The sequence below is a fragment of the Bos javanicus genome, chromosome 20 (genome assembly GCF_032452875.1).
Source record: "Bos javanicus breed banteng chromosome 20, ARS-OSU_banteng_1.0, whole genome shotgun sequence".
NCBI lineage: Eukaryota > Metazoa > Chordata > Mammalia > Artiodactyla > Bovidae > Bos > Bos javanicus.
Genome location: NC_083887.1, coordinates 55460014 through 55532102, shown reverse-complemented (window position 1 = coordinate 55532102; position 72089 = coordinate 55460014). Strand labels below are relative to the sequence as shown.

General features: G+C 41.2%; 1 long non-coding RNA gene across 6 annotated transcripts; it reads left to right on the top strand.

The window, feature by feature from the left end:
• Nucleotides 1-32041: 32041 nt before the first annotated feature.
• LOC133233729 (uncharacterized) lies at nt 32042-60147 on the top strand. Of its 6 annotated transcripts, none has more exons than XR_009731817.1 (4): nt 32044-33515; nt 37432-37552; nt 52021-52150; nt 52813-60142. It is a non-coding gene; the product is annotated as an uncharacterized LOC133233729 (long non-coding RNA). The 6 variants fall into 6 exon arrangements; XR_009731816.1 differs by having other exon boundaries at nt 32044-34765; XR_009731814.1 differs by having other exon boundaries at nt 32045-37552; nt 52813-56527; nt 58950-60135.
• The last annotated feature ends 11942 nt before the right edge of the window (nt 60148-72089 follow it).

Sequence of the window (72089 nt, the reverse complement as noted above, 5' to 3'; positions counted from 1 at the left end):
TCTTCTTGTCTTAACTTATCGAACAATGACATAGACCTATGACATAGTCTGGGTTTCATAGTTTCCAAAGCCTGGTTAGATCACTGTACACAATTTCATTCTCTTCTCAGCATTTTTTTTTTTTTTTTTTTGGTGGCAGTGAGGACAGAGTTGGAAGAAAGGAGAGAGTTAGAAGTACTGGTTGATTTTTTTTAGAAACTGACTGGCAATTTCCTGCCCACTGTAGAAGAGAAGTGAAGACTGTGTAGGGCATCTGTGTGTTTGCAAAAGCCTGCAGTGTTTCCAACCTGTCTTAGCTCCAGGGATCTTGGAGCAGCTTCTATTCAGCAGCTTCTTTAACAATATGCTGGTCTCACGGGTGGTCCCCAATTTTTTTTTTTTTTTTTGAGCCAAACAAACAGACTGTGAGCAACGTTTTATGGGGGAATGAGATATTCCTCTTGCAGGGTGACCATCAGAGGTGAATTGACTGCTGGTGAGTGAGGTCATCTCAGATTGAGGGTGGCACTGTCCTCGGGCACCAGTGATGTTCAATGAATGGTGGATGTAGAGTTTGCAGAAGGTGGGCCACTCAGCTCCCTTAAAACTTCTGGGGGTCAAGCAAAGTCCCTTGCATCCTTTCCTCCTGCTTACCTGACCTCTCCGTGTCTTGCCCTTTCATCAGGAATCCCCAAATCTTTCTTTCCTTTGTGTCCCCTCACTTCTGTAGCCAAGAAGAATTGTTTTTGAGGCTTTGGAGAGAAAACCTTCCTCTTCAGACATGTTTCTGCCTGGGATTCCTTCTGTCATTTTACACTGCGTGCATGCTCAGTTTTTCAGTCATATCTGACTCTCTGAGACCTCCTGGACTGTACCCCACCAGGCTTTTCTGTCCATGGGATTTTTCAGGCAAGAATACTGGAGTGGGTCGCCATTTCCTCCTCCAGGGGATCTTCCCCATCCAGGAATCACACCACCCTCTCCTGCATCTCCTGCATCGGCAGGCAGGTTCTCTACCCCTGAACCACCTGGGAAGCCTTAGGTCTTCCATGCTTTCAGTCAATTTTTAGTAATTTTTTTTCATAATGAGTTGAAAGGCAACTAACACATCTAAGAAACTTGCAAAAATGACTGAAATAAATTGAAGCCTAAAGAAGCTAATAAGAAGTATAAACAATAACCTCTAAGTAAAAATTTCCCCTTCCATTGACCACTCTTGATCAGATGATTGATTTGGGTGTGGGAAGAAAATATTGGTATTTACACTTAAAGAAAAAAAAATCTCTTCCTTTACATTTTTCTACTTTCTTAAGAAAAAAGTAAAATATTAGTAGCACAACGAACATACAATATAAAAATAAGTACAGCAGCACAGTAAAAATGTTTAGGACTCCTGAGCTAGAAATCTTGTAGGTTTATATATATATAAAATATATATACATATACTCATGCATGCTCAGTTGCTATACCATCAGATTCTTTTGTGACTCCATGGACTGTAACCCACCAGACTCTTCTGTGCATGGGATTTCCCAGACAAGAATACTGGAGTGTGTTGCCATTTCCTTCTTCGGGGATCTTCCCGATCCAGGGATCAAACTCGTATCTCCTGCATTGGCAGGCTGGTTCTTTACCACTAAGCCACCATGGAAGCCCTATGTGTGCATATATAACTGGTTGAGCCCAGTAATCTAAATTTTAAGAAGACTCCCAAATGGTTCCTGAAAAGATGTTTGGAAAAGAACTCAAATTGCTAATTTCCAACTGCTCATAGTATCTACTTGTGAAACACAAAAAACAGCATGATTTATCTGCAGTTTTTGACCATGACAACTTGCCCCAGATTATAATCCTTCACAAAACTTTTCTGAATTGAAGCAACAGCCCACCGTATGTTGTTGGCCTCTGCCCTAGTTTCCAGAAGAAGAAGAGACCATTTGAGATCTTTCACTGTTGTCTTTCAAATGCTTGCCTCTCCATGTTTTCATTGCTTCCTGTACTCTGAGTGAGCAGTCATATCTTTCCATTTGTCCCTTGTAATTATAAACAATGTGACAATGACCTCAAATCATGCTTCCATTTGGCCTGCTTTTCCTGCCTCAAAGAATGGTGCTCTATTTGTAACAGACACCTTTGACATCAGAACCTTCATAGTTACATGTAGGTGTGTTCCCAGTAACACTAGAGGGGAGTGTGCCCATGAATGAACTAAAGACATGACTTAAAAACAAAATATTTATTTATTTATTTTAATTTTTGGCTGTGCTGGGTCTTTGTCTCTGCGCACGTTTCTGAAACAGCCATCCCTCAAATTTTAACTTAGACCTATATAAGCACAGGGATTTATAAACACTATATAAATTTAAACTTATCTATACATGTTTGATTATTTATGGCTGAGTGAGCAATAAAAGACATTCAGACAGAAAAAGATATCACCTTATGGTAAAGTGTATGAGAAAACGAAATGAAAATATGACTTCAGTGAATTCCCTGGTGTTCCAATGCTTAAGACTTGGTGCTTTCACTGCCAGGGGGAAGATGGGAGCCCAGTTCTAGCCCCGTTTGGGGAACTAAGACCCTGCAAGCTGATTGGTGTGGCCAAAAAATAAGTAAATAAAATGACTTTCTTTAAAAACTATGATTTCAAAGAGAAAGGAGATAATGTATCATTTGTGACTTTTACACAAAAGCTTATTCACGTATTTTGAAAATGAATGATGGTAAGATCAAATGGCTCTGATCTTTAAATCAACAGTTTTGTTTTAAAAATCACAATTTAAATATGATTCCAGAAATTCTGTCCTTTGCAACCATTTAAGCTCACAACAACAACAAAAAATCTAGATGTCAACCTAAACCGTGGTATGTAATCAAAAGTTTGGAGTTCTAACCACATGCTAACAACTTTTATAGTTGCTGCTGGAGGCGTTATATAATAGATTTACTTTTCCTTCTAATTGTTTCTAGGGTTTAGTGTAGTGGGATGTTTAAAATTGTTTTCATGAATTCTTCTTTTCCACAGAATGGAGGATTTGAATTCTTTGATGCTGATGGAAAAGAGCTAGTAAAGATGAAGAGGCGGAAGAAACTGATGAGAGAAGGGAGCACTGACGGACCATGGCCCTGGAGAAGGGGCGTGGAGGAGACGAAGTGCACAAGTGTCCACCAGGGAGAAATGTGCCTTTTTTGTGTGCTTCTAGTAGGAAGGCAATGGCACCCCACTCCAGTACTCTTGCCTGGAAAATCCCATGGGTGGAGGAGCCTGGTAGGCTGCAGTCCATGGGGTCGCTAAGAGTCGGACACGACTGAGCGACTTCACTTTCACTTTCATGCATTGGAGAAGGAAATGGCAACCCACTCCAGTGTTCTTGCCTGGAGAATCACGGGGACCAGGGAGCCTGATGGGCTGCCGTCTATGGGGTCGCACAGAGTCGGACACGACTGAATCGACTTAGCAGCAGCAGCAGCAGTAGGAAGGAAGTGAGAGAAACATGGTGATGGAAGTAAAGTAAACACGAGTATGGTGGTGATGGAGGATTGCAGTATTGTTTAGCTAGTGAAGGCAAATTGTCTCAATTTTCTTGCTGAAAGTAGAACCAATGTTTTGAGGTTGAGGATAGCAGGAGGTGAGTAGTTGCCATTTGACACATGAAGGTTTGGATGGACCTCCTTCCCTTCCCCTCCCCACCCCCTCCAAAATCTTTCAAAATGGTACTGTGGTGATTTTCATGTGAATCAAATATTGGACATACTCTTTCACAGTTAATTTTTAATGAAATTTTGCTTGTAGGAAGGAATGCTGCTGATTTGCTATTCTTTCCCCGAGCTGTTGATCTGTAAGCATTCTCACAGCATTTAATTCTCTCAGGATCTGGAGGGCTTTACTGTTTTCACTTCCTTCTTTCTGTCACCATGGGAAAGAGAAAATCTATGAGTCTCCTGTGTCTGGTATATATTCTTTTTTTGTTTTTAAATTGACATATATACACTACAGGGCTTCTCTGGTAACTCAGATGGTAAAGAATCTGCCCACATGTGGGAGACCCAGGTTCAATCCCTGGATTGGGAAGATCCCCTTGAGAAGGGAGTGACAACCCACTCAAGTATTCTTGCCTGGAGAATCCCATGGACAGAGGAGCCTGGAGGGCTACAGTCCATGGGGTCACAAAGAGTCAGACAGGATTGAGAGACTAACACTTTCGCTTTCATATACACTGCTACGTATAAAACAGATAACTAAATGAGGACCTACTGTGTAACCTGGGGAGCTCTACTCAATGCCTCTGGTGACCTAAATAGAAAGGAATCCAGAAAAGAGGGGATATATGTGTGTGTGTAGCTGTCTGGTGTGACTCTTTGCTGTGAGTCAACCCGCAGCCTTGTCTGGGGCTTGGAGAATCTCAGGGCCTTTGGAGCTCTGCAGCAGTCCATTTAAATTGGAGAACGGGGGGATCTTGGGGCTTACTGAATGGGGAACTCGTGTGCACACGCTGAATGTGGCACAGTGTGGCTGAAGGCTCACTGAGGCTCACACCTGTGTCTCGGAGAGAGCTGGCCGGGGCGGTGGGGGTGGGGGGGGGGGGGGTGTCGGCTGATGGTCTGCCCCCAGACATTTGATCCTGCCGGTTAGTTTCTCAAACGTGGCTTTTACATCATTGTTGCCCCTATTCTTTAACTCATGTTACCCCTTTTTCTGAACCATTCTCTGTGCCAAGCATTCATAACAGAATTTTAGCACCAAAAATGAAATAGTTTGCACCATAGCTTCCTCAACACTCTGGGGCTCAGAAACAAAACCTTGTCCTTGATCTCAGATTTTTATCTTAGCCTTTTTTTTCTAAGAAAATGTATCAATAAGAAAATAATGAAAATGTATTACTTTAAAAATCTTATTTTAATATTTTTAGTATTTTATTCAGTTCAGTTCAGTTCAGTCGCTCAGTCATGTCTGACTCTTTGCAATCCCATGAATTGCAGCACGCCAGGCCTCCTTGTCCATCACAAACTCCTGGAGTTCACTCAGACTCACGTCCATCGAGTCAGTGATGCCATCCAGCCATCTCATCCTCTGTCGTCCCCTTCTCCTGCCCCCAATCTCTCTCAGCATCAGAGTCTTTTCCAGTGAGTCAACTCTTTGCATGAGGTGGCCAAAGTACTGCAGTTTCAGCTTCAGCATCATTCCTTCCAAAGAAATCCCAGGGCTGATCTCCTTCAGAATGGACTGGTTGGATCTCCTTGCAGTCCAAGGGACTCTCAAGAGTCTTCTCCAACACCACAGTTCAAAAGCACCAATTCTTCAGCGCTCAGCTTTCTTCACAGTCCAACTCTCACATCTATACATGACCACAGGAAAAACCATAGCCTTGACTAGACGGACCTTTGTTGGCAAAGTCTCTGCTTTTCAATATGCTAAATTGGTCATAACTTTTTTTCCAAGGAGTAAGCGTCTTTTAATTTCATGGCTGCAATCACCATCTGCAGTGATTTTGGAGCCCCCAAATATAAAGTCTGACACTGTTTCCACTGTTTCCCCATCTATTTCCCATGAAGTGATGGGACCAGATGCCATGATCTTCATTTTCTGAATGTTGAGCTTTAAGCCAACTTTTTCACTCTCCTCTTTCACTTTCATCAAGAGGCTTTTTAGTTCCTCTTCACTTTCTGCCATAAGGGTGGTGTCATCTGCATATCTGAGGTTATTGATATTTCTCCCGGCAATCTTGAGTATTTTGTTAATATTTCTATTTTCTGGTTGTGAGCACAAGTATCTGATATACATTTTACATGAATGGTTATGTGATGTTACATACATATTATTTACCTCCTGCCTCCTAAGGTCGACTCTGTGCAGTGGTTGGTATGATGACAGGCATGTCATGGGCTTAATAGAATGCAGTCCACATTTTTACTGATCATAATAATCCATTCTTAGGGAAGCCTGATGAAATGAACGACATTTCAGGTGAGTCGTAGGTTGAATTTGACTTAATTTAGAAAAGGGCTATTCAATCAGTTTGCAGCTGCAAAACTGGGGTGACCCCCAACTCCCAACTCCCTACAAGAAGGCAGCTGATGTGTGGGCCCCAACACTGGGGATGGTTTTGTGAAGAGATGCTCTGTTGCAGAGTTTCTTAGTCCAGCTCACTAGCACTTTTCCTTTCTCATTTTTGTATTATTTGAGCTTGGACTTAGGAATAGATTTCACCATCTGTTTTTTTGTTTTTTAACTTAAGACCACAAGGGTGCAAATTAAAAGCCACAAGATTCCTCAGTGCAGGAAATGTAACTTGATTTATTTTTCTATAATGGAATTCAATACCTATTACAAACCTTCCTTCTACCAGGCAGCAAAACCTTTAAGTTAATTTAGCAACCCTCCTCTCTATTTCCCACACTTTGTATGGGGTGCAGCCTCATCTCCAAGGAACTTTGTGATGCATTTCAGCCCCATGGGGATTGCAGAGTGTCTGGCTGTCTCCATCATCAGTCCGTGTTACCTCTTTTGGGGACACTCATTCCTGCCTGTGTTTTGGCTATGGGTTTATACAGATTGCCTTTCTTCTGGATGCTCCGACTCTTAATACAAATCCCTGGCAAGCATCAGGTCAGTCAGTTCAGTCACTCAGTCATGTCCGACTCTTTGCGACCCCATGGACTGCAGCATGTCAGGCCTCCCTGTCCATCACCAACTCCCGGAGTTTACTCAAACTGATGTCCATTGAGTCAGTGATGCCATCTAACCATCTCATCCTCTGTCATCTCCTTCTCTTTCCGCCATCAATCTTTCCCAGCATCAGGGTCTTTTCAAATGAGTCAGCTCTTCACATCAGGTGGCCAAAGTGTTGGAGTTTCAGCTTCAACATCACTCCTTCCAATGAATATTCAGGACTGATTTCCTTTAGGATAGACTGGTTGGATCTCCTTGCAGTCCAAAGGACTCTCAAGAGTCTTCTCCAACAGCACAGTTCAAAAGCATCATTCTTCAGTGCTCAGCTGTCTTTATAGCCCAACTCTCACATACATACATGACTACTGGAAAAACCATAGCCTTGACTAGATGGACCTTTTTTGGGGAGCATGGCCTACAGAAAAATCCTGCCCTGCCTCCAGCAGGCTGCTGGGCCTGCCTCCTATCTACATAACCATGCTATTTTGCTCCACCCTCACTCTTGGAAATAGTGGAGGACAGGGAAGCCTGGTGTGCTGCAGTCCATGGGTTGGATGTGACTGAGTGACTGAACAACAATAGTCATTCAAATCTGAGGTCCCGTGCCTTCCTGCTTCCTATCTGGACCCTTCCAGGAATGGGGTCAAGGTCCCAAGCCTACGTGTCCTCTGGGGACAGGAAGGACAGTGGGGTCTCAGGCATCCACGAATTCTCCGTATCTCCTCCAAATCTTTCTTTCTCCTTCTTCTTGTTGTCTAAGAAATCTGCATCTCATTTAGGATACAGAAAAAACAGCATATGGTTGAGTATTGCTTCTCAATTTTTTACACTTGGACCAAACCTTTAACAAGGGTAATAGTGGATGAGATGGTTGGATGGCATCATCAACTCAATGAACATGAGTTTGAGTGAACTCTGGGAGGTGGTGAAGGCCAGGAAAGCCTGCAGTGCTGCAGTCCATGGGTTGAAAAGAGTTAGACACGACTTAGTGATTGAACCACAACAAGGCTTTTGAGGGGCTTCCCTGGTATGGTGCTATTGGTAAAGAATTCAACTGCCAATGCAGGAGACATAAGAGACATGGGTTGGATTTCTGGGCTGGGAAGATGCCCTGGAGTAGGAAATGGCAACCCACTCCGGTATTCTTTCCTGGAGAATCCTATGGACAGAGGTGCCTGGAGAGCTACAGTTCATGGGGTTGCAAAGAATCACAAAACTGAAACAACTTAGCATGCACCTCAGTGACTTAGGAGCTGTGAGCTCGATCCCTGGGTTGGGAAAATACCTTGGAGAAGAAAATGGCAACCCACTTCAGTATTCTTGCCTGGGAAATCTCATGGACAGAGGATCCTGGCAAGTCCATGATGTTGCAAAAGAGTTGAACTTAACTTAGCAGCTAAACAACAACATATTAAAAAAAAAGGCAAGTCCTTCTGTCCTTCTGTATCCCACTAATTGCTTTTATTGTTCACAGAATTTTCATCAGTTGTTCCTTTTAAAAATAGTTTGTTCATTGACTTCCCCTGGTGGCTCAGATGGCAAAGAATCTCTGCCAATGAATGCAAGAAACGCAGGTTTGCATTCATTGGCAGACACAGAAGGTCTGGGTCGGGAAGATCCCCTGGAGAAGGGAATGGCAACCCACTGCAGTGTTACTGCCTGGAGAATTCCCTGGACAGAGGAGCCTGGAGAGTTGTCGTCTATGGGGTCACAAAGAGTCGGACACAACTGAGCGACTAACACACACATGAAGGGAAAGATTATTTTTAGCACTTAGGACAGTGTCTTGCACAAAGATGGTGTTCAATAAAAATTTGTTGAACAAAATATGGATGAATAAATGAATGAATTGGACACTTGTATCCTTTTGAGTTATTCCTTTCTTGAAGCTGTATCATAGCCTGAGTTAGGGGAAGGCCACAGATCCCAGAAAAAATAAACTTGATTAATATCTCAAAAGTGTTCTCATTACATATATACACAAAATGATAACAATACCATTTAGCTTATTATGTGTGTTGAGTTGATGTTTTCCTAAAGGTAGATGAATCTGTTCCTGGTTCCTTTCTGGTGGGGAGATTTTATTTCCTGATGTGCTTGCCAGAAGAAACTTGGCAGAGCTTTGGAATGTAGCTTGTCCATTCATCTTGGGGTAGCTCAGTAGAGATTTTTGCTCCCAGTTATATCATGTGTTCTAACTCAAGTCACTGCAAAGCCCTTGTTTACATTCCTCCTAGAAACTCTTGATATAGCTGGTTGCAAAACCACTGCAGAATGCAATAAAATATAAAAGTGAAGACACTAGTGGGAAATGAACTTGAAGTTCATGGTACTGTTTGTTTATTTCCTAGCAGATATATTAGTAAGTAAAATACATGTACAGATAGATTTAGTTTTGCAGAAATAATATTTTTTTCTGAACTACTTTGCACTTAATAGAACTGCAGCTCCTGTATTTTCTCTAAATCTTAACTGAGTGTTAAACACCATAATATTTTGAAAAGATTTACTAATTCACTCATCTATCTGCACCCAAGGCAGAAGACATGAAAGGCATACATTGAGGAAAACCAGCGAGTATCCTTAAGGTCATAAGTCTTAGTGAAAATTCTCCTGGGTTCAGAGAAAGATTTGGAGTTCTCTTTGAGAGTAAGTACAGCTTTCTCATAGATTGTAAGCATGTGCAAGATTAATATTTTGAATCATATGTTTATTTTTGATACTAAATGATTACTTTTCACTTTGGGAACTAAATACATGGCCATAACAGACAGATCTATCACAAATTAGATATTAGGGGTTGAAAATGTAGTTCCTCTTGGCAGATTCTGGGGCATTTGAAGATCTGCTTCTAAGAAAAATGACGTGCTTTCCACATAATTCAAGCTCTAATCAAGTCTCTCCTTTCTGCTAACTCCCAGTTCAGATGTTTCTCATTTTGTGCAGCATTGCTCCCTTGAAGATGTTACTAAACCAGATAATCGTTTAAATGTACTGAAAGCACTGGCTATAATAAATCACGAAAGGCGATCTCTTCTCTAACCCGAATTGCTACCTCTAATGCAGCTGACTCTTACATTTGATTTCCCTGAGGCTTGACTTAAAGCTTGGCTTGGGGCCAGAATGCAATTAGAAGATTTGTGTGGTGACTCCAATGCACTCTGTGTAATTGCCCCCAGGCTCAAGAATGGTCCTAACAAAAGGACAAGACACATTTTTAGACGACTTTGTAGGGGAAAAAAAAAGACATATTATGGAAATTTCATTAAAATATCCACTTTACATTAGCTTTTATTGCTCATTTTCATATAAGAAAAGTAATCATATAGTTGTAGTTAATTGGATAAGAAAATTTCTACTCCTTTTGTATTTTTCTCTTACAGAGAGAACTCATAAATAAGGGATCATTTTGTCAGGTGACCACACAAATCATGACATTTCGGCTATCTCTCTCTCTATATATATATCTCTGAAGATTGCAATCCTGACCTCTTTTCATTGCCAAATGGAGCAATTTATCAGTGAAATGTTCTAAGAACTGGTAGAAGGCACATATTGCAGGGTCTCTGTGTTCTGATTGTCATTTTTCTGATATGTGGCTCCAAAAAGAATGCAGACTTGCTTCAAAGTTCAGCTCACTGAAGATGCTAGTTGCCAGTCCTACTGTGAGTACTTGGGGACCATGGTTTCCTGTTCACCTGGACTTTAGAAAAAAAGATTTCCCAGTGAGAGTTACACTTTGAAATCAGCTGGTGTGGGGTTAGAATCATACAATATGAAGAATTCTTAAAAGAGACAACACAGTTCTTAGGACCCTCTAACCCAGTGAAAAACATTCTTTCCTTGGCTGTGTGACACCATCTTTCTGCAGGGAGGTTCAGAGCACATGTAAGCTTGCATACAAGTGCAGTCACAAGGCAGACAGGGTATAACCCATCTAAGCACTATCTAGGGAAAGTGAACTTCAGTCAAGAAACCTCAAGTCCTAAAGTTGCACTGTCCATATTCTAGAGGTCATAACCCCAAAGCAGTCAACTTTCTTTTCTTTTGGCTGCATCACATGGCAGGTATGTAGGATCTTAGTTCCCTCACCAGGGATACAGCCCCTGGATTAGAAGCATGGAATCTTAACTACTGGATTGCCAGGAAAGTCCCAATATTAAATTTCTTACTAATGCTACTCCTATCACTTCCTGGCAAACAGATGGGGGAAAAAAATGAAAACAGTGGCAGATTTTGTTGTTTTGGGCTCCAAAATCACTGAGGACAGTGACTGCAGCCATGAAATTAAAAGATCCTTGTTCCTTGGAAGAAAAACTATGACAAACCTAGACAGTGTATTAAAAAGCTTAGATATCACTTTGCTGACAGAAGTCTATATAGTCAAAGCTATGATTTTACTAGTAGTCATGTACAGTTGTGAGAGTTAGATCATAAGCAAAAGTGAGTGTCAAAGAATTGATGCTTTCGAGCTGTGGAGCTGGAGAAGACTCTTGAGAGTCCCTTGGACTGCAAGGAGATCAACCAGTCAGTCCTAAAGGAAATCAACCCTGAATATTAATTGGAAGGACTGATGCTGAAGCTGAAGCTCCAATACTTTGGCCACCTGATGAGAAGAAATGACTCATTGGAAAAGACCTTGATGCTGGGAAAGATTGAGGGCAGGAGGAGAAGTGGGTGACGACAGTATGAGATAGTGGGATGGCATCACCAACTCAATGGACATGAGTTTCAACAAATTCTGGGAGATAGTGAAGGACAGGGAAGCCTGGTGTGCTGCAGTCCATGGGGTCACAGAGTTGGACATAGCAACTGAACAACAACATATGGCTCTAGATTCCATACATATTCCTTAATATATGATATATTTCTCTTTCTGACTAACTTTACTCTATTGACAGTCTCTAAGTTCATCCATGTCCTACAAATGACCCGATTTCATTCCAAAGAGCTTTAGTTCTGCTGAACACTATAAATCAATGGGGCAACTATCTCAGGAGGAAGGATGTGGCTCATGTGTGTTGTTGCATCAATTTGCTATTCACTGTTATTGATATTATTCAGCTTTATTGGAATCCAGCCATGACTGAGGACCTCTATGAGGCAGCTGTGGTTGGCTGAGTTTTCTGGGGGCCTGGAGTGGCACTCCCTCCTGGCTCAGGGCCTTGTGTTCCTCTCTCCCCTCCAGCATGTCCGAACCTAGTGACAAGCTTGCAACCAACAGACTATGGCAAAGGTCGGGGGATACTTCCTCTAGGATTAGCAGACAAAAGACTGGGACTTCCATGTTGCTAGCAGGCTCTCTTCATTGACTTCTTGGTGAACACGGTGATGAAGCTGCCACGATGGACTGGCCAATGTGACCAGGACCTGAGGGTGGCCTACAGCCAACAGCAGTGAGCATCTGGGATCCTAAATTCAACTGCCCACAGAGAACCAAGTGCTGGAAAGCAGTCCCATGAACATAGAAGCAGGTTTTTTTTTTTTCTTTTTTTAAATCTCATTTGAACCATAGCCCAGAGCTTACCTTGATTTCAGTCCATGAGAAACCCTGAGGTAAGTGGACACAGTAGAGCCATGCCTGGATCCTGGCCCACGGAAGCTGTGAGATGATAAATGTGTGTTGTTTTCAGTTGGTACATTTGGGGAGCAATTTGTTATGCAGTGGTAGATAACTAATGTGAGAGCAGAAGGGGTAAGACAAGTTCATAAACGTAAATTACTTTTAAATGCATTGCTGGCCACAGTAATTTTTGTATTATATGTGACCTTACCTTCGCCATTTCAACATGAAGGTTGTTTTGAATGAAAATTCATTCAGATGTAAACATGCAAAAGCCCTCTGTTTCTCTTAGTGGACAATGAGGCATCATTTGTGACTTAATATGAAATTTGAATTGCATCAGACTTTCCAGATTAAAGCCATTGTGAAGTTTGGAGTGAAGAGGAAATAGCACATGCCAGCATCAAGTTAATAATTATATGAATTATAAAAGCAGCTATTTATTGAGTACTTGACATACAAAGTAATTATGAACCTCATTACATGGAATTCTCTCACAGTTCTAAGATGGAGTTAGATTATCCTGATTTTTCAGTTGAGGAAAAGGATGTTTTGACAAATTTCCCAACAGGAGTAGCAATGATGAGATTGGAACCTGTTGTGTCTTGCTGGAAAGCTTGTGTCCACGATTTTCAAGCTTGAAAAGTTGTTTAAAGTGATACCCATTTCGCTCTTCTGCTTTATTCAACCAATGGTAGCAGGTCATCAGAAATGCTACGTTTGTTGAGTAGAAAACAAAACCAAAACAACCCCGAACTGACTCTAAAAGTCACTCATTTTCCAAGGGCATGTTTGCTATCTATTTTCTTCTGTGATTTTTTAAAAAAGGCTTATTCTGTCATGTTAGTTTTATTATTGATTGACCTTTTTATCCCACACATTTTTGTTGTATTTACGAAAAAGTTCCTCAAGGACAAGAACACTTTTTACACTTCTGTGTCTCCATCCATGTCTGGTTCAATTCTGTTCAAATCATATGTGCTGTGGTTAGTCGCTCAGTCATGTCTGACTCTTTGAGACCCTGTGGACTGTAGCCAATCAGGTTCCTCTGTCCATGGAGATTCTCCTGGCAAGAATACTGGAGTGGGTTACCATGCCCTCCTCCAGGGGATCTTCCCAACCCAGGGATTGAACCCAGGTCTCCCACATTGCAGGTGGATTCTTTATCATCTGAACCACTTCAGGGAAGCCCATACAAATGATAAGCATGCAACAAAAATTTTTTTTGACGAATGTGATTACCTCTGAACTGAATATAGAGATGAGCTGAGAAATAATTTCTTTGTCAGAAGCCCTGTCAGCTCTGCATAAGGGGCCAGAGTTGTTGAGTAAGAGCTGTGGCTTGGCTTGGGCTGAGAATCAGACATTACAATGATATCAGTCCTAGCTATTTGCACAGGGCCAGTCTTGCTCCTGGATCACTCCCGAAAGGGTCTGCAGGTTAACTAAGGTAATTAATTTCAGGACTGAGTGCCTTCTGGGGTTTTCAGTGCTAAAACCAGTAAAGTCCTAGGTAAACTGGGATGAATCGGTCATCTCAGCAGGAATGCTGTGGGGGCCAGAATGTCTGTGTGCGCATTCGCTCAGGTATGTCTGGCTCTTTGAGATCCCGTGGACTGTAGCCCACCAGGCTCCTCCGACCAGGGAATTTTCCAGATAAGAATACTGAAATGGGTTGCCATTTTGTGCCCCTCAAATCTGGATTTTGAATTCTTAACCCACAAGTGTGACTGCATTTTAAGTAAGAAAGTAATTAAGGTTAAATGAAGTCATAAGGGGCTTCCCAGACGGGGCTAGTGATAAAAAATCCACCTGCCAATGCAGGAGATGCAAGAAACATGAGTTTGATAGCTGGGTGGGAAAGATCCGCTGGAGGAGGACATGGCAACCCACTCCAGTATTCTTGCCTGGGGAATCTCTTGTACAGAGGAGCTTGGCAGGCTATAGTCCATAGGGTCACAAAGAGTTGGACATGACTGAAGCAACTTAGCATATGCGTGTGCATGCACGCACATGCACACACCACACACACACACACACACACACACACAAGGTCATCAGGGTGGGGTTCTGATCCAACAAAAGTAGTGCCCTTGTAAAAGACACCACAGGTTTCCCAGGTGGCAATAGTGGTAAAGAATCTGCCTGCCAATGCAGGAGACGAGAGACACAGGTTTTATCCCTGGGTCGAGATGATTCCCTGGAATAGGAAATGGCTATCTGCTCCAGAATTATTGCCCGGAAAATTCTTTAGACAGGGGATCCTGGCGGGCTACAGTCCACAGTGCTGCAAGGAATCAGACACTATTGACTTTGCCCAGCGCACACACAAGAGACACCAGAGAGCCTCTTTTCTTGCCATGTGAAGACACAGTAAGAAGGCAGCCACCTGAAAATCAGGAAGATAACTCTCACCAGCACCCACCCAGGCTGGCACGCTGATCTTGGACTTCCAGCTTCTAGAACTGTGAGAAACAGATGTCTGGTGCTGAGGTCACCCATCTGTGGTATTTTATTATGGCCAGACCCAAGATGACCAAAACAAATGTGCATTTGGTGGGCAGTGGTGCTGCTTTTGCTACATTTATGTGTTTTTTCTATGTATTTAAAACCAGTTATAGAAAAAGACCCAATGATTGGAAAAGACCCTGGTTCTGGGAAAGACTGAAGGCAGGAGTAGAAGGGGACGACAGAGGATGAGATGATTGGATGCTATCACTGACTCAATGGCCATGAGTTTGAACAATCTCTGGGAGATGGTGAGGGACAGGGAGGTGTGGCATGATGCAGTTCATGGGGTCGCGAAGAGTGAGACACAACTTGGCTACTGAACAACAACAAACATAATCAATCAACTAACTAACCAGCCAACCAACTTCTGGGCATCTTAAAAGTGTATAGAGGTAATCTTATTACAAGTGGTATATGTTTCCTATCAGAGATCTTAGCTAGATTCAAACGCTCAGTTTTAGGAGGGAAGATTGAACAGTATTTTGGTCATTATCATCAGTATTTATCTGCCATATGCAGACAGAGCCCCTGGGTCTTTTCCATGTTACAGATCTCCTTTGAAGTTCTCCAGAGTTTTGCCCACTGAGCAGCTATATCGGGTGCAGAGAGGAATAAAACCAGGGAATTAGCATGAACTACAGGCCCAAGAGCACTGTATCAAAAGCTCACACACCAGGCTATTTAATTTGTTGGACTGCTCAGTAGAAAGATACCTGCTGGGCAGGGTAGGTTTGAAGGATCAGAAGGAGAGAAACATCAATGAGTATAATTCACACTGTTATTTCTTGGCTGTACTCACATGGATGGAAAGTTTTTTTCTCCCCTAGAGCTGGCATACATCTCTCTGAGTTAGCACCATGGCAGCTGAAAGGTGATGAAGAAACTCTTGCATTGAGCTGACGTTTTTTTTTTAAACTTTGAGTTATTTTAAACCTTCAATTGTCATTGCCTGATAGTTCTACTGTGCTTCTTTAGTAGATGTCCTCTCCCTATTTGCTGAGGTTGTCCTTTCTTACCTTTCTTTTGCCCCCAGGCCATGTTTTCTCCTTTAGCAGATGACTCTGCATCATTCTTCATGGAGATTAAAAAAAAAAAAATGCTATCGGGCCTAATCCTGCAACTTGTCACCACCAATTATAATAATCGATCCCCACCTGCACACATATCTTCCTCTCCTACTCAGTTGTGGTGAAGGTAATCTTCCTCTTCCAGCAGGACAAGTCATCTCATGTGAGCTCAGGGTGCTTCAGTGTTTTATGTCAGCAGCTTCTGAATTGATAGGCAATTGATAACCATCTCCTGGTAATCACTGTGCAAGCTCTTAGAGTGCTCGCTGGATGTAGTGACTGGTTTCTAGTGAGTAGACTACAGCAAAAATGATGGGCCGTCACTCCCACAGTTGGGTTATAAAAGACTGTAACTTTTTTTTTTCTTTTTTTAAAGTATAGTTGATCGACAGTGTTGTGCTAGTTTCAGGTGTACATCAAAGCGATTCAGTTATATATATATTCTTTTTTAGATCTTTTCCATTATAGGTTATTATAAGATATCAAATATAATTCCCTGTCCCGTACTGTAGGTTCTTGTTGTTTATCTATTTTATATATAGTAATGTGTACCTGTTAATCCCAAACTACAAATAAATCTCTTCCTCCCTTTACCCTTTCAGTTCAGTTCAGTTGAGTGGGACTCTTTGTGTCCCCATGGACTGCAGCATGCCAGGCCTCCCTGTCCATCACCAACTCCCAGAGCTTACTCAAACTCATGTCCATTGTGTCGGTGATGCCATCCAACCATCTCATCCTCTGTCATCCCCTTCTCCTCCCGCCTTCAATCTTTCCCAGTATCAGGGTTTTTCCAAATGAGTCAGCTCTTTGCATCAGGTGGCCAAAGCATTGGAGTTTCAGCTTCAGCATCAGTCCTTCCAATGAATATTCGGGACTGATTTTCTTTAGGATGGACTGGTTAGATCTCCTTGCAGTCCAAGGGACTCTGAAGAGTCTTCTCCAACACCACATTTCAAAAGCATCAATTCTTTGGTGCTAAGCTTTCTTTATAGTCCAATTCTCACATCCATACATGACTACTAGAAATACCGTAGCTTTGACTAAACAGACCTTTGTTGGCAAAGTAATGTCTCTGCTTTTGAACATGCTGTCTAAGTTGGTTATAGCTTTTCTTTCAAGGAGCAAGCGTCCTTTAATTTCATGGCTGCAGTCACCATCTGCAGTGATTTTGGAGCCCAGAAAAGTAAAGTTTCTCATTGTTTTCACTGTTTCTCCATCTATTTCCCATGAAGTGATGGGACCAGATGGAATGATCTTAGTTTTCTGAATATTGAGTTTTAAGCCAACTTTTTCACTCTCCTCTTTCATCAAGAGGCTCTTCAGTTCTTCTTCACTTTCTGCCATAAGGGTGGTGTCATCTGCGTATCTGGTATTATTGATATTTCTCCCAGCAATCTTGATTCCAGCTTGTGCTTCATCCAGCCTGGCATTTCACATGATGTACTCTGCATATAAGTTAAATAATCAAGGTGACAATATATAGTCTTGACGTACTCCTTTTCTGATTTGGAACCAGATTGGTTCTGTGTCCAGTTCTAATTGTTTCTTCTTGACCTGCATGCAGATTTCTCAGGAGGCAGGTCAGGTGGTCTGGTATTCCCATTTCTTGAAGAATTTTCCAGTTTGTTGTGATCCACACAGTCAAAAGCTTTGACATAGTCAATAAAGCAGAAATAGATGTTTTCCTGGAACTCTCTTACTTTTTTGATGATCCAATGGATGTTGGCAATGTGATCTCTGGTTCCTCTGCCTTTTCTAAAACCAGCTTGAACCTCTGGATGTTCTCAGTTCATGTACTGTTGAAACCTGGCTTGGAGAATTTTGAGCATTACTAGTGTGTGAGATGAGTGCAATTGTGCAGTAGTTTGGGCATTCTTTGGCATTGCCTTTCTTTGGGACTGGAATGAAAATGGACCTTTTCCAGTCCTGTGGCCACTGCTGAGTTTTCAAAATTTGCTGGCATATTGAGTGCATCACTTTAACAGCATCATCTTTTAGGATTTGAAATAGCTCGACTGGAATTCCATCACCTCCAGTAGCTTTGTTCATAATTAATGCTGCCTGAAGCCCACTTGACTTCACATTCCAGGATGTCTGGCTCTAGGTGAATGATCACACCATCATGGTTATCTGGGTTGTGAAGATCTTTTTTGTATAGTTCCTCTGTGTATTCTTGCCATGTCTTCTTAATATCTTCTGATTCTGTTCAGTTCAGTTCAGTTCAGTCGCTCAGTCATGTCCAACTCTTTGCGACCCCATGAATCGCAGCACACCAGGCCTCCCTGTCCATCACCAACTCCCGGAGTTCACTCAGACTCACGTCCATCGAGTCAGTGATGCCATCCAGCCATCTCATCCTCTGTCGTCCACTTCTCCTCCTGCCCCCAATCCCTCCCAGCATCAGAGTCTTTTCCAATGAGTCAACTCTTTGCATGAGGTGGCCAAAGTACTGGAGTTTCAGCTTTAGCATCATTCCTTCCAAAGAAATCCCAGGGCTGATCTCCTTCAGAATGGACTGGTTGGATGTCCTTGCGGTCCAAGGGACTCTCAAGAGTCTTCTCCAACACCACAGTTCAAAAGCATCAGTTCTTCAGTGCTCAGCCTTCTTCACAGTCCAACTCTCACATCCATACATGACCACAGGAAAAACCATAGCCTTGACTAGACGAACCTTAGGTCCATACTATTTCTGTCCTTTATTGTGCCCATCTTTGCAGGAAATTTCCCTTGGTATCTCTGATTTTTTGAAGAGATCTCTAATCTTTTCCATTCTATTGTTTTCCTCTATTTCTTTGCATTGATTACTGAGAAAGGCTTTCTTATCTCTCCTTGCTATTCTTTGGAACTCTGCTTTCAAATGGGTTTGTCTTTCCTTTTCTCCTTTGCCTTTAGATTTTCCTCTTTTCTCAGCTATTTGTAAGGCCTTCTCATACAAACATTTTGCCTTTTTGTGTTTCTTTTTCTTGGGGATGGTCTTGATCACTGTCTCCTGTACAATGTCATGAACCTCTGTCCATAGTTCTTCAGTAACCATGAATTTGTTTCTGTTTTGTAAATAAGTTCATTTGTATCATGTTTTATATTCCAGATATAAGTGATATATGATATTTGTCTTTGTCTGACTAAGTATGGTAATCTCTAGGTCTATCCATGTTGATGTAAATGGCATTATTTCATTCCTTTTTTCTTTTTTTTATGGCCGAGAGCCTGTGTTTGGCAACGAGAGAGTAGCCCCATTTGCCACAACTAAAGAAAGCTTGCTCACAGCCAGGAAGACCCAGCGCATCCAAAATTAAATAAATAAAGACATCTTAAAAAACAAACAGCGATGTGTTTATGTGAGATCCTGAATAAAAATGGAGACATTGGAGAATCATGAACAGTCAGTGTCATATGGGCAAGAAAACCCTCTCTGCATCTCCACTGTGTATATGACACATAATAAGCTCTAAATTGGTGTGTATCAATTGACTTGAGTGACAAGGTCATATGTAGAATAGCTAGACATTGAGGTGGAAGTAAAAAAATAAAAAGAAAAAGGAAATAAAAAGATTGCTACCTAAATAGCTGGCTTCTTGCTGAATTTAATCCTTATACTCTGAAAAGACTCAGTAAATGTTCCTTTGTCTAATCAACTGATATTCAATTAACTTGTAATAACTACCTTAATAGTTCTAGAGCAGTAATTTGAATCTCCTGAAAAGCTGTCCAGAATTCCTTTGTTCATCTGTTCTGGGGGAATGAGTCACAGGTATTAATTACTGGGTGGGGATTCTTTTTTTTTTTTTTTTTTTGCATTCTTCCTTATTAATACAACGATGAGCAGGTTGGACAAATATTAAATAATCTTAAGAGTTTTTGAGATAATTTGGGAGCTATTAACACTTGTTGGACAGAGATATGATTATGTTCAGTGGTGGAAACATGTGGCAAAAGAAAACTGGCTTCAGTTGTTGAATTTCTGCTTCCATTGAGAAGCTGATTAAAAATGAAACTGGAGAATATGTAATTACCCGAATGGAATGATTATGTGACATCGAAAAACTGATCGCTCTAGGTGGTTAGCTTCATGATTAAGAAAAAGTAATGGTGTGGATATATGAACCTTGCCTGGCAGGATCTCAATTTGCATTTTAGTTCTGCAAAGCACAGATAGGTTAACTAAAGACCAAAGAGCAATGAACTGTCTATGATTTGCATGGTGATTAAGAATTCAATACATTAGAATATAATATTTATACCACTATATGACCAAAATATCCTCTCAGCTTCCTGTGCCTGTGAGAGTTGAAAGAAAGAAAGGGCATATTCTTCAATTATGCAATGGAAAACTATTAATTTTCTAACATTTTCCAATGATTGCTTACTATAAAAATGTAAAATGGTGCCAGAAGCTTTAGCATGTATTATTCACACTGTAATTTTGGTTTATTTTCTTCTAGACTTTTTTCCACTGTGTATTTTTTAGAACAGTTGTAATCATGTTGTACTTATAATTTATCCTGACTTTTTTAAACCTAGTATTACAAATGTTACTTAGGTTTATAATAACAAAAAATCTGGAAACAAGGTAAATATGTACCATATTCAGTGACTCACAGCACTCTTAAAATATTGGTTACAAAAATATGTTATTTATTTAACAATCTCCATATAACTGGATATCTAGACTCTACGTTTTTGTTGTGTTATTATAAAGGAAACAAGTATTGCAAAGCATTATTTTTATACATAAAAATTCTTCGAGGATTTTGACTGTTTTTTAAGGAGAAACTTCTACAAAGGAAATTGGTAGGTTAAAAATTTGTAAACCTCTTTTTAATGACATTGGATGCAAAAGGACCTATTTGTTTTCAAGTGTCATTGAGGAGCTTAGAAATAAAGGGAGGATTTATTAGGTGCAAAGGGTCATGCATGTAACAGTAGGAAAGGAAAGCGCATCTAGCTGGCAACATCAGGGGCTTTAGTGCCCCAGGGCTTTTTCTGTTTCTTTCCAAGGCTCAGCAGTTCGCCTCATTTCATTCATTTGCTGGTCAGCTTTTTTCCCCCCATTTCAGAGAGAACACAGCCTCTTCAAACTCTGAGTTTCTACAAGCATGAAGGGACTGGATTTAGTTCTAAGAAAGATCCTGGAGAACTACCTTAGTCCTGGCCTGGCTTGCTCCAGGAGCTGCTATGGACTAGTCCGCACCAGTAAAATGGGCAAGATTCCATTACAGAGAAAAGGTTTCAAAGGCTCAAGTCTTTTTATTAGGTATATTTCTAGACAATGCAGAATTTAGGTGAGTTAGGTGTCTTTGTTATTTATTAATATATCCATATATGATCAAATTATGGAGTAATGTATAGATGTGAGAGTTGGGCCATAGCAAAGGCTGAGCACAGAAGAATTAATGCTTTTGAACTGCAAGGCTAGAGAAGACTCTTGAGAGTCCCTTGGGCTGCAAGGAGATCAAACCAGTCAGTTCTAAAGGAAATCAACCCTGAATATTCTTTGGAAGGACTGATGCTGAAGCTGAAGGTCCAATACTTTGGTTGCCCGATGTGAAGAGCTGAGTCACTGGAAAAGACCCTGATGCTGGGAAAGATTGAGAGCAGAAAAAGGGGACAACAGAGGACGAGATGGTTGGATGGCATCACGGACTCAATGGACACGAGTTTGAGCAAGCTCTGGGAGATAGTGGAGAACAGAGGAGCCTAGCGTGTTTCAGTCCATGGGGTCGCAAAGAGTCGGACATGACTTAGCAATTGAACAATGATCAAATTACCTAATCAGTTGGCAAGCCTATCAGGAATATGTAAATGTACTGGTTTTACAACTCCTTCACCACTGTTCTATCAGTGTAGCTGAATGGGAGATGAAGGGTCACATGGCATCATTTCAATCCTATTCCACTTGTCATAGCAGGTCCCAAGGCAAGGCCATGTTCAAGGAGAGAAGAGACTCTACGATTTGATGGGAGAAATGGCGTGGGTGATAGTTAATTTTGTGTGTCAGCTTGACTGGGTTATGGGGTGCCAGACATTCAGACAGACATTATTCCAGATGTATCTGTGGGGGTGTTTCTGGAGAAGGTTAATATTTGAATTGGTCCACTGAGTAAAACAAATGACCTTTCCTAATTTGTGACCCTATGGACTGTAGCCCACCAGACTCCTCTGTCCATGAGATCCTCCAGGGGATCTTCTCAACCCAGCAGTCGAACCTGCATCCCTTATGTCTCCTGTATTGGCAGGTGGGTTCTGGGAAGCTCAGTGTGGGGGTCTTTATCCAATCAGCTGAAGACAAAGGATGAGTCATAGTGTATCCTTCTGTCGACTGCTGAGCTGGGACACGGTTGGATTTTGAACTCAGACCGAAACATTAGCTTTTCTTGATTCTTGAGCTCACCTGCTTTTTTTTTAAACTTTTTCTTTCGTGCTGGGGTATAGCCAATTACAATGTTGTGACAGTTCAGGTGAACAGTGAAGGGACTCAGCCGTTCATACACCTGTATCCATTTTCCCCCAAACTTCCATCCAGGCTGCCACAAGACATTGCAGCTCACCTGGTTTTTGGATCAGGATTTGCACCTTTAGTTCTCCTGGATCTCAGACCTCTGGATCTGGACATCTGTACTGGAACGACACATCAGCTTTTCTGGTTTTCCAGCTTGCTGCCTACAGATCTTGAGACTTCTCAACTTTCGTAACCATGTGAACCAATTCCTTGTAACGAATCCCATTTACTCTCTGTCTCCATATCCTAGTGCTTGAGTTTCTCTGGAGAACCCTCACTCATACAGCATGCATAGGCATGGATGGTGGAGATTGTTGGTGACCATTTCTGCAGATATTCTACTACGAAGATGATGAGTGTGAACATTTGCCCTCCAGATGGGGTTTTTCCCTTGCTACTTCTTGGCCATGTGCACAGAGCCTAGGATGCAGTACTGCCAATCAGGTAAGAGGAAGCAGCTACACAGCCTTCTAGCTCCAGATTATATTGCTAAATATGAACATTTAACAAAGAACCTGTGAAGAAAAGCATCAAGATAAAAATACAATGATTAATTCTGGAGGAGAAAGAGAGAATTCAGTGAACAAAACAGAATTTTAAAATAATTATACTTAAATTCCTATTAGCTTCTCATTGCTTCTATAGCAAACTTAGTGGTTTGAACAGTGCATGTTTATTACCTCTGGAGGTCAAAAGTCTGGAATGGTTGTCACTGAGCTAAAGTCAAGGTGTTGGCAGAGCTCATTCTTTTCTGGAGGTTCTAGGGGACAACCTGTTTTCTTGGCTTTTCCAGCTTCTAGAGGCTGCCTGTGTTCCTTGGCTTATACACCCTTCCTTCTTCCATCTTCAAAGTCATCAATGGTCAGTTAGGTCTTTCTCATACTGCTGGTATGAGACCCTTTATGGGTTTGACCGTTCTACTAACCTCTTCCCCATTTAATGATGTTTGTGATCACATTGGGCCCCTTCAGATAATTCAAGATATTCTTCTTATCTTAAGGTCAACTGATAAGCAACCTTAATTTCATCTACAACAGACATTTCCCTTGCCAAGGAACACAAAACATGCTTAGGTTCTGAGCATCAGGACAGGACATGTTTGGGTGAATGAGAGGCTTTATTCTGCCCATTATAGTTTCTAAGGAATTTGGGGAAGAAATACAATTCTATGAAAATAGGAAGTCCACAGTTTCTTCTTGATTTGGTAGCATTTATACATTCCAGCAAATTTGGAAAACTCAGCAGTGGCCACAGGACTGGAAAAGGTCAGTTTTTATTTCAATCCCAAAGAAAGGCAATGTCAAAGAATGCTCAAACTACCACACAATTGCACACATCTCACATGCTAGTAAAGATATGTGAACCGTGGACTTCCTGATGTTCAAGCTGGTTTTAGAAAAGGCAGAGGAACCAGAAATCAAATTGCCATCAAATCACATCTGCTGGATCATGGAAAAAGCAAGAGAGTTCCAGAAAAACATCTATTTCTGCTTGATTGACTATGCCAAAGCCTTTGACTGTGTGGATCACAATAAACTGTGGAAAATTCTGAAAGAGATGGGAATACCAGACCACCTGATTTGCCTCTTGAGAAATCTGTATGCAGGTCAGGAAGCAACAGTTAGAACTGGACAGGGAACAGACTGGTTCCAAATTGGGAAAGGAGTCCATCAAGGCTGTATATTGTCACCCTGCTTATTTAACTTCTATGCAGAGTACATCATGAGAAATGCTGGACTGGAAGAAGCACAAGCTGGAATCAAGATTGCCAGGAGAAATATCAATAACCTCAGATATGCAGATGACTCCACCCTTATGGCAGAAAGTGAAGAGGAACTAAAAAGCCTCTTGATGAAAGTGAAAGTGGAGAGTGAAAAAGTTGGCTTAAAGCTCAACATTCAGAAAATGAAGATCATGGCATCTGGTTCCATAACTTCATGGGAAATAGATGGGGAAACAATGGAAACAGTGTCAGACTTTATTTTTGGGCTCCAAAATCACTGCAGATGGTGACTGCAGCCATGAAATTAAAAGACGCTTACTCCTTGGAAGGAAAGTTATGTCCAACCTAGATAGCATATTCAAAAGCAGAGACATTACTTTGCTAACAAAGGTCTGTCTAGTAAAGGCTATGGTTTTTCCAGTGGTCATGTATGGATGTGAGAGTTGGACTGTGAAGAAGGCTGAGCACTGAAGAATTGATGCTTTTGAACTTGTGGTGTTGGAGAAGACTCTTGAGAGTCCCTTGGACTGCAAGGAGATCCAACCAGTCCATTCTGAAGGAGATGAGCCCTGGGATTTCTTTGGAAGGAATGATGCTAAAGCTGAAACTGCAGTACTTTGGCCACCTGATGTGAAGAGTTGACTCACTGGAAAAGACTCTGATGCTGGGAGGGATTGGGGGCAGGAGGAGAAGGGGACGACAGAGGATGAGATGGCTGGATGGCATCACTGACTCGATGGACGTGAGTCTGAGTGAACTCCAGGAGTTGGTGATGGACAGGGAGGCCTGGCGTGCTGAGATTCATGGGGTCTTAAAGAGTTGGACACGACTGAGCGACTGAACTGAACTGATACATTGGAAGAATCTCAAACATAGGAGGTACTCAATAAACAATAATTTGTTGGATGGTTGGAAGGGAAATGAAGGAGACAATAGTAACTAGACCCTGTGAATTTCATGAGTCTTGGTGACATGGATGAACATTTAGGAGAACATGTGGTTGTATCACTGGAGACATCCTATGAGTGAAGGACTATGGAACAGAACCCTATTTTCAGATATTTGCTTGCCATATGATATTTGGGAGGAGCATGGATGATACCCTGGGGAATGTGAAGGATGTGAATGATATTTATTGGAAAGGAGGTAGAATCTCTAGAATGATAACTTGCATTATATGTGGTCAGGGTCAGAAGGGTATTTAAATTACATAATATTGGTGAAGGTGTAGAAGAGGATATTCTTTCTACTTTGTAGGTATAGATGATAACTGGACTAAATGAACCAACTTCAGGGTCCCAGATAGGCAACTGGGATTAGGAAAGGCTGACGTTGCCCACGGAAATCCGTTTAAACGTTTTTCAAAGCTTGTTGTGTGGTGCAGGAAATAGAGTAGAGTCTCCATAGCAGCACTTTTTCTTTCTTTAACATGAAAACTCTTTTCCCTTCTGGTCCGGGTGCAATGCTCTGTTAGTTTATGACACAGCAACTTGACAGAGGATGTCTGCTTTATTTCTTTTTAAAATTCCACGAACCTGGAAACAAATTCTTTTTGTTTCGTATTCTTCATATATGTGTAAACAAAATGTTCTACCAAATCTAAACAATCAGAGCTTTAAATTTTGAACAACTAGGAGAAAATTGAGTACCAGAGATTCAAGGAAAAACACATGTAAACTAATGTAGGTCCTCAATCCCTGAACTAATTTTAATGATTAGCCATTCAATTGAGTTTCTCTCAGGATCTAGGACAGAAAATTGCACTTAAAAATCCACTGGGATGTTTTTTGTTTGATTCAGGATGAGTAATGTTGGCATGTGATAGGGGATATCTTTTGAATTATCTCAAGAATAGGAGCCTTAGTTTTATGAGCAGGGAGTTCCAGTATGTTTCGTGTCATGTGTAATCCTACATGACATGGTCCATGACCCTTTCACATTCTGGAACACAGGAACACTTTTAAGTCTAATAAAGTAAACAAGTAGCAGCATTTTGTTACTTTTTGGTTCAAATTTGAAGTATTATACTTCAGATTCTGAATTACATGCAGGAATTTAAATGTGGTTTTATATTTAAGCTTCACAAGTATTGTAGGAAATGAGGCCTGATACTCTCCTTCATCATGGCATTTATCTATACGTATATATTTTCATCATAAATGTTGTATGCTGAAATAATTTTAGGTTTGCAGAAAAGCTACAAAGAGAGCATAGAGAGTCTTCTATATCCATCTCCTGCTTTCAAATTTCTCTTTGTGTCATTACATTATGTTACTGTGGTGCATTTGTCAAAACTAAGTAACCAACATTGCTGTGTTCTTATTAACTAAACTCCAAACTATATTTAGACTTTGCCAGTTTTTCCTTAATATCCTTTTTTTGGTTCCAGGATCTCACCCAGATAAGCCATGCATTTAGTCATGTCTCTTTCATTTTGACAAATCTAGACAGTGTATTAAAAAGCAGAGACATCACTTTGCCAAAAAGGCCTGTATAGTCAAAGCTATGGTTTTTCCAATAGTTTTGTATGAATGTGAAAGTTGGACCATAAAGAAGGCTGAGTGCCAAAGAACTGATGATTTCCAATTGTGATTCTGGAGAAGACTCTTGAGAGTCCCTTGGGTAGCAAGAATATCAAACCAGTCAATCCTAAAGGAAATCAACCCTAATCAAGGAAAAGACCATTGCTGAAGCTAAAGCTCCAATATTTTGGTCACCTGATGTGAAGAGCCAGCTCATTGGAAAAGGCCCTGATGCTGGGAAACACTGAAGGCAAAAGGAGAAGGGGGTGACAAAGGATGAGACAGTTAGGTAGCATCACTGACTCAGTGGACATGAATCTGAGCAAATGCTGGGAGATAGTGGAAGACAGAGGAGTCTGGTGTGCTGTAGTCCATGGGGTTGCAAAGAGTCAGACACAACTTAGCAGCTGAACAACAACAACAATATACATATGGGGTCGCAAAGAGTTGGACACGACCGAGCTACTTCTCTTTCTTTTTATGTATATGTATATATGTATTCTTTTTCAGACTTTTTTCCACTATAAGTTACTATAAGAATTATATTGAGTAGAGTTCCCTGTGCTATAGAGTAGGTCTCAAATTGAGTAGTGTATATATGTTTATCCTAGGCTCTTAATTTATCTTTCCCCAACCCCCTTATCCCCTTTGGTAACCATAAATTTGTTTTCCATGTCTATGAAGTATTTTCTTGTTTTTCATTTTCTTGATAGTTTTGCGAGTGTTGGTTAGATATTTCATAGGATATTCCTCAGTTTGGGTTTGCTTGATGATATACTCATGATTAAACTAGATTATGGATATATGGACAGAAAACTAGAGAGGAAATGCTTTTTTACCACAAAGTATCAGGGGTTACGTGATGTCCGTGACTTACAATTGGTGATGTCAATTTCATCACTTAGTTAAGATCATGCTTACCAGTTTTCTACACTGTAAAGTCACTCTTTTCTCCTTTCTTTGGAAGTGAGTCATTAAACCCAGCTGACAAGCAACAGAGTGGAAGAATTACCCTCTGTCTCCTAGAAGAAGATGTGTAACTTGTATACATTATTTAGAATTCAACATCATCTTTTTATTGTAGTTTTACTTTAAGGATTTTACCTTCAGTAGACCTGTTTTGTGTGTGTGAAGAAAGGAAATACTAAATACAAAGGCCTTTAGTACAAGCTCTTATTGTCTCCATTCTGAGTAAAGAGTGTATGCTTGATGCCATGTTGACACTTGAATCTTTTGTCTAAAATGCCCAACCACATCAACATATGCAAGATTATGGTGGAAGTAAGCAGAGGCAGATTTGCACATTTTTTGAATGTATTTAGATGAAGTGAAGCTGAATTCTGAATATGGAACATAATAAACTCATTGATTTTAAACCAAAATGTATACATTTGTGTTGTATATCTCAGCTTCAATCATATCACGTCTCCACACACACACTCAGTGGCTTGCTGGAAAATAGATTTCTATCATGATTTGCATCACTACCTCCTCTCTTGAACCTTAGCATCCATCCCTAGAGCAGATACTAGGGGTCGCATTGTGTCCCTTCAAAATTCCATGTTGAAACCCTAACCCTCAGTTCTTCAGAACTTGACCTTATTTGGGAACAGAGTCTTTGGAGATGTAAGTAGTAAGATGAGGTCATTAGGGTGGGCCTTAATCTATTTCACTGGTGTCCTTATAAAAAAAAGGGCAATTTAGTTACATAGATGCACACACAGGGAGAATATCCTGTGAAGATTAAGGCAGAGATCAGAGCAATGCTTCTACAAGCCAACAACATCAAAGATTTCCAGAAAATACCAGAAGTTAAACAAGAAGTATGGAACAGATAGATTCTTTCTCACAGAGCCCAGAAGGAGACAGCTCTGCCAACCCCTTGATCCTGGACTTCCAGCTTTCAGAACTATGAGACAAAAAATTTCTATTGTTTCAGCCACTCAGCTTGTTGTATTTTGTTATAGCACCTTTAACAAACTAAAACAGTAGATAACTGAAGTTGGACTGAGCAACCCAGATTTTGTTGCTCAAAGCTTGGTTGGTTGTTAAAAAAAAACATTTTCTTGGTCATAGTCTCCAAAAGGAATCTGTAACTCTCATTTACTATAAGCCTTTCACAATGGACATTTATGCTAAATGTTCATTTAAGATTGCTCTGTGGTGCGGATCATATTGAATTGCATAATTTCTGGCCATACATAAGATCTTTGCTTCCAAAATCTCCTTTGAATCCTGACAGTATCATCACAATAGATGAAAATTTAATTCTGGTTTTGGTAGTCAAATTCCTGCCCCATTCTTAGTGGTTGAACCAATAACTTGAGGTATTCAGCTTTGCCCGATTTGGTCATAGGTAAGGTAAACTTCTTGTTTTCCTGATAAACCAGTGTTACCTTTCAGGGTGGGATAAAATGTGGTTGTTCATTTAGCATATGAGTTGAAAAAGTTTGTGCATTTTCTATCAGAATCAAGCACATGCCATTCTTCTGGTCAGCCAGCACTGTCTGAACCATAGCTCTGGTCACCTGCGGTTTGGGCAAGGCAAGGATGTGAATAACTCCATACACTTGTGCCTGGCACCTAGATTGTTAGGAAAACTGTTTCCCAATCCATTTAGAGACCATAATGTGTATATGTGTGTCAGTCGTGTCCAACTCTTTGAGACTTCATGGACTGTAGCATTCCAGGCTCCTCTGTCCATGGGCTTCTCCAGGCAAGAATAGTGGAGTGGGATGCCATTCCCTTCTCCAGGGAATCTTCTCGAACCAAGGATCAAACCCTGGTCTCTTGCATTCCAGGCAGATTCTTTACTGTCTTGAGCCACCAGGAAAGCCCAGAGACCATAATAAGTTCACTTAATTACTGAAGTGATGGACTGGGGAGCAGAGAAAAAATGTAGTGGGTAATTATAATCATTAAAGGGATTTGAAAATTAACTCTGAAAGATATTATCATATACTAGTACTTTTCCAGAAGAGTTCTCATTATTTTTTAGGCTTGCCTAAGTATCATTATGTCTCAGCATTTAAAGGAACTGAAATGTGGAAATGAATGAAAAACTCATAGGTACACCTCTCCCTCCCCTACACTAAAGTTTAAGTCAAATGTAATTGAAACTAACATTTCCTAAGGAAGGACATTTGAGTAGGCAAATGAAAACCTGGCATTTTGTTAGTTTTCAATAAACATGGTTTGTTGAAACCTTGGCAAACGTGGTTGCCAAGAACAATTTTGATAGCTTGAGAGTTGTGAAAGGTGAAACAGGCTGCCTAGTCCTTAGATGTGCCTCCTTTAAAGGAAGAAATACAAAACATGGGCTGGATGGTGCTCCCTGACCATGGAGGGTGACCACAGCTGGTGAGACGTGATTGGAAAATGGATTCTACGAATTGCTTAATCGAGGGTTACCAGTTAGGAGACCAGGTGCAACTTTCAGGCTTGGGTAGCATATATGCTGCTGAATTCACTTCTTATTTTTATAATAGGCTTTTCATTTTTCCAGAAGAAATTCTTTTTTAAAAAAAATATTTATCTATTTATGGTTGTGCTGGGGTGTTGCAGCCCTTGGGCTTTCTCTGTTGTGAGTTGCAGTGCACGGGCTTCTCATTTCGGTGATTTCTCTTTTTGAGGAGCACAGGCTCTAGGTTCACAGGCTTCCATGGCTGCAGCACATGGGCTGTAGTAGTTCTGGCACATGGGCTCAGTTGCTCTGAGGCATGTGGAATTTTCCCGAACCAGGAATCGAACCTGTGTCTTCTGCATTGGCAGATGGATTCTTATCCACTGTACCACTAGGGAAGTCCTAGAGCAAAAATTCTAATTCTTCTCCATATGTGCCTATTTAATCTTTTTTTGTAATTTTTTTTTTTTTTGTAGTTAAGAGTATTTTTAATGAAAGAGCCACCAGTTCTGATTTATCTAAATGGCAATTTCTTTTCTCCTATCTGGAAATTACTGTAGAGTCTGGTTGATCTGGAGGGCAGTTATGGGGGAAGTTTATCATTCTCAGATGGCAGCAAATGTTAAGCTGAGAAGTGTTGAGGGAGGGAAAGAAAGCATTTCTGACAGCAAAATGAGTTTAAATAAAAAATTTTAAAAAGTGAGTGGGGACCTAAATAGAAGTTTCCCTGACAGTCTGAAAGCAAGGTTGCTACCAAACCTTTCATAAACTGACACGGTATTAAAAAAAGAGGGCTTCTTAGGTGGTGCAGGGGTAAAGAGTCAGCTTGCCAATGTGGGAGAGGCAAGCGAACTCTTCCACTGAACTCTGACATTTGTTGAGATGGTAGAGTCCTCCTGCAATGCAGGAGACCAGGGTTTGGTCCTTGGGTGGGGAATATCCCTTGGAGTAGAAAATGGCAGCCCACTCCAATATTCTTGCCTGGAAAATTCCATGAACAGAGGAGCCTGGTGGGCTACAGTCCACGGGGTCACGAAGAGACGACACGACTGAGCATGTCTGCACACATAAAGTGAAGATTCAATTGCCTTAGGACAGATCTTGCTAACAGATTCACAAGATAAATTGAAAGCACAGATGCTCACAGACAGAGTTCAAAGCAATGGCGGCTTGATGCTGAATGTAGTTTTGGGGGTACGGAGTTTGGCGGGGCTACCCTCCCTGCCCAGGGTCTGAGCAGCCTCTATAAAAGCTCACTGTGAAATAAACATTGAATGGCATCTTTGCTTTTTGCCTTTAAAAATTTTACCACTCAGTGCAGCTTGTGGGATCCCAGTTCTCTGACTGTAGATCGAACCCTAGTTCCAGCAGTGAAACACAGAGTCCTAACCCCTGGACTGCCAGGGAATTCCCTTTGCCATTTTTTTTAAATACATATAGAAAATTAAAAAAAAATCCTCTTTGGATTTCTTTAGGTTAGTAAATGTGTCTGACTCCTTGGGACCCCGTGAACTCTAGCCCACCAGGCTCCTCTGTCCATGGGATTTTTCAGGCAAGAATAGTGGAGTGGGTTGCCATTTCCTTCTCCAGGGGGTCTTTCGGACTCAGGGATCGAACCTGGGTCTCCTGCATTGCAAACAGACTCTTTACCATCTGAGCCACCAGATTTAACTACGTTAGCACAAATGAGTACAATTTAACCACATTACAGGTACTGCCAATAGTCTGCTTTATACCGCTTCGCTTTTAGGAGAGACCTGCTGCTGCTGCTGCTGCTAAGTCGCTTCAGTCGTGTCCGACTCTGTGCGACCCCAGAGACGGCAGCCCACCAGGCTCCCCGTCCCTGGGATTCTCCAGGCAAGAACACTGGAGTGGGTTGCCATTTCCTTCTCCAATGCGTGAAAGTGAAAAGTGAAAGTGAAGTCGCTCAGTCGTGTCTGACTCTTAGTGACCCCATGGACTGCAGCCCACCAGGCTCCACTGTCCATGGGATTTTCCAGGCAAGAGTACTGCAGTGGGGTGCCATTGCCTTCTCCGGAGGAGAGACCTACAGTTTACTAAAAAAACAGGTACAAATGTAGGTCTCTCCTAAAAATGAAGTGGTATAAAGCAGACTTTCGGGGGGTACTTGTAATGTGGTGAACCCAGCCTTCTGCTGGATCCAGTCTGAGAACAGACGGAAGAGAAGGGTAGGGAAGGGAGCTTAGAGCAAAGGGCAGAGACAGAGTAAAATAAAGCAGTGCAAAAGAAAAGAAAAGAAGGGAAACACAGCACGGTAGAAAGGTACAGAAGGGTGATTGGCCCAAAATGAAGATGATAATTGACCCAGGCTGTCAGCCAGTGGCAGGCGGTGAGAGCGGAGGAAGACTTGCCAGAACTGAGTAGAGGAAAGCTTGCTATTCCACACATCCTGACCTGCTAGGAGGTGATGCTATTATAGCACGATAAAATATTTTCTCATAAGTACAATCTTTAGCTATCAGGAAATGTTTGGATTATGTTTGTATATTTTACTAAAGAAGGAAAAGAAGCTTACAATAAGTAAGGTGTTTGCTGTAAAAGTGAAAGTCTGAGGGAAAGAGGTTAAATTCAGTGATGTGTGAATGTTGTCTAGAGCCACTATTCCTTGAAGTGTTGAAAAATTGATGCGGAAATTCTGTTGTTGTTTACCACTGTGATAAAATGACTGGAGATTAAATTCCAAAGAAAAGAATCACTGCCTTTAAGTTATTACCAAGGCAGTGGGGGCAGTTTGTGAGAAATGAACGTTGAAGAATGAAAGGAATGAAAATAAAGATGACAGAAAACATAAAACAAAAAACGTAAAATAGATACACACTTGCTTGATCCATGTTCTCCTGTTTTATTTTTTAATTTCCCTTCCCTTGCCTTTTTACAGAAAGGGCTATATTTGCTACTGTACATGTTTCAGGATTTCTGAGTATGAAGTTCACCAGAAGGTAGACAGGCCAGCAGGAGAAAAGGCAGTTTGCGTAATGAAATTCTTAGCAGAAAGTGAGTCTGTTTCCGAGAAAGCTCTTTTATCTGATACCCTCGCAGCTTAAGTTCGACTTTTCCTACGCTCCCCTCCCCCATTTCAAGTTGGCTTTAAGCACACATTTCTAGGGCTTTCTGGGCTCATGTATTATTGATAAGCCATCTTTTCCTCCCTTCCCACGGGGCCCTGCATGACTCCTGCGGTGAGCTTGCACTTTAGCAAGGGGAAGTTGGTGAGTGAGAGTCTGTTATTTCATCATCCCAGCAAGAGGAACCTCGGCCTTCCTACCTGTTGTTTACTGACTAAATGGCCTCTAACAAACCTTGTTAGACCAGGAAGTCCAGGAACCGGAGTTTGATGTCCCCTCATCTCTGGTCCCCTTAGAAGGAGTGATTGTGGAGCCCCAGCAGATGGTTTTTAAGGAGCTGGAAGGGATGGTTCAAGGGGTCCAGGCCATGGCAAAGGGGCTCGGAGGCCATCACCCTGGAGATGTCTTGGAATGCTGCGTTTATCTGGCTTGATTTTAAAACACAGGCTTATATGGCACAGGTCTGGGATGTGCAAAACGTGGATGGGACAGGTAAACATTTAGGCAGTGGAGAGATCAAGGCATGAGAATGGGAATTCCTTGAGCTTGCTTGCTCTGTGCTCTGTGCTTGCTCTTTGACACTTGTTTATTTGCGTGTTTGAGGGTTTTACAAGTGAATATGAGGGTGGAAGAACAGTAGGTGATTCACGGAGCACCAGCTGCTGACTGGACTGAGGGTGCTGAAAAACGTGTGCACATTTTGTGTGTGAATAGATTTTTAAACTTCAGTAAGTTCTAGAAGATTCTTTGACAAATTTTGAAGTAAGTTGTAGAAGCAACTGAGCGAAATTTTCTTTTTTCCACCCCAAATAGTTAAAATGAGCCAAATGTAGTTGCTTATTTATTTATTTTTGGCTGTGCTGGGTCTTTGCTGCTGGGTGGGCTTTTTCTCTAGTTGCGGTGCATGGACTTATTGCCATGGCTTCTCTGGTTGTGGAGGATGGGCTCTAGGCCAAAGGGCTTCGGTCGTTGTAGTACACAGCCTCAGTTGTTCTGGCCCATGGGTCCAGCCCCTCCAAGGCATATGGAGATGGAACCTATGTCTCCTGCATTGGCAGGCAGAGTCTTTACCACTGAGCCATCAGGGAAGTCCCAAATTTCCTTTTGAAAGCATTTTCTCCCTTTGTCTTAAGGATTATGAGGGAAGAAAATGAAGTATTATCTACACTGGATCTCTGAATGTGAGTAAGAGAAAAAGCAAAGCCCTGGGCTGTTTTAGTTGAGCAAGACTGAGCAGGAGACATGGAGATTTGGGGTCATAACATGGCTATGAGGTCATTCTTTATAAATCCTCTTCCACTGTCATGGAGGAATCTGAGGTTCCGGGTGACAATCCCCCAGGTTTCTTGAATCAGAGGGCCTGCTGCTGGATTTGGGACCCCCTCACACCTGGAGTGGACCGAGATCCGGCCAAATGGGCTCAGGGCACAGAGCTGGCAGGGGGCGATTTTGGAGAGTCTGAGTCAGTGAGAAGGGCTGGTAGAGAGTGGGAAATGCCTTTGGGCGTCAGCACCACAATCAGGCAAATGGAGACACAGTCTTCCAAGGTTGTGTGTGTGCGCGTGCTCAGTTACTTCAGGCACGTCCAACTCTTTGTGACCCCGTGGACTGTAGCCCACCAGGCTCCTCTGTCAGTGAGATTCTCCAGACAAGAATACTGGAGTGGGTTGCCATGCCCTCCTCCAGGGGATCTTCCCAACCCAGGGATGGAACCTGAGTCTCCTGTGTCTCCTGAATTGCAGGTAGATTCTTTACTGCTGAGCCACTGATGAAGTCCCTTCCAAGGCTACTTTAGGACAAAACTCCCATTCTACTTTCAGATTTAGAAATAGGAGAAAATGTGTTATTATCCATGTCAGTTGACATGAGTCTTCCGCTTAGCAGAGCTTCCCTGGTTTCATCATTACTCATTGGACCACCCAAGGAACTGTTAGAATTGCTGCAAAAGACCCAAAAATGTCACTTGGACTGCTAATTTTCCAACACTCTGTCCCAGAGCTCTGGAGTGTGTGGAGGGAGGGAGAAGGGAAAGACCAAATCTTCATGGTGACTTTATGCTTTAGATTGTCTCTATGAGGATTTTTAGTAAGATTTCCTTTGGGAAAAAGAAGGGAGTTCTATCCATTAATAAAATGTTTGAAAAATCTAATATCTTCTCATTTTACAAATGAGGAAAATTAAAACCTGGAGAGGTTAATTGACTAATGTGGATTCCACAATTAATGGCACAGATTGAGTTTCAACTCTAATCTTTTGACCACCAGGGTGCTGGTGCTGATTTCAAAGACCTGGTGTATAGAGAAGACTCTAAGTGTTGTATGTTGTTGCTGTTCAGTCATCCAGTTGTGTCTGACTCTTTGCGACTACATGAACTGCAGCATACCAGGCCTCCCTTCTCTCATCATCTCCTGAAGTTTGCCCAAGTTCATTGCATTGGTGCTGCTGTCCAGCAGTCACATCCTCTGATGCCCTATTCTCCTTCTACTCTCAGTCTTCCCCAGCATCAGGGTCTTTTCCAATGAGTTGGTTGTTTGCATCAGTTGACCAAAATACTGGAGCTTCAGCATCAGTCTTTCCAATGAGTATTCAGAGTTGGTTTCCCTTAAGATTGACTGGTTTGATCTCTTTGCTGTCCAAAGGACTTTCAGGAATCTTCTCCAGCACCACAGTTCGAAGACATCAGTTCTTCAGTGTTCTGCCTTCTTGACCATCCAACTCTCACAACCATACAAGACCATTGGGAAGACCGCAGCTCTGACTATACAGACCTCTGTCAGCAGAGTAATGTCTCTGCTTTTCAACACATGATCTATGTTTGTCATAGCCTTCTAGCCAAGAAGCAAACGTCTTCTGATTTCATGGCTGCAGTCATCATCTGCAGTGATTTTAGAGCCCAAGATTAGGAAATCTGTCACTACTTCCACATTTTCCACTTCTATTTGCCGTGAAGTAATGAGGTTGGATGCCATGATCTTAGCTTTTTTAATATTTAATTTTAAGCTGGCCCTTTCACTCTCCTCCTTCACCCTCATCAAGAGGCTCTTCAGTTCCTCTTCACTTTATGCCATTAGGGTGGTATCAGCTGCATATCTGAGGCTGTTGATGTTTCTCCTGCCTATCTTGGTTCCAGCTTGTTACTCATCCAGTCTGGCATTTCTCATGATGTGCTCAGTGTATAGGTTAGATAAACATGGTGACAGCAGGCAGCCTGTTGAACACCTTTCTCAATCCTGAACCAATCAGTTGTCCCATACAGGGTTCTAACAGTTGTTTCTTGACCTGCATACAGGTTTACCAGGAGACAGGTAACATGGTCTGGTATTCCCATCTCTTTAAGTGCTTTCCACAGTTTGTTATGATTCACACAGTTAAAAGCTTTATTGTAATTGATGAAACTGAATTAGATGTTTTTCTGGAATTCTCTTGCTTTCTCTACGATCCAGTGAATGCTGGCAATTTGATCTCTGGTTCCTCTGCCTTTTCTAAACCCAGCTTGGATGTCTGGAAGCTCTTGGTTCTTGTAATGTGGAAGCCTAGCATGTAAGATCTTAAGTATGACCTTACTAGCATGAGAGATTAGTGTAATTTTCCAATATTTTGAACATTCTTTGGTACTACTGTTCTTGGGAATTGGGATGAGAATTGACCTTTCCCAGTCATGTGGCCACAGACGGGTCTTCCAGATTCGCTGGCATATTGAGTGCAGCACTTTAACAGCATCATCCTATAGGGTTTCAAATAGCTTTACCGAAATTCCACTGCATCTGCTAACCACACTGCTTCCTAAGGCCAACTTGACTTCACACTGCAGAATGTCTGGCTCTGGGTGACAGACCACACCATCGTAGTTATCTGGTTCATTAAGATCCTTTTTGTACAGTTCTTCCATGTATGTACCAGTGTTGTATGTACTAGATCTAATTTTATTTTAAACTACAAATGCTTATATGACAGTAATCACCCATATTTATGTGTAATACCTATATAATTACATTACAGTAATGTGTGGATTGGATGAGGTTAATATACTCATTACTATTATTATGTGATAATTCTGAAGATCTGTTTTACTCATTTGCTTTCTGTATGAAAATGGAACTGAGCTCAAAGTTCTTGTTTTATTATTTTTGATTTGACCACACTGCAAGGTACCCATGATCTTAGTTCCCTAACCAAAGATCAAACCTTGGCCTTTGGCAATAAGTTTACAGAACCCTAATCACTGGACCTCCAGGGAATCCCAAAATTTCTTTTTTTAAATAATTCAGCTGATAACTAAAATTTTAGCCAAGTGGTGAGTCTCTTCACATTTTATAAAACACACCTTCAGAAACAGAAGTTATCTTTGTTGATTCTTTAAAGTTTATAGAAATACTTACCTTTTTCCATTTTCCCTTCTCTCTTTCAGTTTGAAACCCTAGCCTCATTTGATCATCCTCCACTCAACTTTTAAATATCATCATCACCACCGTGTACTAATAATAGTGTATATCTTCAATAAAAGAATAAAACGCAGTCACTATCTATGGGTGAGTTATAATACCCAAAAGTATTAACAGATGAATAAAAAGCTATAATAAGAAAATTTTAAACTTGGAAGTACTGATATTTTTCAGTTTGCCTAGTGTTGTGTGAGTGCTAAGCCACTTCAGTCATGTCTGACTCTTTGTGACCCTATGGATCATAGCCTGCCAGGCTCCTCTGTCCATGGGATTCTCCAGCAAGAATACTGGAGTGGATTGTCACACCTACCTCCAGGGGATGCTCCTGACCCAAGGATCGAACTCGCATCTGCCGCGGCTCCTGCATTGCAGGTGAATTCTTTCCTGCTGAGCTATCAGGGAAGCCCTTTCCTAGTGTTAGTTCTCAATATTTTGTAGAAAGCAGCCTCAAGGTTTGAACTGGCTCTCATCTTCCTAATATTGTCTTAGGTGTTGCAGTTACAAATGTGAGGTCCTTGGCTTAGGTAGTGTCTGCTGGACTTATACAAAGGATGTCTGGGAACCAGTAGGAAGAAATTAGCAAGCCAGACAGGGTGAGTTAGGCATGGAGAGTCTTTCAACAGACTCTTTTAAATTACTCTAAGATCAGTTTTGAGGAACTGAGCAATGTATAGGAGGGAGAGCCGAGCAAAATACAGACCACTTAAGAAGCCTGAAGCCACAGTGGGAAAAATGTGTCTTTCAGCATGTCGGTAAAGAAATCCTGGTTGTGTGTAGTAAGAAAGGAAGTGAGTCAAGTTAGGCACTGGATGGAGTGCAGAGGGCTACATGAGCCAAGATGAGAGTTTAGATTTTACAATCTAGGGGAAAATAATGAAGATGTTTAAGCATGGAGTAACATGAAGAACAGGATCTGGTAATAGAAAACAAGGTTCAATTAAAGATTTCAGAGAAAGGATACAACCCTACATTTGCCATGGAATGGGATGGCTAAGTTGGTTTTAGGGGGAAAAGTCTTCAAGGTTGAGGAGATAGAGGCTATTAAGTACCAGAGTGTAATGTATCTTAATGTATGTTATGCACAGCATTTTTCAGACTAGAGGTAGAGGTAGAGAAGAAAAACTGATGGGTAGATATCCAAACATTGAAATGAAAGTGTTAGTCAGTTGTGTCTGACTCTATGCAACCCCATGGACTGTAGTAGCCTGCCAGGCTCCTCTGTCCATGGAATTCTCCAGGCAAGAATACTGGAGTAGGTCGGCATTCCTTTCTACAGGGGATCTTCCCTACCCAGAGATGGAACCCGGGTCTCCTGAATTGCAGGTAGACTCTTTACTGTCTTGAAAAGTGTCAAAGAGCTAGATGGAAGACTTTGCTAGGGCGAGATCATATAAGTTTCAACAATGGTGTTTTTACTTTCTGTTTTGTAAGAGCAATGAGAAAATAGCAGGAAATATTTCTCCTGAGGTTCTGTGTACATGGAGGTGGGTGGGAGGCCAAGTTGTCTTCTCTTGAGAGTGGATTGAATTATGTCCAAGTTTAAGGGAAGAGAATGTATGAATTTTTCACCCAAATAATTCCTAGTCTCAGGCACATAGTTGCTAGGTAAAATGGTTATTAAATGTTACATAAAAGGGTTGTGACTGTTCTCTGGAGAAAATGATACTGATTACTGAACATCTTTTTGTATTTTTCCTAGACTTCTGAGATATTTGTAGTGTTCCTATACATATTTCTACAGCTCTAAGCTCAGCACCGAGAGTTGATTTCCATCCATTTGCTTTTGTATTCACCATGGGACATTTGCTCATCTTACCAATATTTACTGACTGCTGCTATGTGCTTCATGCTGGAGGAATGAAAGAGAATGAGCTGGAAACTGTTCCTCTTTTTCATGGAGTTCTTGTTCTATTAATAGTAGATGCGGAATGTTAGTAAGATCTTTAAACATCTGTATGTCTTCTTTGGAGAAATGTCTATTTAGTTCTTTGGCCCATTTTTTGATTGGGTTGTTTATTTTTCTGGAGTTGAGCTGTAGGAGTTGCTTGTATATTTTTGAGATTAGTTGTTTGTCAGTTGCTTCATTTGCTATTATTTTCTCCCATTCTGAAGGCTGTCTTTTCACCTTGCTAATAGTTTCCTTTGATGTGCAGAAGCTTTTAAGGTTAATTAGGTCCCATTTGTTTATTTTTGATTTTATTTCCAATATTCTGGGAGGTGGGTCATAGAGGATCCTGCTGTGATGTATGTTAGAGAGTGTTTTGCCTATGTTCTCATCTAGGAGTTTTATAGTTTCTGGTCTTACGTTTAGATCTTTAATCCATTTTGAGTTTATTTTTGTGTATGGTGTTAGAAAGTGGCCTAGTTTCATTCTTTTACAAGTGGTTGACCAGTTTTCCCAGCACCACTTGTTAAAGAGGTTGTCTTTAATCCATTGTATATTCTTGCCTCCTTTGTCAAAGATAAGGTGTCCATATGTGCATGGATTTATCTCTGGGCTTTCTATTTTGTTCCATTGATCAATATTTCTGTCTTTGTGCCAGTACCATACTGTCTTGATAACTGTGGCTTTGTAACAGAGCCTGAAGTCAGGCAGGTTGATTCCTCCAGTTCCATTATTCTTTCTCAAGATAGCTTTGGCTATTCTAGGTTTTTTGTATTTCCATACAAATTGTGCAATTATTTGTTCTAGCTCTGTGAAGAATACCGTTGGTAGCTTGATAGGGATTGCATTGAATCTATAAATTGCTTTGGGTAGTATACTCATTTTCACTATATTGATTCTTCCAATCCACGAACATGGTATATTTCTCCATCTATTAGTGTCCTCTTTGATCTCTTTCACCAGTGTTTTATAGTTTTCTATATATAGGTCTTTGGTTCTCCAAAGAAGACATACAGATGGCTAACAAACACATTAAAAGATGCTCAACATCACTCATTATCAGAGAAATGCAAATCAAAACCACTATGAGGTACCATTTCACACCAGTCAGAATGGCTGCGATCCAAAAGTCTACAAATAATAAATGCTGGAGAGGGTGTGGAGAAAAGGGAACCCTCTTACACTGTTGGTGGGAATGCAAACTAGTACAGCCACTATGGAGAACAGTGTGGAGATTCCTTAAAAAACTGGAAATAGAACTGCCTTATGATCCAGCAATCCCACTGCTGGGCATACACACTGAGGAAACCAGAAGGGAAAGAGTCATGTGTACCCCAATGTTCATCGCAGCACTGTTTATAATAGCCAGGACATGGAAGCAACCTAGATGTCCATCAGCAGATGAATGGATAAGAAAGCTGTGGTACATATACACAATGGAGTATTACTCAGCCATTAAAAATAATACATTTGAATCAGTTCTAACGAGGTGGATGAAACTGGAGCCTATTATACAGAATGAAGTAAGCCAGAAGGAAAAACATAAATACAGTATACTAACGCATATATATGGAATTTAGAAAGATGGTAACAATAACCTGGTGTACGAGACAGCAAAAGAGACACTGATGTATAGAACAGTCTTATGGACTCTGTGGGAGAGGGAGAGGGTGGGAAGATTTGGGAGAATGACATTGAAACATGTAAAATATCATGTAAGAAACGAGATGCCAGTCCAGGTTCGATGCACGATACTGGATGCTTGGGGCTGGTGCACTGGGACGACCCAGAGGGATGGTAGGGGAGGGAGGAGGGCGGAGGGTTCAGGATGGGGAACACATGTATACCTGTGGCGGATTCATTTTGATATTTGGCAAAACTAATACAATTATGTAAAGTTTAAAAATAAAATTAAATTAAATTTAAAAAAAAAAGAAATTTTGAAAAAAAAAAAAAGATCTTTAAACAAAAAACAAAAACTTAATTTGAATCTTTCCTTCAAAAACCAACCAAAGAATGAGCAACTCTTTACAACAACATTTTAGGACATGATCTTAAAGGATGAATGTATAGTGAAAGGTGTAAATAAATTAGTATGTTTGTGCAATTGATCATTAATCCTTAACCACTGCTGTTTAATTTATGCTTACTTACAATGCAAAGAAATAGAGGAAAACAACAGAATGGGAAAGACTAGAGATCTCTTCAAGAAAATCAGAGATACCAAAGGAACATTTAATGCAAAGATGGGCTCGATAAAGGACAGAAATGGTATGGACCTAACAGAAGCAGAAGATATTAAGAAGAGATGGCAAGAATATACAGAAGAACTGTACAAAAAAGATCTTCATGACCAAGATAATCATGATAGTGTGATCACTCTCCTAGGGCCAAACATCCTGGAATGTGAAGTCAAGTGGGCCTTAGAAAGCATCACTATGAACAAAGCTAGTGGAGGTGATGGAATTCCAGTTGAACTATTTCAAATCCTGAAAGATGATGCTGTGAAAGTGCTGCACTCAGTATGCCAGCAAATTTGGAAAACTCAGCAGTGGCCACAGGACTGGAAAAGGTCGGTTTTCATTCCAATCCCAAAGAAAGGCAATGCCAAAGAATGCTCCAACTACCGCACAGTTGCACTCATCTCACATGCTAGTAAAGTAATGCTCCAAATTCTCAGGCTTCAGCAATATGTGAACTGTGAACTTCCTGATGTTCAAGCTGGTTTTAGAAAAGGCAGAGGAACCAGAAATCAAATTGCCGACATCCGCTGGATCATGGAAAAAGCAAGAGAGTTCCAGAAAAGCATCTATTTCTGCTTTATTGACTATGCCAAAGCCTTTGACTGTGTGGATCACAATCAATTGCAGAAAATTCTGAAAGAGATGGGAATACCAGACCACCTAATTTGCCTCTTGAGAAATTTGTATGGAGGTCAGGAAGCAATAGTTAGAATTGGACATGGAACAACAGACTGGTTCCAAATAGGAAAAGAAGTACGTCAAGGCTGTATATTGTCATCCTGTTTATTTAACTTATATGCCACTCCAGTACTCTTGCCTGGAAAATCCCATGGACGGAGGAGTCTGGTAGGCTGCAGTCCATGGGGTCGCTAAGAGTCGGACACGACTGAGCGGCTTCACTTTCGCTTTTGTGTTGGAGAAGGAAATGGCAACCCATTCCAGTGTTCTTGCCTGGAGAATCCCAGGGACGGGGGAGCCTGGTGAGATGCCGTCTATGGGGTCACACAGAGTCGAATACGACTGAAGCGACTTAGCAGCAGCAGCAGTAGAGTACATCATGAGAAACGCTGGACTGGAAGAAACACAAGCTGGAATCAAGATTGCCAGGAGAAATATCAATAACCTCAGATGTGCAGATGACACCACCCTTATGGCAGAAAGTGAAGAGGAACTAAAAAGCCTCTTGATGAAAGTGAAAGAGGAGAATGAAAAAGTGGGCTTAAAGCTCAACATTCAGAAAATGAAGATCATGGCATCTGGTCTCATCACTTCATGGGAAACAGTGGATGGGGAAACAGTGTCAGACTTTATTTTTCTGGGCTCCAAAATCACTGCAGATGGTGACTGCAGCCATGAAATTAAAAGACACTTACTCCTTGGAAGGAAAGTTATGACCAACCTAGATAGCATATTCAAAATCAGAGACATTACTTTGCCAACAAAGGTCTGTCTAGTCAAGGCTATGGTTTTTCCAGTGGTCATGTATGGATGTGAGAGTTGGACTATGAAGAAGGCTGAGCACTGAAGAACTGATGCTTTTGAACTGTGGTGTTGGAGAAGACTCTTGAGAGTCCCTTGGACTGCAAGGAGATCCAACCAGTCCATTCTGAAGGAGATCAGCCCTGGGATTTCTTTGGAAGGAATGATGCTAAAGCTGAAACTCCAATACTTTGGCCACCTCATGTGAAGTGTTGACTCACTGGAAAAGACTCTGATGCTGGGAGGGATTGGGGGCAGGAGGAAAAGGGGACGACAGAGGATGAGATGGCTGGATGGCATCACTGACTCGATGGACGTGAGTCTGAGTGAACTCCAGGGGTTGGTGATGGACAGGAAGGCCTGGCGTGCTGTGATTCATGGGGTCTTAAAGAGTTGGACATGACTGAGCGACTGATCTGATCTGATGCTTACTTTTTATTCTTGAATTCTTACAATTTTTTACATATCTTATAAGCATAGCCTTTCTTCTCCAAGCAGTATGGCATTAAAGTCACTGAATTACTTTACTTAGTTGTTGAATTTTCTTCTCACATATTTCTTAGCTGTTTGACACAACTGAAGATTTATCTTTGCCCTTCTTGTTATCTCTTTTTGGGTCTCATATATCTTTACAAATGGCCTATGGTCATTACTTAGGCCAGTCTCTGTGGTTATATAACTTTTCCCTTTTATAAGAGGAATTATTTTCCTTAATCCCAGTAGAATTATTTTCCTTATTCCCAGAGAAATTAAGCATTTACCTATTTCTTTTGATAATTTGTCTTAATTTCCTTCATAGCAATGAACAATCAGAGTTGGAATGAGAAAAAGTTCAGGTTACACCCATATTGGTTTTGTAAATGGTTATATGTTTCCTCTAATAAATTATTTTAAAAATAGCAATAAAAATGTAGTGTCTTAAAAAGGAAACTAGAAAATTACAGGTATAGTAAAATCCCAGTTATTGTTGCAAAGTGTGAAGACTCATGACTAAAACTGTGATTATTACATGTATTGTTTTTTTATTTTTAAGCACATGTACTGCTGCTGCTACTGCTGCTGTCACTTCAGTTGTGTCCGACTCTGTACGACCCCATTGACAGCAGCCCATCAGGCTCCCCATCCCTGGGATTCTCCAGGCAAGAACACTGGAGTGGGTTGCCATTTCCTTCTCCAATGCATGAAAGTGAAAAAATAAAGTGAAGTCGCTCAGTAGTGTCCAACTCCTAGCGACCCCATGGACTGCAGCCCACCAGGCCCCTCCATCCATGGGATTTTCCAGGCAAGAATACTGGAGTGGGGTGCCATTGCCTTCTCTGAAGCACATATACAAGCCTTACAAATATTTGAGTAATTTTTTTATGGCATATTCATAGTCATTTTAGATGGTCTCAAGTTTTTTGTCTTCTTGAAAAGGTAGAAATCTTTAATCAGCTCGACTTTGCTTCACTGAACAGCAAAAAGGACACAAGGATTTCAGTTACTTTATAATCAAAACACACGTAACTGTGTGTATAGATGCAAATTAACACAAGGCTACATTCATGACAAGATAAGTCTGATGGGCACTGTTATTGAATATCAAGCAATTGAATCATTTTCTCTTCTTCTTTCAAAATTTTGGAGGATGGAAAAATGATTAGCCTAGTTGTTAAAGTAACCATGTGACCAATCCATGTGTTCTGGCCAAAGCAATGTAAGTAGAATCCCACTTTGTGACTTCTGGAAAAGATTTTTTTCTTCCATGAAAGTGTCAAATGCAAGAGGAGAGCTTTCCGGTTCCACATCTTCTCTATTTTTCTTCCCTAAAGATGGCTATGTGAGAAAGCAATGGCTGGACCAGCGGCACCCATCTCAGGGACCATGAGTCAAAAAGTCTAAGAACAAAAATGCATTATACCTGGGATACTAAAAGACAGAAAAAAGATAAAACAGATAGGAAAAAACTTACCTCTCTGATGACATCACTTTGTTACCTTGTCAGATTTGAACCCACTGACCTCAGGTTTCCTTCTACATGAGATCATTAAACGTCTGCCTTCCTTAAGCTCCTGTTGGCAGCTGATGCTAACTGATTTGTTACAGCATTTTCCTGATTCATTCCCAGTCCCACATTTGATGACAAAGTAATAGCAGATATTTATATCCAGGTTTTGGATTTGAAAGCCCAATGTTTTCTTGGCCTGGGTCTCTTTCCACATAGTCTTAAGGTGAGAAATAAATACACAAATTGTAAAGTAATAACATATATTATCTATCATGCTGACTTTCCCTACTCTTATCTGAAGCCCTATTTCCCTCATAACCCTCTGGAGTCACTTTGCTCATGGTTTGTCTAATAAGTTCTGGGAATGAATTTTTCTTCACCGTCCTTTACTTCCCTTATCATTAAATGTTCTTCTACTTCATTATGACTTTGGCAAGTTACTGATGTTTATAAAAGGATGATTTATATTAACTTCTTTTCATATTTCAGTCTCAGTTGAGCGAGGCGGGGCTTGTAGGGTGGGGCTCAATTTATTACCAACATTCCATTTTTTTTTAAACTAGTATTTGTTACATAGTTTTTTGTATGTGTGTGTGCATTGTAAACATTTAATAATGGCTACCAATGAGAAAACAGATTAGTTTTTAAAGTTTGTAGAATCACACAGTTGATAAAAATTTGGTGTGCAAGTGTTCATATGAGAGAGAAGACAGAGGTTAAGGATCATTATTGATTGCCTGCCCTGCTGTTTGTGTCTCAGCTGGGGAGGGTCAATAGCTTACTTTGGTTCTTTAAATAAATATTTTAATGTAAAATTACATATGAATTTTGTGTCATTTTAAACACAGTCAATTTTTTCTAGGCTATATGATGAATATATAGAAATTACATAGTGAAGAAAGGTCCATAATGAGACATTACATTTTCACCTGGCTTTATCTGTTTAAAAAAAAAAAGAGTGTGCTTAACATTTTTATTCAATTTGCACTGGTAACAGACTCATATATCATTTTTTTTTCAGTTGATTTATCTCTTTCTGGGGATCAAGTGTTAAAGATCTCTATGTAGATATTTGGTATATACATAACTGAAACCTAATCATAGGTTTATTCGTGTAACTCAAAAAAACCACAGAGATTCTCCAGTCAGAGCAGATGGCCAAAACTGCGGACTAGGAATTCCTTAAGAACACGGCTTTAGAAAAATGTGGAGGTCCTCTGAGAACACTGTAACACTGACTTATAAGGGAGTAGAGTGAAATCGAAAGTGAAGTCACTCAGTCGTGTCCAGCTCTTTACGACCCCATGGACTGCAGCCTACCAGGCTTCTCTGTCCATGGGATTCTCCAGGCAAGGATACTGGAGTGGGTTGCCATTTTCTTCTCCAGGAGATCTTCCTGACCCAGGGATTGAACCTGGGTCTCCTGCATTGTAGGTAGATGCTTTGCCATCTGAGTGACCAGGGAAGTCCACCAGGAAGGAAGGGAGCAGAGTAGAAGTTTGCAAAAACACTGACTACAGGCAAAATGATGCCTAAGCTGGTTGAATTCAAGAGAAAAGTGTTGTTGCTCAGTCGTGTCTGACTCTTTGCAACCTCATGGACTTTACACCAAGCTCCTCTGTCCATGGAATTTTCTGTGCAAGAATACTGAAGTGGGCAGCTATTCCCTTCTCCAGGGAATCTTCAACTCTTACTCAAATGTACCAATATATTAAAGAAACAGCATGCCCAATAGACAGAGGATTGAGGAGCCATGAAAGTTTATGGAGAACTCCAGAAAAGGGATCTTTATGTCTCTCAATCAAGACTTATTCTGAACCAAGAATACACTCTATTTCCAAGGGCAGGCATATAATTGTTGTTATTATGATTAATCTCTAACCTGTATAGGCTGCTTTCAATGTCAAGTGCTACACAATTTTAATGCATTTTGTCATTTAATCCACATGAAACCTCAAGGATGTAAGCACTGCTATTATCCTTGTTTTGGAGATGAGGATATTAAGGCTAAAGGAGGTCAAGTTGCTCATTTAGGTTCCTACAGCTGATAAGTGGCAATATTGGGATTTGCACTTCATCTAGAGAGTCTGTACATATAACCACAATTTGGCTAATTTATGAGGACAAAAGGGAATTCTCTCTGCAGTTCTGCACAGAAGAATCTGAGGATTTAGAGTTTATTCCTGCCCAACAAGATGCGTTGGCATTAAGACAATTATTCAGGGTCTCTTGACTCTTAGTTTGATGTGTTTCCAGCCTATGAGGATACTTCTGGTGCACGGGGAAGTCACTGAAGAGTAGACTAGCAAGGACCAGACTGCTTTCATACTGGGGAAACCTTAGAGGACATGGGGAGGAAGTAATGATGCATAGCTTATACTTAAGGAGTGGAGAGCTATTTTCCTGAAGGCTGATTATTTCCATAAACTGTTTGGAATTTTCCTTCCTAAGAGATTTGTTTATTCTAGCCCATTTATTTCTTTATTCAATCATTTATTTATATCAGTCTGAACTCATAGTTCAGACTATGAACTCATAATAACTCATATTTATTAATATTTTATACTTTGGGTTATAATCCATTGGATTTCATTTATTTTCTTGTTCAGATTGTTCAAGCTTTGGAGACTGGGAGCATGCTCAGTTGACTCCTGTGTCATTTTGATATGCCCATCATTGTGGGTTTTTTTTTTTTTTTGACTACTTTTTTACTTTCTGACATTACAAGATGCTCTAGGCTCTTCTTGAGTGTTTCTGCCTTAGTCCTAGAATCAGAACTTTCTCCAAGGAGCCCTTGTTCTTTTAATTGGAGGAATTATTAGAAACTGAGATCTAGGTGGTATGAATTACATTTTACACATTTAAAAAATATGTGTAGCTAATACTAAAAAGTCATGACAGTGGTTGCTCTTAGGGTGGGGTGGGGGGTTGGTGAGTGGAAGACATCCCCAGGGGCTTCAAGGGTATCTGATCTCTTTCTTGAATTCAGAGCTGGGTACATGGGATTCTTCATTTTGTGAAATTCATCAAGCTTTATGCTTATAATATGAGCATTTTCTGCTTTATGCTGTATTCTGTAAAAATGCATTGAAAAATAGAGGAAAACAAAACAAAAAGTAATAACAAGCACTCCCTGAGTATCAAGGAGACAAACTCCAGAGTTTGGTTCCCTGGGTTCAAAGACTTTATCAGCATTATAACCTTTAGCTAGCTACTTAACTTTTCTGTCCCTCGGTTTTCTTTATTTATGAAATCAGGATGGGGTTATTATCTGTTATAGTTGGCTGCTCATAATAGCAGTCTTTCTCTCTCTCTGATACACATATATGTATATTCATACATATGTGAATATATGTTACTGCATCAATCTTTAATATTTGTGGATTCTCTGTTTGTGAGTTTGCCTACTTGTTAACCTTTGCTTGTAATGTCCAAACCAATACCTGTGATGCTCTGGGCCATTTTTGGACAGGTATAGGAAGGTGACACATTTGAATTGCCCAATCAGTGTCCATGTTCCCAGTGAGCTTGAATGAAGCCAGGCTCTGCCATCTAGATTCAGCTTTCACAGTGTAAAGAAATGTCCTTTCTCAATGTATTTAGTGCCATGTTTTTAATATTTTTGTGCTTTTTGTTAGTGATTTCACTGGTAAGTGACCTACAGGGCAGGGTTAAAGTCCTTACAGCTCCTAAGTACAAGCAGGCCATGATGTACCTTATGGAGACGATAGGTGTGTAGATAAGCTTCATTTAGTCTTGAATTATGATGTTATTGGGTATGAGATGAATATTAACAAATCACCAACATATATTAAATAAGGTGTCTTTAAAGAGAGGGAATGGCAACCCACTCCAGTATTCTTGCCTGGAGAATCTCATGGACAGAGGAGCCTGGTGGGCTACAGTCCATGGGGTCTCAAAGAGTCAGACATGACTGAGAGACTAACATACAAACATATAAGTATACATAAAGATCAGATGATGAAGATGATGAAGATGTTGTGACTAGATGCTTGCAGGAAACTAACCTTGTATTTCCCTAACAGTAAGGCTCGTTATTTGCTAATTTAGTGTTTGTGGTACCTAAAGATTATAATGACTACAAATAATGGAAATCAATTGCATATGTGTAAATAAAGATATATAGATACAGATATACTTAGATATATGTATATACCCAGATAGATACACATAGATATTAATGTGTTGATAACTCAGTTGGTAAAGAATCCACTTGCAATGCAGGAGACCCCAATTCGGTTCCTGGGTCGGGAGAAGCGATAGGCTACCTACTCCAGTATTCTTGGGCTTCCCTTGTTGCTCAACTGGTAAAGAATCTGCCTGCAATGTGGGAGACCTGTGTTTGATCCCTGGGTTGGGAAGATCCCCTGGAAAAGGGAAAGGCTACCCACTCCAGTATTGTGGCCTAGAGAATTCCATGGACTTAATTGACCTCATTGTCCATGGGGTCGAAAAGAGTTGGACATGACTAAGTGACTTTCACTTTCATTTTATTTATCTGTACAGATATATAAAGATATGAGGACAGCGCCTATCAATATAATTAGCTCTCAATAAATGTGACAGCTATTTTGATCTAGGTATCTGACTAGATTGCTTTTCAACCCACGATCACTCCTGGGAAAGATAATGCTGAGTCTTTTGGCTGTAAAGAGTGCTTCTCCCCCATGATGCAGAGGTACAGTTAATAAACAAGCAAGCCCTTCATCTCATGAAACTCAGGCTGTCTATAATTGAATTCAGTTCACCACCATATGCATGTGTAGCATACAGCACCTAGTACCTAGAAATTACTCAGTATTTTGTAAACTACCTAAAAACCTTAAAGGAAAAGTTAGAGTAGAAGTGAAAGTGAAAATGTTAGTCACTCAGGCATGTCCCAACTCTTTTCGACCCCATGGACTGTAGCCTGCCGGGCTGCTTTGTACATGGAATTCTCCAGGCAAGAATACTGGAGTGGGTTGCAATGCCCTCCTTCAGGGGATCTTCCCAACCCAGAGATTTACCTAGGTCTCCCGCATTGCAGGCAGATAATTTACCAGCTAAGCCACCAGGGAAGTCCAAGAAGAGTAGGGGAGCCAAGTCCACAATTAAGCCACTATGTTAGACAAAGGCAGAGAAGTAAACAAATGAGTCCTGAGTAAGAGATTTTATAACGGTTTTTTCCTTGTCCTGAAACTTAATACTCTATGACTAGATGTCCTGCACTCTACGTAAACATTGAGAAACCTATCTAATATAGGAAATGAACACACGCTCTAGATTTCAAGTCAATTAGTGTGATATTCCTATTTCCTTTCTAGGTTAAGAAAGCAAATCTGTTCAGATGCAATGCCAACTAAATACATGATCTGATTGTTCCAGTTATCCTGTGCCAACAAAAGCAAAAATGGGCTTTCCAGTGTTCATGATGAAGTAGGGAACCTATCTGGTATTCATGTGCCTTGGAAACCAGCTGCTATTCAAAGCTTTCTAGGCAATTTGAATCAGGTTGCTGAGCTTAGGGGAAAAAAAGTCCTACAGCCGTATTTTGAAGACCAAAGAACTCAAAACATCCATAATCTGGGCTATTGCAAAATGCAGCACTTGGGCTTCCCAGGAAGTGCTAGTTGTAAAGAACCCATTTGCCAATGGAGGAGTCTTAAGAGACATGGGTTCAATCCCTGGGTCGGGGATATACCCCAAAGTGGGGCATGGCAACTCACTGTAGTGTTCTTGCTGGAAAAATCTAAAGACAGAGGAACTTGGAGGGCTACAGTCCATAACGTCGGACTGAAGCTAAAATGAGCTGTACTCAAGAGCAGTGGGGATGCGAATGATATGAGGTTGGATTTTAGTGGAAAGGAGGGGCAGAGAAGGGACAGTGTCATGGATATTTGCAACACAGGAAAAGGGTAAGCTCAGTTGATTTCATTTAAAATGCACAATTTGGGGCAATTCTAAGAGGTGGGATTATTTCTTGGAATTGAGGCGAGGCCCAGAAGAGTCCACTGGATGTCAAAGCCATTCAGGGTTCTCTGCTAGGATTGTATCAAAATAAGTGTAGTCCTGGAATTCCTCTGGGCAATCTATTTGGAATGTCAAAACGTATCACTTAAATGTGGGATTTTTCGGTAAAAGTTCTGGAAAAAAAAAAAAAAAGGAATCAGGAAACCTGCTTTAGCATATACTAAGGTTAAGAGGTAAGGGAGAAAGTCTGTTTAAATTAAACTGAATCTCACCTATAAACTGACTCAAGTGTTTCTAAAGCCCCCTCTTAGCCCTAAAATACAATCATTGTGCAAATGAAATGGGATATACTTATTTCAAAACAAAAAATCATTTTCTCAGCCAAAAAATTAAAAAGTACTACTAGTATGCCTGGGCTTCCCCAATGCCTCAGCATGTAAAGAGTGCCTGCAATGCAGGAGATGCAACAGAGGCAGTTTCGATCCCTGGGTTGTGACGATCCCCTGGAGGAGGGCATGGCAACCCACTCTAGTATTCTTGGTGGGAAAATCCCAAGGACAGAGAAGCCTGGAGGGCTACGGTCCACAGGGTCACAAGTTGGACATGACTGAAGTGGCTGAGCACAGCATACACACACACACACACACACACACACACACAGAGCAATATGCCTACCCCATATAGGGTTCGTGCTATTTCCTCCTTGAGAGGCAGAGTGTATCTCTGTCAGGTGAGGGAACTTTATTCCAGAGCTAACCCAACATCAGGGTGACAGGTGTATGTGTGGGGTGATGCCATGAGATGCCCAGCAATCCCTTCAAGAAAATCTGCTGGGAGGTGAAAGGGTGGTGAGCAACATTAGCATCTGTGCATTGCTGCAGACAGCAGGGGTCTACTGATGGGCAAGTGCTGCTCCAGGGCTGACTGTCAGTCTGGATGAGATGTTCTCAGAGTCCTCTGCTGGCTGAGGTTTCGCTCTTTCCTTTCACAGTTGTCAGAACTGCAGCACAGTCTGAGGGCTGACTCCAGAATATCTCCCCTCTCTCTCTGATACAGGCTGGAACCTGGGACCCTTTGCTGCAGTGCTATAATGCTTGCACCTGGACAAATGTCTCTTCAAGGTAAATGTACAAAGAAACTACAAGGGAGTAAAAATAATTGCGTGCATACTCAATGGGGGCAAATTCTGGACAGCAAGCTACAAAAAGACCAAAAACCCAACTGCCATTTCTGAAGAGTTGGGTGCTGCGCATGTACTCTGCACACAACATCACCAGAGCAGCTGGGCAAAGCACCTAAGCCACCCTTCTGGCCCAAGCCTTTGACATACCTCTACCCTCACCCCATATAAGGAACCAGATCCACCCTCCCGCCTCAGAGAGCAAGCAAGCAAGGGAAGTTGTTGTTTGTTTTCCCTCCCCTCTGCTGCAGTAGAGGCCCCAAGAAAGCCTTGCCTGATTTCCTTATCTGGCCTCTGATCAGGTTCTATTGATTAAGGACTCTCATTGGTAACATATCCTCCCGTCTATCCTTCACTTTTGAATTGTGGTTCTGGAAAAGACTCTTGAGGGTCCCTAGGACCACAAGGAGATCAAGTCAATCCCAAAGGAAATCAACCCTGAGTATTCATTGGAATATTTAATGGAATGGCAACCCACTCCAGTACGCTTCCTGGAAAATCCCATGGATAGAGGAACCTGGCGGGCTACAGTCCATGGGGTTGCAAAGAGTTGGACATGACTGAGCGACTGACATTTTCGCTTTTCATTCATTGGGAGGACAGATACTGAAGCTGAAGCACCAATACTTTGGCCACCTGATGCGAAGAGCCAACTGATTGAAAAAGACCCTGATGCTGGGAAAGATTGAGGGCAAGATAAGAAGCGGACGACAGAGGATGAGATGGTTGAATGGCATCACTGACTCAATGGACATGAGTTTGAGCAAACTCTGGGAGATTGTGAAGGACAGGGAGGCCTGGCGTGCTGCAGTCCATAAGGTCACAAAGAGTCGGATAGGACTTTTTAGCAACTGAACAGCAATAATCCTTCCCTGGGATTTCCCTTCCATCCCCACCAAATCTCTCCAGTATCTAATTTCCTCTTCATGTCTGTGTCTTGGAGATCTTGATATCCATGAAAAAAAGGATCTGATAAATAAATAAGACCCAAGGAGGGAGGAAGGGGATGGTCTGTCTATTTCAGACTCCAGTCACCAGGTGTTCTCTTTGACTGAGGACCTGATGGAGTTATTAGAACTGTCGGGTGAGAGATGACTCAGACTGGCCTGCCTTCTTGGGCAGTGGGCAGGAAAGACAGATGACCCACCCTGTGCACCCAACCAAGGATTTTGGCTCCATGTTGGAATATTAGCTAATTTGGGGTGAAAAGGAATAGACTGAGAGTCACACAACCTCCAGTCTCCCCAAGTTTCTCAACTGAGAGCGAGGTGAGAAGCCAGCTTAGTGGTGATAGAGGTTGTGTGCCCAGTTCTACCCTGAGGGTCCTTCCCCCTGCCCAGTGGATTATAGGAGTCCTTCTGAGACCTCTCCTTTCCCTCGAGACTGCTCGGAAGGTTCATTGGCCAGAATCCCCTAGATGGAAATACTAGGAGATTTTCCAGGTGTCACACCTCTCACATACACAGACTAGAGCTTCAAATATCTCCCTTGGTTGTAGCTGAAAGAGTCTCAGTTTGAAGAGCAGAGATGGGAGGGGGCAGAGGGGTCATGGGCATTGCCCCAGGGGAAGTCACAGTGATGTTCTCAGGCTTTTAGCTGTCACCTGGAAATCTCAGAAACTAATGGTTAAATCATACTGACTATTCTGCCCGAGGAACTATGGAGGCAGGCTCTAGTGGGAATCTTACTTTGCCCCCAGGTCAGCCAATTCTTCTCTCAATGAAAGAGCTGGCTGAGTAGGTGACTCAGAGTTAGTTTCCACAGACATACACTTATGAGTGACCTTTCCTCGGAAATGGGGAAATGCTTTCATAATTCAGAAAGGCATGCTGAGTTAGGAGGCAGAAGCTCTGGTTATTACACAAGCCCTCTGGGTAGCTCTCTCCAGCCTCTGTCACCCTGCGTCCTCTGCTGTCAGATGAGCGGATCCGTGACACAGTGTGTGTTTTACCTCAGCCATTGTCAGAAGGCCACATGGTCCAAATTAAAAAAAAAAAGAAACAAAAACGGGCACCCAAAATATAGTGGGAAGAAAGCATACTTAAAAGTGGGCTGTCCTCATTTATCTGGTTAGCTGTTTTTACTGGTTCTTTCAAAAGGAAGCTATTTTCACAAATACTTCCTTTGAAAATCCTTGCTTATCTTGAAGATTTAAGAGAGAATCTTTTGTAGACATGGAAGCACCATATTCTCTGCTTAATTTTAAGCTTGTTTACGAGGCATGTTCCTCTTTAAAAAAAATATTACTTAGGCTTTACATAGAAGATAGAGGGTCTATAAAAGAAATAAATTATTGTAATATGTCTCATTATTGTTCCAGGCTTAGGGTAAACATATTCTTTTTTGTTTTACTTCCCCAAAACAGTAGTTAACAAACAAAATGCTCGATTACAATTTTTAAATTGAAATATAGTTGATTTTCAACGTTGTGTTAATTTCTGCTATCCTGCAAAGTGATTCAGTTTTGCATATGTATACATTCTTTTTGTATTCTTTTCCACTACAATTTATCATAGGATAGTGAATATAGTTCTCTAAGCTATACAGTAGGACCTTGTGGATTTATCTATTCCATATTTTAGATAGCTATTTTTTAATTGAAAAATTATTTCAATTAAAAAAAATAACACACATCTCAAATCTCAAATGCTCATATTCACTTCTTTTCTGAACTCTGAACACTAAACTTTATTAAAAGCAACACAGGGCAGATGAAGGACAAGCATAGGAAGGACAGCTACTTGTAAATGTGTCGTAAATATAGCAGGCTCACTGTTCAAGTTAAATGTGTGTAATTGTCTGATATCTATTTGTAGTTCTCATAAAATAACTTTTTTTTTCCTGTGTATTCATTGCTGCGAGGATTGAAAAGGGAGGTCTAATATTTTCTCCTTTTCATCTCTTTGCCAACTATCAGTAACTGGTTGGAAAGAAAAAAAAAGAAGAAAGGCAAAGAATCACGCAGATTTGGCCTTCATGTTACCCTATTACCCCGTCTGCAAATTGCCCGGAGATCAGACAGATGGAAGGCCAGCTGCAGCTGCACAGGACTGGGGGCCCGAGGGACCGCACACAAAGCAGCCGGCACTGCTAGGACCCTAAGCCAGCTTCTTCTGCCTCTGATCACCTCCCCACCCCCGCTACGTGGCTCTGTCTGGGCCAGCATCACTCACATCCACCAGCAGGGACCTGAATGGTTTGTCTCAAACCAGGAATGTTAATAGAAGCTGATTGTCTGCAGCCAGCTAAGAACCTTTTTGCCATTGTTTACTTCTAACGTGTGCTCTGTTCGCAGCCTCTCTGCGACAGGCCACCTCAGCAATAGGAGACGGGGAGGGTGCCGCCAGAGACGCCTTCCTACACTCAAGGGAGGTGATGTACACAAAGGACTTGGTAAATCGTAACATCCTTTCTGAAAGGATACCCTTTTAAGCGTATGGAGAGGCCTCTCTTTACACATGGGTACCAACAATAAGGTACCTTTTTCTTCACACCTCAAAACAATTATTATTTCTGTTTTGCAAATTAATTGAATGCAGAACCATTTATTCCAGTAGTTCTCAAAGTGTGGTCCCTGGATCAGTGGCATCAGCATCGCCTGGGAGCTTGTTAGAAATGTGGTTCTCTGAGGACTTTCCGGTGGTCCAGTGGCCAAGATGGTGAGCTTCCCAGTGAAGGGGGCCTGGATCTAATCCCTGGTCGGGGAACTAGATTCCACATGCAGCAACTCAATACCCTGCATGCCAAAATGAAGATCAAAGATCCCGAGACCCTCAACTAAAACTCAGCACAGCCAAATAAATAAATATTAGAAAAATAAAAATAAAAATAAAAATGCGGTTCTTGGCTGTCCCCTAGGTCCACTGAATCAGAGGCTGAGGGTGGGGCAGAGAAATTGGCATTTTAGCCAGCCCTGCCAGATATTGATGCATGCTCAACTGTAAGGACTATTATTTATGCCTTTTGTTCATGTTTCTATAATAATATTGATATTTTCAAATTTATATTGCCGATACATATATTTTTAATCTCCTATCTGTAAAACGTCTCATCTTACAAGTGGCTTTGGGGCCCTGTATTCTATGTTATGTTATGGGCTTTAGAACTTTAAGCTGTAGGTCTCTCTGGTCCTGGAACCTGTATTTCTGGCTCCACGTGACATATACATTGCCTAATTCATTTTTTTTTTACAGAAATCTTCAGATTCCATCCAGTTTGGTCACTTGATAGATGTTTCCATCTCTTTGGGTCACAAGATCTGTAAGTCTACTTCCACTTGGTTTCTTAAGGCCATTGGATTTGATGAAACCTCAAGATAGTAGTAAGTATTTTCTATTAAATGATTTTTAAAATCTTGATTTGAGTCTGCATTCCTTCACGATATTAAAACCTTATGACTTGAGTAATTATTTTAAATACTATCCAGTTGAATTTTGAATATTTCACTCAGCTTCCCCTAATTTGTCACACTTTATTAGCCATTCCAGCAATATGCTTACATAAGGATACTTTCACGTGAAACTGAAAAATTTCAAGTTGCCATGTTTTAGGGGCCTACTTTCCATTTTGTCTTTTCCAAAAGTATGACTTTTAGTTGCAGTATGAGAAGGACTGAAAATTCTTTCCTTCCTTTGGGGATTTTCTTGGAGAAGTGAATCCCTATTAAGAACTGCAAGTAAGAAAAAGAAAATTCCTGACATTCATAATGGGTTGCATTGTAACTGTTTCTAAATTGGAGAATGTTTGAAAATTTATAGTGCTTAAAGAGAAAATTCTAGCTTCCATAGTCAACTGATATTTTTTAAAAAAACTTTTACTGAAGTATAGTTGATTTACAATGTTGTGCTAGTTTCAGGTGTACCAAAAACCAGCTGGTCTTTCATTCAATATTTATTAATCAAATATTTGACTTCCTACCATGGGTGAAGCATGGCTCCAGGTGATTTGAAATAGATGGGTGAACCAAATAAAGACATAGCATAAGCAGTAAACTATATATTAATAATTTATATAATTTTCCAGAAGAGACTAAATGCAACAGAATAAAAAAACAGTAGAGTAGGATGATGGGGGCTTCCTAGGGATGCCAGTGGTAAAGGATCTTTCTGCCAAAGTAGGAGATGCAAGAGAGGCAGTTTTGATCCTTGGGTAAGGAAGATCCCTGGAATAGGAAAAGGCAACACAGTCTAGTATTCTTGCCTGGAACATTCCAGGGACAGAAGAGCCTGGCAGGTTACAGTCCATTGGGTTCCCAAAGAATCAGACACGACTGAGGGACTGAGCACACCTGTACACAGACAAAGGATGATGAGAGCGTGAAGGGGACGCGGTTACAATCTGCAATAGGATGATCTGGGGAGCCATACTGAAACTGAACAATTTGAGCAAAGACATGAAGAAGGTGAGGGAGTTAGCTGTGCAGATAACTGAAGGAGAAACTTTCGGAGAAGGGAGGAGCTAGAACAAAGGTGTGACTGAGGACATCCGCTATGCTGGATTAGAGTAATAGAGGGGAGCTCAAACTGGGATCAACTCAAGTAGGGCATGGTAGCCATTTATATGGGCTTTGGTTTTCCTTGGCAGGAACTAGGGAGTCATTGCATGGCATTGGACAGAGGAGTAACATGATCTCTCCTGTTTTCAGAGGATCATGTATTTTGAATAGACATTAGAGGATTCTGTCAGATTCATTGAGCTCAGTTCAGTTCAGTTGCTCAGTTGTGTCTGACTCTTTGCAACCCCATGGAATGCAGCAGGCCAGGCTTCCCTGTCCATCACCAGCTACCGGAGTTTACTCAAACTCATGTCCATTGAGTCAGTGATGCGATCCAACCATCTCACCCTCTGTTGTCCCTTTCTTTTCCTGCCTTCAATCTTTCCCAGCATCAGGGTCTTTTCCAATAAGCCAGTTCCTTGCATCAGGTGGCCAAAGTATTGGAACTTCAGCTTCAGCATCAGTCCTTCCAATGAGTATTCAGGACTGATTTCCTTTAGGATTGACTGGTTGGATCTCCTTTCAGTCCAAGGGACCTCAAGAGTCTTCTCCAACACCACAGTTCAAAAGCATCAGTTCTTTGGCACTCATCTTTCTTTATGGTCCAACTCTCACATCCATACATGACTACTGGAAAAACTATAGCTATGACTGCTGCTGCTGCTAAGTCGCTTCAGTTGTGTCTGACTCTGTGCGACTGCATAGATGGCAGCCCACCAGGCTCCCCCGTCCCTGGAATTCTCCAGGCAAGAATACTTGAGTGGGTTGCCATTTCCTTCTCCAATGCATGAAAGTGAAAAGTGAGAGTGAAGTAGCTCAGTTGTGTCTGACTCGTAGCAACCCCATGGACTGCAGCCCACCAGGCTCTTCCATCCATGGGATTTTCCAGGCAAGAGTACTGGAGTGGGGTGCCATTGCCTTTTCCATAGCTTTGACTAGACAGACCTTTGTCGTCAAAGTAATGTCTCTGCTTTTTAATATGCTGTCTAGGTTGGCTATGGCTTTTCTTTCAAGGATCCATTAAAAGCCTATAATCTAAGTGAGAGACATTGACTTGGGCTAATGTGGTAGCAATGGAAGTGGTAAGTAGTAGTTAAAGTACTGGCTAGTCTTTGAAGGTAGATCCAAGAGTATTTTTGACAAATAAAATGTGGCACATTTATTAATAAAATAAATTTTATTTAGTGGAATTTTTCCAACTCACTTTCAAGAATTAACTTAGAATTTTCAATTTTTCTAATGACAGGGCCAAAATGCAGTGTGTATATATTAGTTAGCTGGTGTTGCCATAACAAATACCAGAAACTGAGTGGTTTAAACAACAGAAAGTGCCCAACAATCCCAATACTGGGCATATACCCTGCTGCTGCTGCTGCTGCTGCTAAGTTGCTTCAGTCGTGTCGAACTCTGCGCAACCCCATAGACGGCAGACCAACAGGCTCCCCCATCCCTGGGATTCTCCAGGCAGGAACACTGGAGTGGGTTGCCATTTCCTTCTCCAATGCATGAAAGTGAAAAGTGAAAGTGAAGTCACTTAGTCATGTCCGACTCTGTTCGACCCCATGGACTGCAGCCTACCAGTCTCTTCCATCCATGGGATTTTCCAGGCAAGAGTACTGGAGTGGGGTGCCATATACCCTGAGAAAACCATAATTCAAAAGGACATATGGATCCCGATGCTCAGTGCCAGGACATGGAAACAACCAAGATGTCCATCAACAAATAAATGGATAAAGAGATGTGTTACATATATACAAAGGAATATTACTCAGCCACAGAAGGGAATGAATTTGAGTCAGTTGAACTGAGGTGGATGAACCTAGAGCCAGTTATACAGAGTTCAGTTCAGTTGCTCAGTTGTATCCAACTCTTTTGCAACCCCATGGACTGCAGCACGCCAGGCCTCCCTGTCCATCACCAACTCCCAGAGCTTGCTCAAACTCATGTCCATTGAGTCAGTGATGCCATCCAACCATCTCATCTTCTGTTGTCCCCTTCTCCTGCCTTCAATCTTTTCCAGCATCAGGATCTTTTCCAGTGAGTCAGTTCTTCGCATCAGGTAGCCAAAGAATTGGAGTTTCAGCTTCAGCATCAGTTCTTCCAATGAATATTCAGGACTGATTTCCTTTAAGATGGACTGGTTGAATCTCCTTGCAGTCAATATACTGCATATACTCCTTGCAGTTATACAGAATAAAATAAGTCAAAAAGAGAAAAACAGATATTGTATATTAACATATATGAAACCTGGAAAAATAGTAGTGATGCACCTATATGTAGAGCAGGAATGAAAATGCAGATGCAGATGCAGAGAACAGACACAGTGGGGGAAGGGGAGGGTGAAACAGATTGAGAGAGGAGCATTAACATATATACCTGACCATGTGTAAAATAGGTAACTAGTGGGAAGTTGCTCTTTAATACAGGGAGCTCACCCAGTGCTCTGAGGGGGTGGGATGGGGTAGAGGGGTGGGAGGGAGGTGCAAGAGGGAGGGGGCATAAGGGTCCTTACGGCTGATTCATGTTGTTGTACAGCAGAAACCAACACAATACTGTAAAGCAATTATCCTTCAATTAAAAATAAATTTAAAAAAAATAAAAAATAAACAACAGAAAGGGATTTTTTCACAGGTCTGAGGACCAGAAGTCCCAGGTCAAGTATCAGCAGGATTGTTTCTTCTGAGGCCTCTCTTCTTGGCTTGTGGATGGTTTTCTCTCTCTGTTTTCACATGTTTTTTCCTCCTTGTATGTCTGTGTCCTGATCTCCTCCTTGGATGAAGGACACAAATCAGATTGGATTAGGGCCCACCCATATCACCTCCTTTTACTGTAATTCTTTAAAAGCTTTATCTCCAAAACCGGCCACATTCTGAGGTGCTGGGGTTATGACTTCAACACATGAGTTTTAGGAAACAGTGCAATTTCTAACAGTGTGCTACTCACACACTGTCATTTTACACATGGTTGTGAATGACACAGCGTTTGGGTTATGCGGCCCAGAAAAAGATCCCAAAACCCTCACAGACGATACTCATGGTTTGTAAGGACATGTTTCTTTAAAATGAGCTCGAGTTCATTCTTAACAGTAGTTGGAAGAATCTCAGTCCTGATTTTCTGTGACTCAATTTAATCAGAGGAGAGATATTTTTCATTTGTATGTGGTATTTAAAGTATAGCAATTACTAATATTTAAAATGAATAACCAACAAGATCTTACTGTACAGCACAGGGAACTCTGCTCAATGTTAAGTGGCAGCCTGCATGGGAAGGGAGTTTGGGAGAGAATGGATATAGATATATGTATGCCTGAGTCCCTTTGCTGTCCTCTCGAAACCATCACAACATTTTTAATCAACCATATTCCAATATATGGATGGATGTGAGAGTTGGACTATAAAGAAAGCTGAGCACCCAAGAACTGGTGCTTTTGAACTGTGGTATTGGAGAAGACTCTTGAGAGTTCCTTGGACTTCAAGGAGATCCAACCAGTCCATCTTAAAGGAAATCAGTCCTGAATATTCATTGGAAGGACTGATGTTGAAGCTGAAACTCCAATACTTTGGCCACCTGATGCGAAGAACTGACTCACTGGAAAAGATCCTGATGCTGGGAAAGATTGAAGGTGGGAGGAGAAGGGGATGACAGATGATGAGATGGTTGGATAGCATCACCGACTCAATGGATATGAGTTTGAGTGGGCTCTGGGAGTTGGTGATGGACAGGGAGGCCTGGCGTGCTGCAGTCCATGGGGTTGCAAAGAGCTGGACATGACTAAGTGACTGAACTGAACTGAACTGAACTCCAATATAAAATAAAAAGTTTTTAGAAAATAAAGTATAACCATTTCTAGAAAGAGTGTTGAGTTAGGAGTCATTTTTAAACACCTAATTTTTTTTTTGTCTCTGATAAGAAGTATATCTGCTTATTATTTTAGAAGACTCACTTGTTACAGAAATGAATGCTACAGAAAGGGAGAAGCTCCTGAATTCTTGCCTGAGAGTGTGTTGAAGGTACCTAGGTGCTGTAGAAAGGATGCAGCAGCTGAAATGTTTCTATCTACAGATATTTCAGTACATCCCTGAGGTTTAACCAAGGAGGTATTTTAGAGATTGCTCTCACCGCCCACAGGCTGTGATTAGTTTTGGTTTTGGCCATGATTTGTTGGCCCAAGTTGATGGATTTCTGAGTATCCAGTCTAAGCGCACCATCTCAACCTCTATCAGGTAAGTGAGTAAAGCCACACAAGCCTCAGGAAAGTTCCATTCCATCTGGTGGGTCAGTTCAGGGAGACTTGATGTGCTTGCTGCTGGCTGTCCTCTGACCCACAGCCTGTCTGCTCCTGGATGGGGATAATTCGATGCCCTTCAAAATATAGAGTATATTGATCTGTTTTTGAGGCCACAAATGCCAAAGCCCCGTCAGCTAATGGGCCTTCAGAAGGTTAAATATGGATTTGGAGTGAATCACCAGCTGCCCACCAGCATTTTCTAGGTGGTCTGACATGCAGAGACAGAGAAGGAAGATGCTCAGGGGTGGGTTTCTGTGCATACCGATGCATCTTTTTGGGCAAACATTACATACTTTGTATTTGACCTGGCTCTGCAGTACGCTGTGTCTTCATTAGTCAATGTCATCCCTGGAAAATTAGTAAAAATGGGAGGAAAACAGAAAATGTCAAAGTTTGGAAAACAGTCCCCTTTACTTTTCTGAATTGTTGTTCAGTCACCAAATCGTGTCCGACTCTTTGCAAGCCCGTAGACTGCAACATGGCAGGTTTCCCTGTCCCTCACCATCTCCTGTAGTTTGCCCAAATTCATGTCCACTTAATCAGTGATGCCATCCAATCATCTCATCCTCTGTCTTCCCCTTCTCCTTCTGCCTTCGGTCTTTCCCGGCATCAGGGTGTTTTCCAGTGTGTCGGCTTTTGGCATCAGGTGACCAAAGTATTAGAGCTTCAGCTTCAGCATCCATCCTTCCAATGAATATTCAGAGTTGATTTCCTTTAGAATTGACTGGTTTGATATCCTTGCTGTCCAGGGGACTCTCAAGAGGCTTCTTCAGCATCACAATTCAAAAGCATCAATTCTGTGGTGCTCTGCCTTCTTTCTGGTCCACCTCTCACATCCGAACATGACTATTGTATGGACTAAAGGTCTGTGTGGTCAAGGCTGTGGTCTTTCCAGTAGTCATGTATTTTTCTGAATCATACATGCATTAATTGGTGAGCCTGTCACTCTCCAGTTGTGCTGCAGAAGGTGGTTTAGAGTGGTGAGGGGAGGAGAGAGAGGAAATAAAGGAGAGAGAAGGGGAGACAGTATATGAATAGTTACAAATCCTTTTATAGCAGGATGCAGAGTTTAAACTTCCTGGGGTAAAAACACCAAGAATTGACAGTATGTTACTAAGTGACAGGTTTAGAAAATTCTTTGTCATTTGATCTTTCAGCTTTTCCCTTCTGTTTCCTTTTATACAGCAAGGCCAGTTAAAATAGCTCTGTTGGTTTTCATTTTGAGTTTGGTTTTCTCTTTTGTCTTTATGTGGTGGTAAGCTGTACTAGGCTTGAATTTATAGGAAATACCTCAGGGAAACACAATCTATCCTTGGAATATTTTCTTAATTTCTGTGTGATAAAATTTGCATAAATATGGACTGATGCATACTCAAGTGGATTTTTGCTGACCATTTCAGCCTCAGAAGACCTAGGTTTGAATCTTAACTGTATATCCTAGTCACATGATCATAAATCGTGCTATATCACCTCTCTCAGTTTGAAATTTTGTGTGTGTAAAATGTTGGAGATCACATGGCCTGACCTTTCACAGCATTGCTCGGAGTGTAATAAGAATAATATATGAATTAACAAACTTAAAAAGCCCACCACATGTTGATTATTGATATTAAATATTTCTATGTTTATTTGAATATTACCATTAAGAGAGTTTTTATTGACAATAAGTTCTAAAACTGAATTTGGAACACTCATTAGAAAAAATGGAAATAATGGGATTTTGTTTTGTTTTTGATTTAAACTGTTAGCCCCAGATACAAACTCAAAAGAAATTTGTCTAAACAGACAGCTACTTATGTGCCTTTGATTGTTCAGGCCACTGTAATTGATTTATGTCCACTTTACTGCCTGTGTGAAGTTTGTGTGCAAATGTGATATTATCTGATAATTACATTGTATAAAAACGTGAATGACATTGGTAATGAGAGGTTGTGAGACTGAAAGGTGATGCTGTCCTGGATGTGCAGTTTTGTAGGATCAGATTTCTACTAGGTGTGTTAGTTCTCAGAATTAAATAAGAGCATCCCACCCCTCACCAGTCCCACTCTTAAAGTTGTGTGCGGGCACTTGGTTTAAGGAGCTTTATTCAGCTGGCTTTCATTTTGGGGAAGAAAATTTTAAAATGACATGTATACATTATTTCCTGGTAGCTCAGCTGGTTAAGAGTCTGCCTGCAATGCAGGAGACCCTGGTTTGATCTCTGAGTTGGGAAGATACCCTGGAGAAGGGAATGGTTACCCACTCCAGTATTCTGGCCTGGAGAATTACATGGACTGTATAGTCCATGGGGTCACAAACTGTCGGACATGACTGAGTGACTTTCACTAAAAATTATCATGTGTAAAACAGATAGCCAGCAGGAAGCTGCTGTATAACACTGGGAGCTCAGCTCGGTGCCGTGTGATGACCTAGAGAGGTGGGATGGGAGGTGGGTGGGAGACCCAAGAGGGAGTGGGTATATGTATAGATATGGGTTATTCATTTTGTTGTACAGCAGAAACTAACAGAACATTGTAAGACAACTGTGTGTGCTTAGTCACACAGTCATGTCTGACTCTTTGCAACCCCATGGACTGCAGCCCACCAGGCTCCTCTGTCCATTGGGATTCTCCAGGCAAGAATACTGGAGTGGGTTGCCATGCCCTCCTCCAGGGGATCTTCCCAACCCAGGGATCGAACTCAGGTCTCTCGAATTGCAAGTGGATTCTTTACCATCTGAGCTAGCAGGGAAGCCTTTACCATAACTTCAAAAAAAAGAAAGAATTAATTATGTCTAGGTATAAATAAATCAGTCATTTCTCTGGAGTTTGAAAAAAAAAAAAATGAAACATGCCAGACTCCTCTTTCCTTCATTATCACCGGGAGTTTGCTCAAATTCCTGTCCATCGAGTCAGTAATGCTATTTAACCATCTCATCCTCTTCCACCCTCTTCTTTTGTCTTCAGTCTTTCCCAGCATCAGGGTCTTTTCCAATGATCAGGTGGCCAAAGTATTGGATCGTCAGCTTCAGCACCAGTCGTTCCAGTGAATATTCTGTAAAGAATTTGTGTACATGCTAGCACTTCTGAGTATACAGATTCCTGTGAGTGAGGAGCAAACATACTGTGTTTGCCTGAGCTCTCTCAGTACAGAGCAGTGGTCTCAGTGTTCTGGGGAATATGGTGTCTATGCAGGTACAAAAGGAGTGGAAAGAGAAGGAGGCAGTTGCCAGAGAACATGGGACTCAAGTGGTCTTTAAAACAGCTCAACTTCTTTGCCAAGGTTTGTTTTAATGGTGAAGAAAACCACAGTGACTTCTGGATACTACCACGGAAACTTCTTGTTACAAAGAATTGTCCTTCTCTTTAGTTTGCAGTGATGTTATTATATAAATACTTCATTCCCTAGTTGTCCTGGCAGCCTAGTCCTCATATGCTATTTCTTCAATTTCTACAGCTGCAAAACTGTATTGTCTTTTTGCTTTTCTTGGTCAAAGGGTGTTTATTTGGCCCTGGTGACTTCACCCTATTGGGATGAAGTCAGAATTTCTCCTACATTGGCCTCAAGTTTCAACCGACATTTCAGCCTGTTATGGAACCGAAGACAAATTCTCCAGTTGTAATTTTGCTACTTTCTATGATTCTTAAAATGAATGGAGAAGACTTTCCTCGCGGCCCAGGGCTAAGGCTCCGAGCTCCCAATGCAGGGGGCCTGGGTTAAATCCCTGGTCAGGAAACTAGACCGCATATGCGGCAGTTAAGATCTGGTGCAGCCAAATTAATAAATAAGAAAAAAAGTGGGAGTTGATCAAAATGTCAGAAAAAGCCAGTCATCTTTGTGATTTTCTCATCCACTGTGATGCAGCTTTTATAACTGGGACATGGTAGATAGCTACACCTCACCCCTTTCTTCAAGCCACCCCTAGATTGTGTGGGGCCCGGGGTAAAATTTGTGTGTGTGTGTGTCACTTGTTTATATAATCAGTTTTATTTTTTATAATCAATTTCATTTAAGGAGACTTTGCAAAATTCATGAACATATGAGGCATAGTGATTTATCACTAAAAATTTAGAATGATGGGTAGAAGAGAGATACTAATGTGTTTGCTTATTGTCCAATCAGAGCACTTGATCCCCCATAGTGCCCAGGCATCATCTCAGTTTAGATCCGGGAATCATCTTTTCATATTCTTTATTGTCAAATGTGCTGTTACTGGGTAATTTCATATCTCCCACTGTGAGAAAAAGATAACAACACTGCTATTACTCAAGTCCTATAGCTCTCAGGACCTGTCTGAATTGGAACTTATATATAGCTCTGCTTGACTCTAAGTGTCTTATGCCGTTTGTTTCATGTTGGTTACGCCGTGATTCATGATGCTGCACCATCCATCCTGCTCCTGTGAATACCGGCTTCCGATGGCTCTTTCAAAGGTTGTTCCGGTGCTTCTTTGAAGATAACCACAAATGCACACGGTACCCAGGAAAATGTGAACAGTGATTTATTTTATGGTTGTGTTAAATTTGTCATTTGGAATTTTACAGCATGTATATATAGAACAATACCCTTTCCAACCATGTCTTCTCTGGAACTCTTGAGGCTGTAATCACAGCATTCCTAAAATGTGATCTCTTTCCATGTTGATTGCACCCTTGGTTTCTACTCACAAGTACCAATGGGGCAGATAGGGGCAGATAGGTAGAACAAGATGAGTTATCCAATTTATGCGTGGAATCCCTGACCCTTATCTGAATCAGCTTAACCTGGAAGATCCAAAAATCACTATAGCAATTGGAGGCAAGAGAAGACTGGGATTAGAAGGGACCATTGATGTGGTAAAACAACAATCTCCAAAGCCCTTCAAGGGGATGGATAGGGCCACCCCTGAGGATTGTATTACACGTGGTGTAGAGCCTGTGGAGGGGTGAGGGGACTTCCCTGAGTGCCACTAGCCAGAGGGTGCACAGGGGAGAAGACGATTGCCATTTTGGATGCTGGAAACCAGAGGCAGCACCATGGTGGAAGTACGAAGGGTGACTGAGTATGCAAGAGACCAGTTTAAACTCAGGGTTGGGCAAGCCCAGAGTGCCGAACTCATCCTGAGTCCAAGTGAGCGGGAATCACTCAAAATCTGAGTGTCAGCACCATTGCAGCAGCCCAAGCTCATCCATCCCAGGAGAGCAATTCTATGTCTGTCAGCTCTTTGTGAGCATCCCTCACCAGCTGGCTTTTCTGGAAAGGCAGCCCAGCTCCAGGGCCCCAGGGCAACCTCACAGGACAAGTTTTGGAGCAACTCAGAGTGCTGAGTCCACTCTGCACACAATATGGAAGGTTGGAGAGAACCCTAAAGGGTAGAAATGGGGATTGGATGCCTTCCAACCTCCACCCAGCCATAGGGAGCCCATCCAGACAGCCCACTACCAGCTCCAGCCAGGCCTTGGTACTAGAGTGGTGGGGGGAGGGAGTCTTACCAAATGTCTTGAAAGACAGAGGAGTGTGGGGCCCTGGAGACCAGGGACCCAGGAAAGAGCTCAGCTTACCCATGTCTAAAGTTGGTATTACCTTCTGTTTGCTTCTTGTGACACGAAGGAGTGAAAAGAATAAAACAGTAGGATGAATATGGGAGATGTGTAAAGTGTGAAGTGTTCATGCAAGTCTGAGTCCTGAGAAGGGATGTTCCTGAGTTGACTTTTATTTAATGGACTGAAAAGTATTTCACCAAAGTATTTAATTAATAAACAACAATAACAATAACAAAAAGAGCTCTTACAGTTAAGTGTTGACTGTTCTACATTGGAGGACTTTATAGGTCAATTGACCAAATTAGAACATGTCTTGTAGACTAGACAAAATTACTGTGTCCATTTAATTGTACAGCAGTGGTAACTGTACACTGGTTATATAAGAGAATATTTCTTTACTTAGGAAGCACACTATAACGAATTTAGAGGTAAAGAACCATGTTCAGAAAAAAAAAAAAATCTATCATCAATCAATCAATCATCTATCTGCTTTAGTTCTATAAGTTGCTGTAAAAAGTTACCAGCTAACTTAAGTAACAGATTTAGATCTCACAGTTCTGGAGGCTGGAAGTCAGTGATGAGGATGCCAGCATGGCTGGGTGTTTGGTGAGGTCTCTTTTCCTGGCTTATAAATGCCCTTCTTCTTGCTGCATTCTCACATGGCAGAAAGACAGCCAGCTAATTTTCTGGCCTCTTCTTATTAGGGCACTAATCCCATTCATGAGGGCTCCACCATCATGACCTAATTACTTTCCAAAGATCCTACCTTCATGTATCATCACATTGGGATTATGATTTTGAATATATAGATTTGGGGGTGGGGGACACAAACATTCATCCATTGCCCTATCTATTTATCATCAATCATCTATCAAACAGGGGCCCCCAACTTCCAGGATCTAATGCCTGATGATCTGAGGTGGCACTAATGTAGTAATAATAGAAATAAAATAGATAACAAATATAATGCACTTGAATCACCCCCAAACCATCTCCCCCACCCCTGTGTCTTCCACAAAACCAGTCTCTGATGCCAGAAAAGTTGGGGACCACTGATCTGTAGCAAACGGAGGAAAATTTTAACAACAGTATAATCTGTGAAGATTAAATAAGTGATATTTGTACTATTTATATTCTTTCTGCAACTTTTGGTAACTTTGAGACTATTTTCAAATAAAAAGCTTAAAAAGTAGCCACAACATCTTGTATCAATTTTGGTGAAGTTAGATATTATAGTGCTTCCTTTCCATTTATTCTTTCTTTTCCTTCCCCCTTCTTGTGCTCCCTTCCCTCTCCTTTCTCATTCTCTGTCTCTCTGTCTTTTTTGGTCTCTCTCTTTCCTCTTCCCCTCTCCCTCTTTCCTGTTTCCCTGTTTTCATGGCATAGAGATAAATACAGGTAGGGAACTTACAGCTTACTGGCATGTTCTACAGATTAAAATAATTTTAGATTGAAGAATTAAAGGAAAATGTTGACTAAATCCAGGATAGGTCCTTTGTCTGGGAGAAATGGCAACAGGGATGACAGGTGAGATGAGATGATCCAGAACTTATGTTGGGAGTCTGTAGCTGATGACAAAAGTGTGTAAGAGAGCTTGAGTAAATAATTGTGCTAATGGATACACTTTAAAAAAAACTTTACAGGAATGGAATCTAGAAAAGTGGCACAGATGAACCAACGCATGGCAGGAATAGAGACAGATGTAGAGGGCCGTCTTGAGGACACAGCGGGAAAAGGAGAGGGTAGGATGAATTGAGAGTAGCATGCCATTTACACACTGCTGCTGCTGCTGCTGCTGCTAAGTCACTTCAGTCATGTCCGACTCTGTGCGACCCCATAGACTGCAGCCTACCAGGCTCCCCTGTCCCTGGGATTTTTCAGGCAAGAACACTGGAGTGGGTTGCCATTTCCTTCTCCAATGCATGAAAGTGAAAAGTGAAAGTGAAGTCGCTCAGTTGTGTCTGACTCTTAGCGACCCCATGGACTGCAGCCTACCAGGCTCCTCCACCCATGGGATTTTCCAGGCAAGAGTACTGGAGTGGGGTGCCATTGCCTTCTCCGCATTTATACACTACCATGTATAAAATAGATAGCTGGATTCATGTTGATATATGGCAAAACCAATACAATATTGTAAAGTTAAAAAATAAAATTAAAAAAATAGATAGCTGGTGGGAAGCTGATATATATTAATAATTCAGGCAGCCCAATCTGGCACTCTGTGATAACCTAGAGTGGTGGGAGAGAGACTCAAGAGGGAGGGAATACACACACACACACACACACACACACACGGCTAATTTGAGTTGTTGTGTGGCAGAAACCAACACAGCCCTATTAAGCAATTATTTAAAAGAATGCAGGAAAACCCATGCTTTATTGTGGTTTAAAAATCGTCACATTTCTAAACTAATTGTTGTCTGGAGGATCACAGCATGTCATAGTGGTTGGTAACCTAGGCTCTAGGGAAAGACAGCCTGGATTTCAACACAGCCTTTTCCATTTACCACCTGGCTGATCTTAAACTGTTTAACTTTTTTGTTTCTCAGATTCCTCATCTCTTTATAAATTTTTAATGAAATCATAAAATTTTAGAAAAAGTTATAATAAGTACTATTCTCAATTCCAATAATATTTATAGTAGGTGTAGTACTTTTACCCATATGTTATAAGATGTCATCAGTTTGCGGAATAATTTTGAGCAAGCTTGTGGAAGTGGGGGTAAAGGAAGAAGTCAACAATCCCCCCCTTGCCCCCTCCCCTCTCCCCTCTCCCCGCCTCCCCCGCCCCAGTTCCCCTCTGATCCATCTCTTTGTAGGCCAGGTGGAATGCGGGACAGGCTACTATTGAGATGGACTTTGCAGATTTCAAAGGGAACAATAGGATCCCAAAATAGCAGAGGTCAGGTGGTGGCCCTTATTCGCTTATTTTTATCACATTAATACACGCTGGATGGCCAGTTTTCCCGTTTTTCTTTTCCATGCTGATGGGCTGCGTTCATTTTGTCGGGACTGGCTCAAACTTCACACAACAGTCTTTGCCACGTTAATTTCTGCGGTCAGTGTTGTCGCTCTTGCCCATCCGGAAGTGGAGATGGTTTGTCTGTCCAGTGCAGCTCCGCATGCACAAGTACAACTAGATTTTATTGGTGGATCTTTTCCAGGTTGCTAGCTTGGTACTTTTCAAAATGCGCTGAGTAGCTGTTTGCAATTTGTCTCTGCTGACTCCACTGGGCTCAGTTTCAAATCTCTCCTAATCCACTAATGAACCTTTATTAAAGTGGGAGAGAGGTTGAATAAGACTTTGGACACATTATTAAAATAAAGTTGGAGAAGTGAAAAAATGAAAAATGAACAATAAAGGAACACTTTGTCTCCCCTCCACATATTTTTTTAAAGGTGATTATTTTTTTGAGAGATGTCAATATTAGGTTAATTTTCGTAAGTCTTTACTTTTATCTTAATTTTGTTTTACTATGTATGAAGAGACTCTCGTTCCAAACTTTCCTCTTTTTTCTTTTTGATTTAAAGTTCAGGTTGAATATTAAAATATTTAAATACCAGCCTTTTATGATTCTGAAAATGAATCTGCTGGATCAAACAGTGATTATGAAGCAGCCTGATGGCTATTACTGCCCTCCTCCCAACTCCTCTGCCACCCACTCATGATTCCCTGTGTCTAGGACACCCTGAGTCTACAACGGCTTATGCTGAACCGCAAAGGAACCATCATGTACCTTTTCAGAAATGTCCACTCATCCTTAAAGTCACAAATCAAGGAAGAGATGGCTTGCAGCTATGCAATTCAACTTGTGACACCAGCCAACCTTTATTCTGAAATGTTCCTGTTTTTCTACTACTTTCGTTGTTCACTGCTTCTGCTGGTTACGTATTCACTCAACTGTTGGGTAAACGACATTCTGTTAGACCAGGAGGATATACTGATGAGTATTTCAAGGAACTTGCATTCTGTCACGTAATTTATTTCATAAGAAGAAGCAATAATAATTTTTAGTCATTAAAGTAAAAGAGAGAAACTTAGGTATAATATTGTGCTTAGTACTTGTTTTTGTCAGCTCTGTTTCTTCATCAACTTCTTAATTGGGAAAAAAATGGTCATCACAAAAATCTAATCTCAAATTTAGCCCTGAGTGTTGGATTTTTCCTTTTCTATCTAACTACATATCTCCACCTCTTCTTCTTCTCTCCATATGTCTATATCTTTATATATTTATCCTTAGATCTATACCCGTATAGATAAATAGATGTTTTCTATGTTTATATATCTATCTCCTTTTATCTATGTATATTAATACATGTAATTTCTTTTGAATGAGCTATATCTTTCACCTATGAGAAGTTGATAATTAAGTCAGTAATTTTTCTAGTCATAATTTAAAATTATATGGGATTTGATACTTTTTAGAATGCCTTTATAATACATTATCTCATATAGCAATACGTGAACTGTGAACTTCCAGATGTTCAAGCTGGTTTTAGAAAAGGCAGAGGAACCAGAGATCAAATTGCCAACATCTGCTGGATCATCGAAAAAGCAAGAGAGTTCCAGAAAAACATCTATTTCTGCTTGATTGACT